Source organism: Nelumbo nucifera, chromosome 4, assembly GCF_055504915.1.
Source record: "Nelumbo nucifera cultivar China Antique chromosome 4, China Antique-T2T, whole genome shotgun sequence".
Classification (NCBI taxonomy): Eukaryota; Viridiplantae; Streptophyta; class Magnoliopsida; order Proteales; family Nelumbonaceae; genus Nelumbo; species Nelumbo nucifera.
This window is the reverse complement of record NC_142652.1, coordinates 13158236-13211369: the sequence shown is the minus strand read 5'-3', so window position 1 is coordinate 13211369 and position 53134 is coordinate 13158236. Positions and strand designations below refer to the sequence as shown.

The window sequence follows — 53134 nt, the reverse complement described above, 5'->3', positions numbered from 1 at the left end:
AGCTGGTTCATTAGGGTGGATCAGTTGGTATGTTAGCTGGTTCATTCCAGCATAGATGTGAATTTGATTCCCACAACCATAGACTTTTGGGGGAGAGGATTATCAGTGTGGTGCGTATCACCAAATATCAGGAAAAAAAAATACACACACACAAAGCCCACAGATTGGCGGGCTGCTTCTTATTCTTATTGAAGCACGTAGAATAGAACTTAGAAGTTCATCTAACCATAGGCTTTAGAGTGTAGAGTCTATAGCCACTTGAGCTTTTTTGTGACACGAATGGAATATGGCACCTTTAGACTATCTATCCATCTATGATGTATCTGATAAAGAGTTCAAATGGTCTACGATTCTACTCTTTGTAGACTGGGCCAATTTTGATCAACTACATCAGCTCTGTAATGTCCAATTTTGAAATGGTTTACATGATTACCCCTCCATAATCCTAATCCCTTCTTGTTTTTGACCCGTTTTTCCTTTTTTTAATGCACTTCAGTACTTTATAATAGCTAGGTGTAGAAAATAATGATTCTTTCTCTCAATCGGCAGTTGGCAAAGAGATAAAATGTCAGCCCATTCCAGCCCATAACCGAAGTGGGCTGGACCACCCATTAGCTCTCCTACTACAGTCCTACTTAGCAAATGGCATGGCATTGGCCTAGGAAAGATTCCTCATTTTGGCCACTGTAAAATAGAAATGAAATGCCCAAGGCCACTTTTTGGTGTAGTCTAGGATGCGGGTTCTAATCGTGGGGGCAAGATAGGATTTGAATTGACACTGAAGAAATGAAATGATCATCCCTGATTCACTCTGATCAAGTGATTCACCCAAACAACAAAATTCAGCGATTCACTCACAATGCAAAATTATCTGGAGGATCTAAATTGGATTCCATACATATTTCCATCAAAACTTCAAAAGGATCTGTTTATTTAGATATGCTATATTGAGATCAAAATTTTGGATGATGATAAAGATCACTTGCAATTTATCTTCAACTTAAGTAGGAATTTGTGATTGAATGATGATTCCTCTGATTAAATTTCTCATAAATTATTTGTTTTATCTCCCCTATCCACGTCAGATGCCACATCATTCAAAAAAATCAGAATCGATTTTAATAATCAATTTCTGACCGATGTGCTGATTTCTCAAAAATCAGCCAATAAAATAGCAAAATAATCATGGATTTTTGAAATGCTAATGTGCCAAATTCTGAACATGACTTGAAAAAACAAATTAAATAAGGTTCAGAACATTTATATATAGCAGGAATTTTCCTGGTTGATTAATTACATCAGCTAGTTTAGCCAGTTCGTATCATTAGCATGATTTGTTTTACCAAAGGGATAAATATTTAAATCAATATTGTCAGACTAGAACCACGCACAAAACAGTTTTGGTCGAGGGTCAGAGATAGAGATATAATAGGCAATTAACTTTAAGGTTTAAAATATTGATGCAATACTCTCGATAATGGGGTGTATCGTATCCATATCCATGGCCATCTATATAATATACACCACAACTGGATATTTATTCCACTAGTCATGTATATCATGTCGATACACCTAAATATCAGGTCGTATCATGTTATATCAAGGGATATGACCCAATATGCATGAATACAAAAACACATTAATGCCTAATTTGACGAAATTGTATATTGACCATTTTTGAACTTTAATAAAAATTGAAAATTATAATTATAAAATTAAAACAAATGATTTTAGATTTAATTTTTCCTAAAAAAAATTAATAAGAACTGAAACTTATAAAAATAATTTTTTTTTCTATCTTAAATGATTTATATGTTTTATTTTACATATAAATTATATGTTAAAAGTGAAAATATATTTAGTATTTGAAAAGGCGGAGTTATTATTTATACAAAAATACTAAATAAATAAGTTTTCCTAACAAGATTAATAAACATTGAAAACTATAATTATAAAATCTGAAATAAAGTTATAATTATAAAAATTGAAATAAATAATTTAAAATTTAATTTTATTAACCTGAAAATGATAAAAATAATTTATTTTACCTTAAATGGTTTATATGTTTTATTTTACAATCATATGTTAAAAATGAAAACATATTCATTATTTGTAAAAAATAGAGTTATCATTTATATAAAAATACTAAATAAATAAATTTCTTAAATTTTTAATAAAAATCAAAATTACAAGTGATAATTGTTCATGTGTTTATATTTTATTCACAGATAATTCAACTTTAGATTTTGTTTTATTCATGTATTTATGTGATTTGTATACATTTCTTAGTGTATCTAAGCATTTAATATCTTTCGTTTGTATGTATGCAATTTCAAAGTCAAAGTGTATCCATATCTACGATATAGTACGTCAATATCCAATACCGATGTTCTAATCCTTGATTTTAGAACTAGTAATATCCTTTAGTCATTCCTTTTAAATTACATGCTTTCTTTTGTTCTGAAGTATGCCTTTTTGTTTTGTGCGTATGTAACACACATAAGATTAAAATTAAGCATTATTGCAAGCTTTCCATTGTAGTTTAGTTGGTTTGGATGCTCTTCTCTCACTTGAGAGACCTGGGTTTGAGTCATGGCAATGGAAGTGATATTTTTAAATTTTGGGTAAAAACAAAAACCTCCCCTAAATTTCTAACAATCATAAAACCTCCATTATAATTTCATTTAGCAAAAACATCCCCTCTATTTTTGAAAAATCGACAGATACCTCCCTTCTGTTAATGACCAAAACAAAAAATGTGTATAATTATATTTTTACCCTTAGGCGTCATCAGATCAATTTGCAAAATTGCATATTTGCCCTTAATAACCCTACCAATTACACAACGATATTACTCGATATATTCCATCATCCATTTTTTCGGCGATCGTACTTCACCGAAGACAATCATTTACCATTGTCCTTCACTGGAGACTGGTGTTCCCTAATCATTTAGAGTTTGTCAAGGTTTAAAGTATCGGAAACACAATGTGTATCGGAAAGGTAATTTTAAGAGACGTATTGAGATACGCTTTAGAAACGTATAGATATGGACGAAAAATCAAGAGATGCATGAATACACTACAAAATCCAAAAAAAAATCCTTAAAAATATGAACAATAATAAAATGAGTTTTATGTGAGTATAACTAATTTATTTAAACATAAAAATCATTCTTTAATGATTTATATAAAGTATCGGGATATAATTAGTAACCATTGAAAAATAATAGAAGAACTAAAATGTGTGTATATATATACTAATATTTATTAGTTAATATTTTTTGAAATCATTTATAGTTAATATTTATTATATATATATATTTAGATAATATTTATTATGTGTACAAGTTAATATATATACCTTAATTTTTAATAATTAAATATAACTTGTATCCAACTTATTATTATATAAATATTAATAATCAAATTTATAGCATTTATTGGGAAACATCCACCAAGGCAAGAAATATAAAAAAAAAACATGGCATTCTAATAAGTAATTAAGGTTGGCATAACGGTTAATTAATTATTGTTATAAGTAGATGACTTGGGTTCAAAACTTGTTACCTTTGGTTTCTAATTTTTGACAAGTTATTTCACTTAAATAACATTTAATGACATATTAAATGTTGTAATTAAAGGTAACTTAAATGAGCATTTAATTAAATTATATCAGCATTTAGTGACGTCCAATACCTATGGGCCAATACGTTGCGAAATTTAAAACCTTGGAGTTTGGTCCTACTTTGTATAGGCGTTTGCTCGTTCACGCTTCAAAGAAAAGTCTTTTATTTATTTTGAGTTTGTACAATGCTATCCAGATGTCGTTAAAGCTCGGCACAAATTGTTGTCAACGGTTTGTACAATGCTATTCTAAGTTCTCAGCTCCTTGGTGTAGGCCCTCCATGCCTAGCTGTTCTTTGTCTCAGAGGCACTCCCACCTGAGACGACGGTGATGACCCTGACAGGGGGAGCTCGGGCTAGGGGTGCATCGGCATGGCATGGCTCTTCTCTAGGCTTATGCTATTTGATGTCAATGAACCCATAGAGGTATTCGCGTCGGACGAGGTCTTCCAAGTGGTGGCGGAGGTCGTGGCAACTTTCAGTCTCGTGGTCGTGGTCCCGGTGGAATTCATAGTACTTGTCTCGATCTCTCTTGTTGCCCTGGATTTTCATCTTTTTGGGCCACCTGACGAAGCTACAGTCATGAATTTGCATCAATATCTCGGCCCACGATGCATTGAGCGGAGTGAAGTTACGATACATCGGTGGTGGAGTTCTTGTTCTACGGTCAGGCCAATGGTCCTGCCTCTTGCTATCTCAATCCAACCTCCAATCGTCGTGGTCTTTCCGCTTTCCAATCGTGTTGGTCCTCTTCACTCCTGCTTAGTGACAGGGCTTCCTTGGCATTCATGTATTTTTGCGTGTGCTTCATAAGCGCAACTAGGTTGGGTGGAGGATTTTTTTGCAGCGAGAAGCTAAACATTGAAGAGCACAACCCACTCATGATGGCGGTTACAACCACCGATTGGTCTGGAGCTTGGACCTAGAGGGCATCAGCATTAAACCTCGCCAAGTACTCTCTCAAGGTCTCTCATTTCTTTTGGCGCACTTACATGAGGTTGATCGAAGTCTTCTAGTGTCTTTGGCTGGCGGTGAACTGTGCCGGAAACTGTGTTTCCAACTATGCCCAAGAGGAAATGGACCGTGGTGGAAGGGAGGCGTACCAGGTTCTAGCAACTTCATGCAGGGTGGCGACGAAGGCCTTGCACATGAGACCCTTGGAGGAGCCGTGTAGCATCATTATTGCTTTGAACCTTTCAATGTGATTGTTAGGGTCCGAGGTTTCATCGTACTTCTCGAATTGAGGGGGTCACCATCCGGTTGGGGGGAGCTCGTCAATGATCTCTTGGACGAAGATTGGTTCCTTCGCGGACTGCTGGCCGTGGTGTTGCTTTGTTGGTCGGGCCGTCAGAGGAGTTGTGCTACGATATATTGGGGTGCATTGTAGTTCGGCTAACCGGTTTTGTAGATCTCTGATCTCGACATCCCGATTAGCTGGGGCTACATTCACGGGCTATTCTGGTTTAGGGACTGCCCATCGGTCTCGTACCGAGATGGATTCGGCTATCAAGAGTGGGGACCGGTGCATGCGTCGACTGAGCCATTCTTTTGTTGGGATCCTATTGACGAAGTGGTGGGATCTTCTATGGGCACTGTGGGTGCGGGGCCGTGCTTGAGAATCAAACTTTCACAATGGTGACTGGGCTCTTCTTCGGCCCATGTAGTGCCTTTTGGGGTCCTCGATTAGAGGATTAGCAGTCAGGTGCCTAAAAGACGGGGCAAGGGGCCAGGGGAGCTTTAGCTGGCTACCCCAATGTCTCCATCATGGCTAGGATACAATTGACCTACTATTGCATGGTTTGGAACTGAGCGGGATCGATTGTGGCTTGAGGCTAAGGTTCTCAAGGTGGAGACGTATGGAATGAGTGGGATCCCCGGGACAGGGAGCAAGCTACGAAGTGGTCGGATGCGTTCTTTGGCATAATTGCGTTTGGTGCATGGTTAGGAGGTTAGGGAATCAACTTTTTGTACAGTTCCCATAGACGATGCCAATATGATGCTATCCAATCTAAGGTGTTCCGAACTGAGGCTACAGTCAGATAGTCCTGCCAACTAGATGAAGCCGAGGTGGAATGATGAAGCTGCACATTGAAGTCTTCAATCACAAGAAGAGTCAGAGGCTTGGGAAGTTATTCCCTGGGTAGGTACTCCAACGCTCAAGTTAGTGAGTGGAAAAGAGATTGGTCAAGACGAATTGAGGTATGTGGGTTGGTTGAGAGTGAGGTGAATGCAAAAAGGGTGTTTGATTGAGCCCTGAGTTCAAAAAGTCCCTTATCTTGAGCGTGGCATACCTATTTATAGTTGGGCGTCCATGTTTTGGTCGGATAGGGCTTTTAGGTTTGTTAGGATGAGGTTGTCCACCAAGGTCTTTAGGGGGTTCCCTCTTCCTCGGTGGAGTTTGTTTCCTTGTCCGTGTGGAACACTCTTTCCTAGCCGTGCCCGTCCTTCACGCGGTTTTGGGTGATGATGCCAATGGGGCCCTAAAGGGCAGCCACAAAGTCAGCTATGTGGCGCCTTGGGCCAACTTAGCAACCACCCGAACAAAATCAAAAAAGAAAAACCCATGCATCCATTAACCAACAATGAATCTAATGAAAATTGATTAAGACTTCTGGGTTTTTTAGATTGTTGAAACTAAAAAGAAATACAAACTCAAAGCTTACCTAAGAGATACAGAGATATAGAGCACAGTGGTGAGAATCAAGCCGGTCCCAATTGGTCCTTCATTCCTTTTTCCATGTGTTTTTTGGCTCGTCTGAGTCATCCCTTTTTTGCTCTTCTTTTGCTAGTTCGAGAGAAGAGAGCACAGAGTGAGACTTACACAGATTAAAGAGATTGGGGGAAGAATCTCAAAGATAAAGAGATGAGAGAGATTTAGGGGAATGATTGAGAAAAATGAGAGATTCAGAGAATGAGGGTGAGCCCGAGGTGTAAGTGTCGACTGTTGACTAAGAGAGATGTCCCAATTGAATTTCCGTTGTAGTCTAGTTGGTTGGGATACTCGGCTCTCACCCGAGAGACCCGGGTTCGATTCCCGGAAACGGAATTGCTTTTTAATAAACGCAGCCAGCTCATCCTTATAATGAAGCCTCTTTGTTTTGCAAGTTCAAATAACCTCCTCCACGTCAATGTGTTTCTTTTCTTCTTCCCTTATTAAAGAAAAAGGACATTTTTTTTATTCAAGCGGGTTTCAACTAAAAAAAAGAAAACACCATTGTCAAGATTTTCTCTTCATCTTCTTCTCTGAAAACTCTGGCCTGTTCTTTTTTTCTTTTCGTTTTTTTTTTTTTTTTTTATCCAAGTTCTTTTGCAAACGCTGTGGAAAAGAGTATAACAAAATCGTTCTAAACAATCAAAATAACATATATTTGATCAATTAAAGCAAGAAAAATAAGTTCAATAGACTTCTACCATTTCTGCTTTTTTTCCCTGTTTTACTCATAAGAGCATGAAGAAACAAAGTCTCTAAACATAGATTATGCTATTTAAGTAGTCGAAACAAAGTCTCTGAACTAGCCAAGTGCCTGTTTGGAAGCAATGAGCTGAAATTTTGGATAAGCTAGTTCAGTTGCTTTGCTTACCCCCCACCAAAAAAAAAAAAAGTTCAGTTGCTTTGAAGCACAAGGATAAGCTATTCAAAGAGGTCAAAGCAAACGGTCCTTCAAATGACTGACTGGCAGCCAAATTGGTCTCTCTGGGTTATAGCTTGTAGGTCGTCCGTGTAAGACCTACCTTCGAAAACTACGAGCCACTATATTTCAGACCTCCCAAATGGATATTTAACTGAATCAAAGCTTATCTTCAGCTCTGCCCTCCTAAATGGGCCCAAAATTTTGAAGATGCAACCACTATCTTGTCAAGATTTAGGTAGGGGGTGTCTGCCCTGTGCTTCTGATGTGACAAATGTTTTTTTAGAAAAACAAAATCATGCATATTTGGCAAGTATTTTCTTAGTGGTTTGATAATTTCTATCTAACATCCATAGGTATATGAAAGTAACATTCTCAAGTCAATAGAATAAATTTCTAGCAAATAGAGTAGTTTTCAAAGAGTTCAAATCTGCTCCCATAGAATGCGTTCAAAAACATCCCACATCACATCCCAATTGTGTATTGGGAACATCTACCAGTGATAGTATGGGAGATGTTCTCAATGCATGCTTAATTCGTTTTTAAATCATTGCATCAGTTTTTTTTTTTTTTCAATACTACTAATTTCAGCACAATTGAAAATGTATTTAGAAAAGGGGAAATCTATGATACCGAAAAGGTTTTGACCAATCACACCCCTCTCGTGAATTTGATAATAACCCATGTTTACTACTTTTATGACATCGGTTAATTGATTATAAGTTTTTTCCGGTATCAAATCTTACTGACATCATAGCCGAACCCTTTGAAAAATATATAGTCAAATTTGCATATTGTTTTGATCATAATTGTAATTGCCAATGTATCCCCCACTTTTATTGGTTGATCGCAAGAAAGTGCTGAAATAGGATGCTAATTCCAAGATTCCTATTTAAGAGAAGAGGTTTCCTATGATTGTGGTTGCATGTGGCCCCAAAATGAAATATAAACAAGCCGGTGTTTTAAATCAAACACTAGTCTTTTCTTTGAAATATTGGTGTGTTCACATTTGATTGAAGGGTCTCACATTTTATCACATGATCATAGTCTCAGGAAACACAATTTCTCTGTTCAATAAAGGTTTTTGGAACTTAGAAGCAACAGAGGGGAGAATTCACCAAGATAGAGATAGAGATGGTGCTTAACATCTGTTGAGATCGTCCTTGTTTGTTACAATTGTTGGATTGAGTTGTGATTTAATGTAAAAAGTTTTGTCTCATTAGAAAGGAGGACATTCCTTTGTATATATGTGTGTTTTGCATAAGACTATGAGTTTCCTTTTTGCCCTTTTTATGTGAATATCTTTTAGAAGAAGAAAGAAATGTCTCTTTTGGAGAGAAAGTGAGGCACCCTTGTTGACAGAGTTTTGCCTCTTGGAAAGGATATTCAATTTTGAGAAAGATAGGGGAAATGAGTGTAACAAGGTTCTGATTTTGATTGTAAATCACATTGAATTATTTATTATTTCTCATAGGTAGGGGTGTCGATTGGACTGGATCCAGACCAATGTGACTCCATTACAAATAGACCAGGTCCAATCCAATCCAATGAATAATTTGGATTATTTTGGATCGGTCCAATTCAATGTTTAGACTGTCCAATTTGTTCAAATTCATTTTAATTTAGATTGGTTTCTATCCAAATCCGGTCCATTAACACCTATATTCTTATGTAATATCAATAGACCAGGCATTGGCTTAATCCAATCAAATCCAATATAAATTTATTATGGGCGGACCAGGTCCAATCCAATCTAATAAATATTTTGAACCAAATTGGTCCAATCCATTATGTCTTTTTAGTTTGTCCAATCCAAACCGGTCCATTGACACCCTTACTCATAGACAACAGGTTAAACCATAAACCATATAAATCAATGTCTTTTCTTGTGTTTATTTTTCTAGATTATAAGATTTTATTAGACCATATCAATTCTTTTTTTAAGAGACTTACTTATGGGTGGGTAAATCTCTAGTATTCTAGTGCATGTTTGTTTTCTATTATTTATGTCCATGTAAGAGAGAATCCAAATTCAATGCCCATCAAATAGAGGTGCCATATATGATAAGTAGGAATACATTTTGGATTAAAAAAAATGTAAACTTTGATGCTTCTTCAAATGCTCCCATGTGCATAAACCTAAATGCAAGTGTGAAATACAAATGTGAATTGTATACAAGGTTTTGCACTGAACATATGTATTATTTGTATCCTTCTTAAATTGAGTATGAATAATTTCCTTGTCAATTGTTTTACCTTTTTTGAACTAGCTTCTTAATAAGCCAGCTGCTTTATATCACATCATCTAGGTGTCAAATCAACTATTTGGGATTGAATTAAGACCAGATTCTTTTTATCCGATTCAGATCAGATTGGATCCATTTGGTTATCTGTGATATATTCATATTGGATGGGGTTGAACCGGACCAAAACTCTGTGCATTGATAGCCCAAACACCACCTAACGTGAGGGAGAGTTTTGTGCCAATAACAAAGCAACACTAGGCACATCACAGTTTTGTCCCGGCCATTGAAAACATCTTTTAATTGTACTTTGTCATTGAGAGATATTTCCAACACATGTACAGTAAAAATGTGCTATGGGGCGTGCTCTATAGGATGCATGCAGATGTAAATTCAAAGACAAGTGCACGAAATTGTCACATACTTAGCTTTAATTTGGAGAGGAGATGTCCCAACTATTGTTATGGTTATGGGGTGCACTAATTAATGTGGTTTTTGAATCTCATAATCGTCCTTCAAAACACTTAGAAAAAATTATTGAAGTATGCATACTTGAAGCTGAAGGTTGGTTCATGCTCCATGCTTGTGGAGTTGTTGATCAACTGATTTGATCCACTTACATCATTATTATTTATAATTCTTTCCGACATCACAGAGTTTCTCTTATAAATCGTAGTTATTCTCATCAAATCTTGTACTGAAAACTCATAATTAATTAAACCCAATTTTAAGGAGGTTAGGCTATTAGCCGATCGATGACCTAGTAATTGAGATGCATGGTTACTCCACGTCTCTCCAAACCTAATAACACAGAGAGAAAGAGACCATGATTTCTTCTACCTGCACCAACTTAAAATTTCGGAGGGTTCTCTTTGTCATTTCTGACAAATTTCTGAAAAACAAAAATAATCTTACATCCAAGATATGGTTCATATTATGATTTGATTATACCTTCTCTATGATTTACAATAAGATTTTTTCAGAATAAGGTGCAGCTCCCATTGGGTGGAACAACATCAAAGTAAGCGCATATTGTAGAATACAAGTGGGAAATCCAATAGAAACTGCAAACTGTCTCTCCTCATAGATGCCAAATCTAACTTCTTATTGCAAAACCGAAGGGGTTTCTAACTTAGAACCCATCAAGCAGAAACAGACTAATTGTAAAACTAATAATAAAATGCAAAGAGAATCTAAACAAAAAGACTACATACATACCCACCTCTCAGGCTTCACATCCTCGTGAATTGGCTTCACAATCGCATAGAAACGAGCATTTTTGCTGAGGACGAGCACTGGTTTCTCCATAACAAGTTAACCCCCACTCATGAAAGCCTTTCTGTGAGTGGATGCAATTCTACGAGAGAATCAACATCAACAGAAATTACCCATTCAGACACAGGTGAACATCTTTAAGAAAATTGAAATAACCACATACAAAAACTAGTCAAATTCCGAGGAACTTACATTAAATAGCTATTACTCTTTTCTCGATTCTAGTTGCTGACTCAATACCTTATCGATCTATGGCCGACACCCCATCTCTACACTGATCGCTTTCAAGCACAAGTTAAATTTGCAAGAGAAGGCAACTAACAGAGCAAAGCTTGAGCAGAAAAAGAAAACAGAGGAATCAACCGAAAAAGAACCCACTTCAGAAATTTAATTAGTCAAGATGATCGGATCGTGTAATTATCATCGTAGGCCCTCATTAGCTATTTCCGGATTCATCCGGATAGAGGGAAGAGATGACTGAGGGCTAATCATTAGTGTATCAGAGAGAGAGAAAGGTGCAATCTGCACAATTTTATTACCGAAATGGTGAGATCGGCTTCCATCAGGGTAAATTAGTGCCCTTACCGTTCTAACAGCATTTCCCAATCTTACATTGGTAATATTTTCCCATGAAATAAAGCACATAAATAGAAGATATTCTCAATGCAAGACAGTAAAGACTGCTCGAATGAACTTAGCCCTGACTGACAATTTTGAGTGTGTGTGCCTGTTTGCCTTCTTGGATTGCCTGAATCGTGCGCAAGCGCTGAGCATCGAGGAGAAGGTGAATACAATGGGCATAATGTCAATTAGGTGCATTCTAGCGTAGAGGGAGATGGATTGGTAAAATTGAGCATGGAGGGCATGGAACGGATGATGAACGTCCAAAGAAACTGGAGATTATTGCCGTGAAACTGGAGGACCCGCGTGGTGAGATGATTTAAGAGTCAATTTCGGAGGTGGTTACAGGTCAGAGATTGGATTATGATAGATTAAGGGTATTCTTGTCCTTTTACGTGACACTTAATGTCCATTAATAGTTTTGGACCAATTTGATATTTTTTAAAAGTCTGAGTACTACAATGACACATCCAAAAGTTTGGATACCAACTTGGCACTACCCCAAAATTCAGAATTGGGCTTTAATCGGGGCAAAACCCATTTAAACAGTTTTTACTGTCTTGCATTGAGAATATCTCCCTGTGCTTTATTTCATAGAAAGATATTCCCAATACAAAATTACAGAGGCTGTTAAAATGGTATGGGCACAGATTTGTCCCGATAGAAGCTGATCTCCAAAATTCAAGTTATTGAAATAAAATTTTCCCAATTTTAATTAAATGTTAATGTGTAATACCAAAAAAGAAAGATGGTGATTAGAATTGGTCAAATAGGCTTAAAATGTATGCATTAGAAGGCATTCCACGGTCAATGTGTGTAAGTGGTGGTCTTTCCTTGCGTGTGTTGGACCATGACGAATACTTAAAATGAATACTAAAAGTGAATCCGTACTTTATTTATGAATATCTGCCAAAAGAATATTTCAAAGTTTTTCTAGAAGTGGAAATCAAAGATAATAATGAATATTACAATTAAATAGAATTTATTTTTAAGGGGGTGTTCTTTTTTTTGGATTTTGAGAGAGGAAAAATTAGTCAATGGGATTTTGGTTTCCATTGACCAAGAATCCCATGTTATTTTTTCATGTTTATGTGGGGATCAAGGAAAGTTTATTTTCCCGGGTAAGTGATACCCATATCCTAGGTGGGTAAATAATTTTTCCACCTAGGGGGAAAGTTTATTTTCTCGGTTAAGTGATACCCATATCCTAGGTGAGTAAATATTTTTTCCACCTAGGGGAAAGTTACCAATACTTGAATGGGACAAAAATGCTCATTTTAATAATGAATTTATATGGATAAAAATGGTCATTGCCTTATTTACATGAGAAATAAAAGAACATGGGTAAATGCACTTACCTAGGTAAATGTTTCCCAGGAAAAACTTACCCAGTTAACTGCATTTACCCGGATAAGTAACTTACTGAAAAGCGAACAATGCCTAAAAGTTGAAAAAAAATAATGAGACAAAAGCGTGAATTAATTCCTAACAAAGGCTTAGGGCCTATTTGGGAGGGCTTTAACCTTTGTTCAGTTGCTTATAATCAATTAGGGTGCAACTTGGGTGGGTTTAACCAGCCCAGCCTGAAATTTTACACAAGTTGGGCTCAGGCCCAAGAAATCGAGTTTTTTTTTTTGGGCAAGGGCCTAACCTTAGGTAGCCCAAACCTGGCTTGAGCCCTATCAAACTATGTGTGTGTGTTAATTTTGCATAGGGATGCAAATAGATTGGATCATGATCCGATCTTGTCCTATTTGGTTGAATTTGGGTCACCTCAGGCTTAGGCCCGAGCCTAACCTGAATGCATTAAATTACAATGTGGACTGAACTTGGATTGGGAAAATTGGACTTACCTCAGGCTTAATTGTCTGAGCTCAAACATTAAGCCCAAATTTAAGATTTAGGCCCAAGGCCCAGGTTGACCATAATAAACCCAGCCCAACCCGCCTGACTTGCACCCCTATAATGAATGAGAATTAAATGAGAATTTGGAGTGATGGATAAGACGAATAGCAATAAACAAGTTGACTTCTTGATGTTTAATTAAAGAGGTCATCCGTGGTTCAGACTTGGAGTATTTGTCAATGCCAATTGCCAAGTTCGTCGATAAACTAGATACGTTTCTTTTTCTCACTGTGGAAAGTTCCAAGAAGAGAGAGAGATAAAAAATAAAGCCATTTCAAACTCTGATGGAATCCATGAGACGAGACCAAAGTCTAGAATTTGAAACTTTGGCTGTTTGCAAATGCAATGGCAATGGTGTTTTTAATTTTTTAGGTTCAGTTTGGAAGGAGTAAAAATGCAAATATATATAATGCAAATACATACAAAATAATACCAAATATAAGGTTTTGCATTATACATATTTACATTTGTACTCCTTTCAAGCTGTCTTAAAGTAAAATGGTGTTGAAAGTCACTCATGTATTGAGAACATAACAACTTAGATAAGTATGGGTGATGTTTCTAATGTGTACTGAGATATGCATGTGAGGTACCAATGTGAATTCTCGCAGATGCATTTTCTTGGACGAATTATAGGCATTCTGTTTTTTTTTTATACATTTTCTTTTGTTTGTCATGAGAGTACCTCTTACTTTTGATTTCTTTAGTAAAGACAATGTGAAATAAGTGGCTGAGTTGCTCTAGGCTCATTGTCCTGCCCAATCATTTCTCATCAGGACAGCTTCGACCTTTTAAGTTACGTTTTCCTTTCCCTTGTTTATAAACTTCTTTTAGAGCACACTTCGTCTCACATAAACAAGTGCTCCGTAAGGTCTTTGAGTGGTTTTAGTGGAGAGTGGAGAATCCCTGGGCCATCAATAGAGATGTGCTGCAAACGTAAATGTGTGAACCTGGTTGTGTAAAGATTGACACATTCACTCATGATTATACATAGTGTGATTTGCATGTTTGTATTTGCAGCAAATCCCATATCACTCCTCGAAACTCACACCTTACTCACGAGACACTACAGCAGCCAAAGCATCTGAAGTACTTGTGAGCAGCATATTCGAGCTCTCCCTTACTAAAGTTTTGGAGGGGGTGTTTGTGCTCATTGGATAACCTCATGAAGTCAGAAAAAAAAAAGCCAAAGAAATAGAATGAAAGAAGAGTATTTATACCATTTTGAAATGTGATTAGGCTGTTATCTTTACCCCGAAAGGCATAATATCATCCAATGGCTACTCTTGCAGGTGAGTTTGGATCTACTGATCACATGCTAGCCACAAGGCACTACAACTTCACATCAGAAACATCTCCCAAATGACAACATGAAAGTACAATAGATGTTATATAAGGTCTTATGGACATCATATTTGAGTTGGAATCTCTTTACGTCAAAAACTGTCCTAATGATTTGTGTCTGCACATTTCACCATAATATTGAGAGTAGATCTGAACTGGATGTATTATATATGATTATTAGATCCGGACTCTTTACAAGCCAAAATTGAATGTATTTACTTTTAGGCTTCATTTATTTTTAGTAAGTGGAGAGAAGAGAAGTTGGTTGGTGGAAATTTTGTTTTTTTCGTAAAGATGGATCATATGATAAGTTGATTTTCCCACTCCAAAGTGGGATAAGTGATACCTATCTCTGAGGAACTGGGATTTGTCCCTCACAAATGGGCATCTCACAGGCACATCCACCGTGCATTAGGAACATCTCCCATGAATAATAACTATTAAGTACGGGAGATGTTCCCAATGCATAATAGGATGTGTGTGTGAGGAACAGATCCGGTCTCATCTTTGAGATAGATAAGTAACTCTCCATCTGGAACAAAACATTGTGGAACAAAATTGCCCCGTCATATAATAAAACTTTATGGTTAAAAAGGTCAATTATTTTATTAAATGGGAACCTATTTTGATCAAAACAACATAGGTAAATGGAAGTGGGGTATGCTCACAAGTCCAACAAAATTATGCCAACACGGTACCAACATGATATGTGCCCTGGGACCCATTATGAAAATGGAACCCACCATAAATGCAATGTGAGAAGATAGATGATGTTGGAACAATTCTTTTTGTGAGCATATCTATCATGACTTAAAAAAAGATCTTAATGGTGAGTCTGAACACTCTGGAGTCCGAATTTGCTATCCTCAAAATGTTCACTTCTCTACCCACATAACACCACCACCATATATTGGGAACGTCTCTCTATGTAGGTATTTGATCCAAACGCCAGTCCAAATCTCCTCTATCAATAAAATACATTCAGCAGCCAAATCAAATATCAACAAAATACATTCAACAGCTTACCAATATGACCTGACAACACACATCTCATAGACCAGTTCTACTTTTATAATGGGTCCCATTTTCATGATGTGATGTGCGGTATTAAATCAAGTTGGAGGAGATTCTATCTCATTCATGGCAAAATTTTATATAATAAAGATCTTATAGTAAATTAAATAGAGGTGTAAATCGGACTGTGCCACCAGTGGCCCGATATAATTTTGAGTTGGCCTAGTTCGATGGTTCATGGGTTATGCCGCGACATGGCATGATTGTATGGGCCGTGCCAGGTTTGGGGTTTTAGGTCAGCGGGTTGGGCTGGTACGGCCCACACTGTCATATCGTGCCGTGTTGCCCATGGCCCACATTGTCGTTTCATGCCGTGCTGCCCATGGCCCGGCCCACAGCCCGACCCATATATATATTTATAGATATAATATATTATATAAATTATAATTATATATTAATATATAGTATATAATATATTAATAAGATAAATACATTTTTCAATTTTATTATACTATTTTATTTAATTATTGTATATATAAGCAATTATATACATCAAAATTCATATAAAAATAAAATTTTAAGTTTTTTTCAATTTTTTAAATAAAAAACTTTGGCTCGGTTCACGACCCAGCCTGGCCCAAGGCTCAACCCACGAACCAACTTGGCACAGGCTTGCACGAATTCAGACCATGAACCATACTGAGCTGACCCCTAAAATATCCCAGGGGAGGGAGGCCCGCCCCAGCCCGACCCTCATTTTTCGTGAACCACACAGGCCGCAACATGCCGACCCAACACGGCCCATTTTACATCTCTAAAATTAAATGTAATGATAACCTAATCCAAGGTTGGGTTCAAATTTATTATGATTCGGGACTCCGGGTTCGCAACAATGATGATTGGTGGCGCTGTCGCGGTTAGCGCCTTGGCCCTTGGATGGATGGAGTCCAAAGCCAGAATGGGGTCCGGTCGAGGCTCGAGTTATCTCTGGGTTTCCCACCCTTCCAGTTTGAACTTCGAAAAGCCTCCTTAAATTTTGTCTGACGTTGTCACTCATTCGCTTCGGTGCGCAATGCGCGTAATTTTCCCTTCTTATTTTCCAAAGTTCCAGCAGTAATTGCTTGCAAATGCACATCAAATGCATTGCATGCGCATTTTATAAAACATACCTTTTGAGATGCTAAAGTGCCACTCAATTTCCCCTCCATTTTTTCGCTTTCTTGTCCTCTCTCTCTCCTCGTTTGCTCCTGCATACTTCCAGCTCGGAGGTCCATGTACCATGTACTCTCTCTCTCTGGCTCTCTCACATCGTTAGGGTTCACTAACCTCTCCCTCTCTCTGTATGATCAAAATATCCATTTTTGGTAGATTTCAGAGAAATGGGAGATCGAGAACTGAATTTCTGCTGCAGATTTCAGAACCTCTCTGAGATTTCCTGCGGGCGTTTCACATAAAAAAATATTTTTAGGGTTTCTGAAGCAGCTTCCCTTTCTATCTGATTCTGAGTAAAGATGCCAGCTCACGGTTTTTCTTCGAAATCGGAGAAGAACGAGGCTGCGAAGCAAAAGCGGAGAGATCCTTATGAGGTCCTTGGCGTTTCTCGCAACTCTACGGATCAGGAAATTAAGAGCGCCTACCGAAAGATGGCTCTTAAGTAAGCTAATTTCTTTCATTTTCTTCTTCGATTTGTATAAAATTTACTTAGGCCATTACCGTCTTTATTTCTAGGTTTTGTAGCCTTCGTTCTCTCGTCTTTCTTCGTTTTATTGATTCTACAATTGTTGTGACGAATCTGGATAACAAAATTTCAATTTTTTTTTTCTGTTTATATGCTGAATTTCAATTTAAATCTGTTTATTGTGAGATGACATGAAGTTATTGAAGTTATCTTATAGGTGGTATGACTGGTAACTGTTTTTGCTATGTTATCCCTTTTAGACTGACAAAATGAATTACGGTATCGTGTTGAAGCACGAGTACTTTTATCAAGTCACTGGCTTCCGTTTTTTATTTGGACGTTTCTGATGCAGCGTGTTTCTGGTTTTGCCTTGGTGAACCAAAACAGTGAACAAGGCTTCCTGTGGGTATTTTTTTCCCTCCAGAAAATCCTTTAATAACTAGTTCTTGTAAACTTTCCAACTCATTCCGAGCTTTTGGTACATGGTGGTGGATATCGTAGGAAATTTATTATAACCTTGTTATTTAACCAGACTAAAATACTTTGGTTGAGCTTCTTTCTGTCCCTTGTTTTGATGTCTATTCTATTTGGACCATATCTAGAATTCTACTTTCTACATTCATGGTACGTCCAATAGTCTTACAGAAAATATAGTGCGAGTCTTTTGACAATGTTATCTAATGCGGTACAACCTTGTGGTATTTGAAGAGATTTCAAAAGTTAACACCTCTGATAAGTTAAAATAATTGGATAAAATTCCCAAATTCTCTGAATTTCCAATGCAACGTTTTCCTGACTCTGATACATTGATCTGAAAGTGAGATATATGCACGTTCATTACAAACAAGTGAGATCTATGTATTGATGTGTCCCTGGCTCTGATACTGCAATGTGTTCTAGTCCAACAGTCTTGGAGGTCCTTTCGTCTGTAAAGAGTGTTAGCAAATTTGGTCTTTATCACTAAGTACATCTATGTTGTAAATAGGCTGGGTGTTAGTGTGAGAACGTGATATGGATACAGAGTGCTGCATTTGGCTATAAATAGATGAATAAGATGGTATCTTTGCTGGTTAAAAGAATTATAAAAGAATAAAAATTTATCATGTATAATAGATGCTTATTTGTTTTGCACAAAAAAGGGGGAAAGCTTAAAAGTGTTGCATTTTTTTTTTGTTTATTGTCAGAGTGAGACACATTTTGCACTAGTATGCTTCATTCTTTAAAATGAGTAGATGGGTCCATATAAGATTCAAGAAGAACTAGAAGACTACAGTTATGTACTCATTAGATATGAAAACTGAAAAGACAATAAGTAAATTATAAAAACAGCGTTCAGTCCCTCCATTCACTCTAATGTGCATTTGGAAGGTGGAGTTTGGCCACTGGGAATTTTGGGGGGGGGGTGGAATTGATCTTCAATTTTTTTGCTACTTGAGTTCATTTTATAAGGGGTTGAATCTTGAACCCTTTCTTATGCAAGTCTAATATACCCAGGTTCCATATAACATTGAAGTAGTATGAAATGATTTAAGAGCTTGTAATTTAACAATGAATATGGTACTAAACAGAACATAATGGCAAAACAGGATTCATATTGCCAACCCCATATGGTTGGGATAAAGCTTAGTCAATGCCATATTTTTATGTGTTAGTTGAATTGAGTGTTGAGTTGCAATAACAACAGGTTATCTATGGTGCTCTCATCTCAGGCCATAATATGGGCCAATGTTGCTAAACTTTAAATTTCTTTTATAATCTTCATTCATTCTGTTTCTTGTTTGTTCTACCTTTATCATATTCTGATGCATGAATCATTTACTGGTGCTGTTACCATTCAATTTTTTCAGGTACCATCCTGACAAAAACGCAAATGATCCTAAGGCAGCTGACATGTTTAAAGAGGTCACATTTTCCTATAATATTCTGTCTGATCCAGACAAACGACGTCAGTATGACACGTCTGGCTTTGATGTAAGAATCTGTGCATACAAATATGGACTACTTAATAATCACAAAGCTAGCTGGTTCAGTTATTATTGACTGTTCTGTTCTCATCTTTGTGCTATTCCATGTTCATATTTTATTACTCAGGATTTGATAGGAGGTAGGCTTAGGTGGTTTGGTCATGTGTAGAGAAGACCATCTACAGCATCATTGAGAAGAAGTGATCTATTGCAAGTTAAAGGGTTTAGAAGCGATGGGAGCAGACCAAAAGGGACATGAGTCAAAGTAGTGAGAAATGATTTAAAGGCCCATGACAATGGAAATCACATCCAATAAGTGATAAAATGAGAGAGAGTAGGCTAAGATGATTTGATCACATGCATAGAAGACCACCAACAGCTCCAATTAGAAGAAGTGATTTGTTACAAGTGGAAGGGGCTAGAAGAGCTAGGGGCATAGTTTTTAAGGCGCCAAGGCGAGGCTAGGTGACAGGGGGGTGCCTTGTTGCCTAGTCGCCTAGGCGACGAATTTTTTTAAGTAAAACCATATATCCTAGGGTAGTTCCCTAGGTTCCATAACCATCTTTCCTTAATAATTATCCATAATTTTCATAAGAGAAGTATAAATTTCATGTTTTTAGTTTAGAAAACCAACATTTTATGAGAAGAAAAGGAACAAAGGAAAGAAAATTCAAAAAAATATAGAGGCTGAACCCCTACTTTTGCTATAGGAAAAGAAGAAAAGAAAAGGTGGAAGAAGAAGATCTGTAAGAAGGCATTTTCTTCAGGCCTTGGAAGTCAGTTTGGTAATGCCAAATTCTGTGAAGGATCTGCTGTATTGTTGGAGAATTGAGGGCCTCAGCAAGAAAGGTACCTTGTTTCGGAACACTATTCCGGCTGCTGCTCTTTGGACTATCTGGACTGAAAGAAACAACAGAATTTTCCAGGGTAAAGCTAAATCTCTAGAGGAAATGGTGCAGAACGCTGTGGGCAAATTACTGTCTTGGGTGTTGGTAACAGAGGAATTTAAAAATCAGTACATGCGATTGTTGTTTAGCTCTCAGTCTTGGATGCGTTTGTAATCTGAGGTGGCTCTAGGCTGCCTCTATTGGCCTAGGCTCCTTTGTATTGTTATTTGATTTAATAAAGTACCTTACCTTTTACAAAAAGAAAAGAAGAAAATGTGTTGATTAGACAAAATTTGAAGTTCTTCCCTTGCTTATTGGTTCAGGTTCTGAAATCTTTGAGGATTCAATCAAGGAACAAAACTTCGATATGATACACCCCTTATTGGGTGTATTGTATTGTATCTTTGGCGCCCCAAACCCAATACACATGTTTATAGGTGTTTTCGGGAACCCATTTTTTAAAATAATATATATATATATAGTTAAAAATGAAATTGAAAACAAAGAAATAAAAAAATAGAGGGAGTATCATTATAAGTACTGATACACCTTTGTCGATACTAGCGGTGGCAATTGGGTGGGTTAGGTTGGGTTTGGTTTGGGTTGAGCTTCAACCCAATCCATCTAACCTGCCAACCCATTAATGACCCAGTTATATAAAATTAAATGGGTTGGGTTCAACCCAAACCCGCTTCAACCCAATCCAACCCGCCCAAACCCATTAATCTTATATTTATGTACTTAAAACAAAAAACTAACTCCCTCGTAACAAATAAGTTGGTCATGGCTTGGTGGTAATAGTAGTTGCTATTTACACAAGTGATGAAGGTTCAAATCACATTACATGCATATTATTTTTACACAAGCGGCGAAGTCATTTGACTATGTTCGGGTTTCGAGTTTGATTGAACCACTTAGGTTCAAACCGGTCAGGCCAACTTGAACTATCTAATTGGATTGTCTTTGAGCTAATCACATCAAGGATGGTTGAACCGTTTAGATCTGGATCAGTTTGGTCAGACCAGACTGGATCGGTTCAGTCAAATGGCGGATTGACTTGGATCGGCCCATATCAGGTTTGTGCACAAGTTTGGGACCGAACCAACTGGCCCGAAGCGGGTCAAGAGAAGTAAATTGGACTGATCTAGATTCGGGTTGAGTTGTGTTGATACGGGCTAGACAAGGCGATCCAAACCAGGCAAAGCAAGCTGGGTGTATTTTGGGTCAGACTGGGTCTGGATCGAACCATCCCGTTGGGACCTGTTTCAGATTACGAGCCGAACCAAGGTGATCGGGTCTGTTCATATGTAGACCAAGTTGAGCTGGTCCAGACTTGGGTCAAGTTGATTAGGATTTATATCGATTTGGGTGAAGTTTGTTGATTCAAGACAAAACTAAGTTTAGTCAATAATTAATAGATAATTAATGCATTAATTATAAATTATTTCATTCAAATGAAGAAAATTAAAAAAAAAAGGCTAAGGAATTAATAATTATATCTTTAGTGGTTAACCCAATGGTTATCCACAACCCAACCCAACCCAACCCATATAAATTGATCCAATGGTTGGTCAACCCATTTGCAACCCGCCAAGTAAATGGGCAGGTTGGGCGGGTTGGGTGAAAAATTGCCACCCGTAGTCAATACACAGAAGTGTATCGATACTTTGAACCATGGGTTCAATACAGCAGTTAGAAATGTTTGTTTTGATTAAACCCTAACAAATAAGAAATAATAAAAAGAAATTAGTACATAAACACATAAAATGAGTATTCTAGTTTAATAATGCCTATTTTGTAATTATAATGTGAAAAAATTAAAAATATTAAAGTATTTTATAACATAGTGCACAAAACTACTTGGCGATTGGGTGAGGGGAGCCTCCAAGGGCGCCTTGTCGCCTAGGTGTCGCCTTGACAACTATGGCTAGGGTTAGGCGGTAGACCAGAAAGGTCATGGGTAGAAGTAGTAAGAAATGATTTATATGGTTTTAAATAGAATGGAGCGGTGAAATAGGATTTATGTAGCTGACCCCATATATTTGGGATAAGGAATGCACGATGATGATGAACAATGGAAATGACACTTAACAGAACACAATGGCTAAACAGGATTCATGTAGCTGATCCCATTTAGTTGGGACAAGGTTTAGTTGAATTGAGTTAAGTTGTATGCAATGAATATGCCAGCTCTCTTCATGTAGATTATTCCAACACAGCATTCTTATGTGAATGCTTGCATAAATAGTCTATTTTAGAAACAAAAAAATTCTTTTCTTTCTTAACCCCAAGCATTCTCTTGGTGAAGGGGGCGGCCACTGTGCAATTTTATCAATGAAACAAAAAATAACCTGAGAGGGGGGGAACATAAAGCCTTACCCCTCGAGAAAACATATAGTGTACCCTTGGCTCATAAAATATACAAAGGAAACCAATCTGAGGCATACTAGAAAGAGCAAAGGAACATAATTAAAACCATCTAATGTAGGATAAACCCAAGGTGTCATCTCTCACTTCTCCTAAATAATCTGCCACCTTGTTGGACTCCCTGCAATTATGAATTATTGAGCAAGAGATACTAACCACCAACTCTGCGATTTGGTGGAATAAATACCAAAGTTTCCAGGACTTGTTGTTCATGCCATTCACCATATTAACCAAAACCTGAGAGTCAGAGTAAGTAACCACATTCCTAGACCCCAAATCATTTATGAAATGAAGACCATCAAGAGATCTCTGGCCTCTGCTTCCATATTAGAAACAATACCATAATAATGAGAGAAGGCCACAAGAAGGTTCCTACATTCATCTCTAATAACCCCTCCACCGCCTCCATGCCCTGGGTTCCCTCTCAAGCCTCCATCAACATTAAGAGCCACATAGTTATGCAGAGGGGGATGCCAATAGACAAGCTTCATACAGAGGCCCACAGTCTGTAACCCACACACCAAAACTTCTTTAACTGAACATTTTCCTCATTTGAGAGATTGATAGTTTGATACTCCCTCCTAAGTTGGGAAGTATATCGAGAAAGAAACAAAACATTTCAAAATGTATGAAAAAAGCTATATGGTTATGTATGTGTATGACATGAAGGTTTTTGAAATCTGATATAAATGACTCTTGTCCAGGCTATAGAATCAGATAGCCAAGAATTGGAGCTAGATCTTTCAAGCTTGGGAGCAGTGAACACCATGTTTGCTGCATTGTTTAGGTAAGCCCATTTTAAATGATGCTCTGCATTTCACTAAAGTAAAGCCTCACGGTACTCATGAACCTTGGCCTTGAATTGATGTTATCACTGCTACTCCTCTGTGTACATGCGTGATAGTAAACTTGGTGTGCCTATTAAGACTACTGTATCAGCAACTATTTTGGAGGAAGCACTCAATGGACTAGTTACCATTCGTCCTCTTCAGCTAGGGCAACCTCTGTTTAGGAAGGTGAAGCATTTTCAGTCCTTTTCTTTTTCATTGTTAAACTATTACTTAAATCTAGTGGGTGCACTTGAAGCTTTCTTTTCTTTTTCTTTTTTTTTTTCCACAGGTTGAAAAACAATGTGCTCACTTCTATTCTGTAACAATAACAGAACAGGAGGCACAAGCTGGGTTTGTTTGTAGAGTGCAGTCGCCAGATAAAAGCAAATTCAAGGTTTGTGCAAAGTATAATTCCATGAAAAATGTCTTATACAACAAATACATGATTTCTCTGTTTTGTTTCTTTTTCTGACTGTATGAAACATGTATGACTTAAATTTTCCATTATTAAGAAAAAATTGATAATATGTGATAAGTATGCAATAAAAATGACGTCAAATTTGGCTAATCCTTTTTGAGAAAGAGATACAAACTGGACAAGTATGTAATATCTTAGGCTTTTGATAGAATAGGACCTGAACTGCATACTTGTCATATCTAGGTTGAGAATAAATTGAGTTCAAAACTGATTGAAAAAATAAGTTGACTTCAAAGAAAAACATTGGATGCTATACCACTACGAAGTAGTTCCCTTTTCTCCTGTACACTGAATTGACTGCATATTTTTCATATCTTAGTTGAGCATAAACTGACTCCGAACCATGTTATATTATTAAATCCAAAATTATGTGTATGAGTATTCCCTCTAAAAAAAGAATTGTTTTTTGTGAATAAAAACATTTAATGTTATACCATTACGAAATAGTTCCTCTTTCTCCTATACACTGAATTGACTGGCCTCAAAACCCTGAACTATGAAGAACACTACTTTGCAACATTTCCTAAGCCTTTTTTTTTTGATCAGCAGCATTTCCCAAGTCTTGCATCCTGGCATATAAGACTTAGCCCAATAAAATTATCAGTTAAATAGCAAAGTCCAGATAATTGTGTTTTAGAATAGTGGTGCTTACTGAAAGGCAGTTATTTAGATGGGGTAGTGAGCTTAGATATTTGTTGGGCTTCATATGGGATCCGGCAAAAGAATGGGATAGTCCTAGTTGCAAAACACCAAAACCTAGCTTCTATCGGGAACTTAAAGCTTTGAACATGAATCCTAGTCCAAGATTGTCAACTTAGGTTTTGAGCATAATATTAATAAATTTCTGCTAATATTCTTTTTAAGGATCCAAAAGTTATTACACCTTTTGGAGCTATCATGTCTGTGTTACCCAGAAGTGTTTCCCTTGTTTTCTGTTTTGATGTTATTGGATTTCTATGCATGTTTTTTTTATCATCTCACTAATTGTATAAAATCTATTTTGTAAACCTTACATGGTTATCCTGATTACTAAAGGGATTGCTTTATGTGCAGCTATTGTACTTTGAGCAGGAAGATAATGGTGGTTTAAGTCTTGCATTACAGGTAAAGACAGTTTTCATAGAGTTCTTTAATAGTGTAATTCGAAATGCCTGTTTAATTCTTTTAGATGAGTTGTAGTGACCTATAGCTACTTTCTTCAAAGTTGAAGGTATGAAGTAATGTAGCTGCTTAATAGCTAAAATAAGTTCCATTTGGGAGGGCTTCCATGCTTTATGTTTTTGGCTTTGCAAGGTGGGATCCACCTGGATATCATATAAGCAATGTTTGATAGACAATGGATACATGGCACTAAACAGAATGGACTGGCAAAACAGGATTCATGTAGCTGACAGATATAGATGGGACAAAGCTTAAATGATGATGTATGTTTGATAAAATAATGCAGAGAGTGAAATTTGGTCATCATGCAGCCATTCACGTGGCAGTTTATACAAACCTCTTTCAGTAGCTTCTTCAAAGCAGCTACATATAAAGCTAAACCCTCCCAAGTGGGCTCTAAGCACCTGCTTGAGAAGGCTTATTCATTTATTCCTAGCCAGGTTTTAGGGGTTGTTTAGCCCCTAAAATTTTTATTTGCACAGAAAAGAATGGAAACATTGACTGGATCAACAATCCAGTGACCCGATCGGTCATACTGTCAAACAATTTGTCTCACTCAGCAGATCATGAGTTAGAAATTTAATCTTTTTGTTTTGTATTTTTAGCCATTTCAATCATTAATAAGAATAATTTTCTTTTGCCACACTTATTCATATTTAATACTTAAACATGATTTTTTTCATAAGCGAAAAGAGAGATTTTATTACTATTGAGGCAGAGGGACCCTCAACAACTGTACAAAAAAATATTCAAGATGAATATATAATATTAGAAACATGCTCAACTTTTCTGCAAAATTTCTGTAATTTTCTCCTTTTTTGCATTTTATCTTTTATATATTCTTATTATATGATTTATGATGTCATGGGTTGACCAATTTGACCAAGACAGTTGAACTGCTGACCCACCACACAGAGGGGAAAGCAATTCTGTTTCTGTTTTCCCCCAAAACATTGATATATAACTGAAGATTTATTGGCTGGAGCATTTCTGCCTCTTTTACACAGAAACAAACAGAATCTTGACAATTTAGTGCCTGACAGGAGACAAAATGAGTGAAGTTATTCATTCTTATTTCACCCAATTGATATAGGACATGGTTAAAAAATTCTTGCTATCAACAAAATTGAATTACATTTACATGTTCTGGCACGGTAGTGCAATTGGAGGTGGACATGTCAAAAGACTCAAAACACAATTTTAATGTACATATTGCATATCCCAGTCATGCTCATCCATTTATAACTCATTTCACTTTCTACTTGGTTTCATTTTATTTGTCATTCTCCTAGCAAAAAAAAAGCATGCCCTTACATTATCCATGCTGCCTCATGTATAATATGACATCTCTGTGTAAGTTGCAATTTAGCTGCTCCATTTAATCCATTTAGTGTGCAGATTTAAAAAATGTATTTGCTTGGACAGCTTGTATAACTAACCTAATTTCCTCTTGGCATAGGAGGATAGTGCAAAAACAGGAAAAGTTACATCTGCTGGGATGTACTTTCTTGGTTTTCCTGTTTACCGGTTGGATCAAACAGTCAACTTGGTGAGTAAATGACATTCCAAATAGTTTTACCAGCTAGTTCTTACTTTTCAAACAAAACTTTCATCTTTAATCCTTATTTGTGCTGCAAATTTTGGTGACTCTAGATGGCAGCTGCCAAAGATCCTGATGCAGCCTTCTTTAAAAAATTGGATGGATTCCAGCCATGTGAAATAACTGAGTTACAAGCTGGCACTCACTTCTTTGCTGTTTATGGTCATTCTTTCACTCCTGTCCAGTTAGGCTTAACATTTTCTTGTTTATGCACATTGATGTACTTAACCCACTGTTTATCTGTGTTATATTACATAATTTCAGGTGACAATTTTTTCAAAAGTGCAAGCTATACAATAGAAGCTATTTGTGCTGCACCATTTTCAGAGGAAAAGGAGAAACTCAGAGCTGTAGAAGCCCAAATTCTAAGTAAGAGGGCAGAACTTTCCAAGTTTGAAACAGAGTACAGAGAGGTTTGGATCACTTTCTGTTCATTTATTACTCCCTTGAACAAACAAGTATTTTTCCTTTTATTCTTTCTTTAGTTCATTATGATTTGGGGTATTACAGGTTTTGTCACAATTTACAGAGATGACTAGTAGATATGCTCGGGAAATGCAAGCAGTGAGTTCATCCTTAATGCTTTCTTAGTCTATGGTTTTAATTAGATAACAGTCAAAATCAGAGTAGATTTCAGCTAAATTGGAATACCAGGAAAAATAACACGGATTGTCTCATCACTTTCATGTTCTTCATTCAATCTTCAGATAGATGATCTTCTTAAACAATGGAATGGAATTCGAGCTCTGTACTCTACATCTCCACCTCTGAAACGGAGTTCAAGTAGGAGCAAACCTAGAGGTTCCTTCAAGGAATCAAAGGGGGAAGATGATTGCCAAGCAAAGGATAAAAAGCCCATGACAAGGGATCGGTCAAAGAAGAAGAAATGGTACAATTTACACTTGAAGGTGGACAAGAGGAAGCCTTGTTGAATATGGTAGGATATCTAACTTAAAAATTATTTTGTTGTATAATGAATCTAATCCAATTAATAAAAGGTTAAGTTTCATCCTGTAGGGGTGTATTTACTTGAACAATTGTGGAGAAACTTCCACCAGCAGCTTATTGTTGATGATTCTACTGTATCTGTGCTCGTATGTTCTTCCATAGCAATGGCTATGCTTTCACGCAGGTATGAAACCAAACAATTTTCTCCTGTCCAAGCCTGTACGGACAAACAACAGAGTGGAGGCAAAGGTTCTTGTAGAATGTCTTCACTACTGCAGCATGTAAAGGGTAGCAGATATTTTGTTATGAAAAGCTTCTTTTTCTCCGGGTGCCTTGGGTCAGAGTTGTATTTTTTTATCCTTTATTGTGCTTTTTTTTTGCCATGAATAGAATGGCGAAACAGGATTCATGTAGCTGACCGATATGATTGGGGTAAAGCTTAGATGATGATGACGATTGTGGTTTTTTACCATACGTTGTTATCGTGTATGATGTGTATCAGGAATTGCTGTGAATTATAACCTATCATGCGTCTTGCATGTATTTTTATATTTCCAGTACACTGCTTTTTCTTTCATTTTCTTCAAGGGATGTGACATATATATAGCTCATAAAGCCTCTGGATTGACCATGTTTTCACTGAAACTTTTGTCATGAATGGAAGCGACTAGCGAGCGATGCCATGAGATCCCCTAGTCATGGGGCTGGGATTTTTTTTTGGTGTTTGCGGCCCCGCCTACGCGGACGCAGCGACATTGGAAAGCGGTTTATAAGTGAAGGTTAATTATATTTTCTGGGAAGAGAGGAAAATAAGGAAGACAAATGAAATAAAATTTTGGGATGGTCAGGTGGTCGTATTGAGGTGAGGCCAAGGCAAGTATCGGCAATCATATAGTAAAGCCAGGTACTGTAAAGCTATATATGCTTATGCTTAAGAAGCTAAGCTAGGTTTTATGGTGGATAAGAACATTAAGGTGGCAGTGGGTAACTTTTCAATGGAAGTATGGAACGTTTTTAGAGAAACAGACTAAAATAGGGTAAAAGATTTAAACATACTCTTGAGTTTTTCAAAAAGATTTAAATATATATCGACTTTCATATTTTATTTTCTTTCAAAATTTTAAAGCCTACCCTGAATATTTTTAATTTCATGGGAGCAACGGGCATATGGTTAAAAAACTTAAATCTCAGAAAACGCTAAAACACAAAATCTCCAACCCCCAATAATAGGAATATAGGATGAAAAGAAAAATATAGAAATAAACAAAGAAACGTGGCAATGCTTACAAAAGTAGATAACGATTGAAGTTTTGTAAATATCCATCTGTGGCTCCACCTTATTTCTAACTCGGGATTTTTTTTTCTTCTTCATGTATCAAAGGATTCTTGAAACCAGTGAAAATGGTCTGCATTGTCACTCTTTTCTTTCTTTTCCACATTTCTCATGTTTCCAATTTCCTGTCTAGAAAAGCATAATAGGATTTACAATTTTTAAATGAATTCATATATGGTGGAAGATAGTTTAAGTCCATCCCACAAAATATGTTTAATCTTTTTTAAAAACTCAAGGTAAGTTTAGGTCAATTTATGAAAATTGAGAGTATTTTAAGTATTTTACCTTTTTGCTCCCCCATAATACCAGAACGCTCCGTAAACTTTTTTAATTTATATTAAGAAGATAACTTGTGCTGATCTCTCTCTCTTTCTCGAAGATCCAATCACGTTTCGTTCTACGATCGTCATAGCCGATGTGGGAGGTCAGCTTCAGTCAGAGCAAAGTCCATTCGAACAGCCTTTATAGCCTTGCATCGAGAATATTTCTGTACTTCTATGCTTTATTTCATGGGGAGATATTCCCAATGCAAGGCTATGATGGCTGTTCGAATGGACTTTGCTCTGACTGAATCCTGTTCCCCCGATGTGGACTTGCCATATACAAACAGGAGGAACAGGATTTGCTCCTCACACTTGGGCACCTCACATGCACATCCACCGTGCATAGAAAACATTTCTTGTGAATAATAATTTATAAGTATGGGATATATTCCCAATCAAGGTTCAAAATATCAGTATGCTTGATATGTTGGTATGGGCATATCGAGCGAATCAATACTGTTTTTTTTTTCTGAAACCGGTTTAGGGGGCTAGTTTATGGTTCCTTCATCCCCTAAACTGGTTAGACCCCTGACACACCCATTATAAGGGCGTATCGGAGGGGTCCGGAATGATACATATTGGCCGATACATATCGATACTTTGAACCTTATTCCTAATGCATGGTGTGCATGTGAGAAACAGATCCAGTCTACAGGATGGAGTGAGACCCATAAAGAGTTAAAAGCCTATTTAATTAAAACCTGAGTTGGTGCCTTGTGGAAAGAAAGAACAACGACGACGGAAATAATAATGGAGAAAAATTGATCTTTTCTTTTTCTTTTTTGGTGAAAAAAAAACTTATCTCCCTCCTATAAGGATGAGATGTTTTCCATGTATGCAGAGTTTGTGTGGGCCAGAGATCCAGACTCGAATCCAGGATGGATTCATTCCCCATAATCCACAACAACGTCAACGTGATTATTCCCTATTTCACGTATGTAGTACAGAAACAAATAGAATGGTAGAAAAGAAAGAAAAAAAATAGCAAGAGTAGATTGAGATGGAAAAACAATATCAACATCGTCTCCATTAATAATTTATTATTTTTTTTCTTTCTGATTTTATGCCTCCCCAAGAACAACTCCTGCCAGCCCAATTTCAATTGAGGAAAAATTATTCCAATGTAGATGTAAATTTATAAAATTACACATACACATTCTTAAGACAAAGATAAAGATAGAAAATCTAATATTTTATCAGATCGATGAAGGATAAAAAAAATAACAGAACAACTGGTAATAAGCAAAGAATATTCATCATCATTTTCTTCCCTCATTCTCTTTTCTGATTGGGTCGATCAATCGATCATCATCATCAGCTCACCACCACCCATTGTAATAAATAATAAAAGATTCCTTTTTTTTTAATAAAAGAAAAAAAAGAACCAAAGTTAACCAACCAAATCAAGTTCTGATGTTGTTAAAGGAATCACATCTGCGACGGATTTCCCCCTTTCGTCCGGTCTTCACACTAAGAACACTCAGCTTCTCCATTGCATGACTGAACGACTGAAAGAATGCAGTCTGATTTGCTGCGAACATTTCCACGTATGGCTTGGTCCTGGCATCGGCCATCAATATCTGGTCTATCTGCAACAACCCTAAACCTCTCTGCAGGTTCTGGTAGTACATGTTGTCGAACTTGCCGGGCGTCATGACGTCGTTGAAAGCGGCCATGGTGGGGTTGGTTTCATAGTTGGCGCATGCCTTCCTCAGCCCCTCGGCGTACTTGGCATTGAGGGTGGGATCGATAGGCGAAGTTTTGCTGTAGTTGTAGATCCTGCCGGCGAACTCCTTGCAGTGAGAGAATCCGATGGTGTGGCCACCCATCAAGGCCACAAATTCGATGACAGTGAACCCCTTGGATGCGAAGAAGGTAATCATTTCGGAGACGGAGGATTTGACGGTGGGGAGATCGACCCGGCTGGCCTGAGAGATGAGACCATCCTTGCGACCCAAACGGACAGTGTAGAAAGGGCCACCAACCATGGTGATCAAGTCACGGGTGGCATGGGCTAAGATGTCAGCGCAGGATACAACTCCAGGGCAAGTGAGCTCGAGGGCGGTCTTGGCGCGAACAATGAGATCGAAGGCGTCGCCTGGGAGGGAGAGGTTTACGTCGCTGTCGCGCTCGGCTTTGTTGAAGGCATTGGAGGAAATGAGGACTGAAGCATCACAGCCCTCGACCATGCAATCGTGGAAGAAGAGGCGGAGGGTGCCGGCGGCAGTTGTGGGGCTGGTGATTTGTTTGCTGGTGACAATTTCTCGAATGGTATCTTCGAATTGGGGACATGATTTGCTGTAGTAGTCGGTGGTGAGCTTGGATTCAGAAGGTGAGATGGTGAAGGATGAAACAAAAAGGATCCCAAGTAGTAAAGAAGGCAATGCCGCTGCCCCCATTATTTACTGCTTCACTCTAAATAACACCAACAATCCTCTCTTGTGGGGCGTGGGTGGAGCAGGGGCGGGATGGGGGGGAGGGGGAGACGATTGAGACCTGCTTCCTCAGGCGAAGGATGGGAAATAGGGAGAGATGGAGAGGAAGCAGATCTGCTTCGTTTGTGGAAAATGGGACTAGATTTGGAGGAGAAAAGCAGAGTGGGAAAGAGGGAGGCGTGTTGTGGAGGAGAGGGGTTTTAGGGAGACATGGGCTATATTTGGAAGAAAGAGAATGAATCGAGTTTCTTATTAGACTTTTGGTTTTCATTCCAACATTTGTTTTATCTTTTTTGTTTCTGCGTTTTCTTTTAGTGGGGAAATGGAGATGGAACAGAGTCAACAGACATCAAAAAAAGGGAGAGAGCCAGAGCCGTAGAGGTGGAGTACAGGGGAGGGTGTGGACCCTGCGACCCTGGCCTGGTCGTTACCGGATTCCGAATTCCGATTATTAGGGGCGGACGGAGGGAAGGAGGGGACGAGCTCTTCTTTTTGAGCGTGGATTGCGCTCCTCCTTCTCCAGACTCAGACAGTCAGAAAAAACCTTGGATTGGCATTGGCTGTTTGGAAACGACAGCCTGGGCTGTTTTCAACCTTCTGGCTACATCTTGACACGTTATCCTATTGGTTGCAATTACTCTTTTTACCCTCACCCATGTTAACGTGTCATACACACGAAGTTTCAAAACAGCCCAGCGAAGGCTGTCTTTTTCCAAACAGCCAAACTTTAATGGCTGATAAACGATGATCCAATCGCTTGATCAAGGCAAAGTTCGGTGTATATTATAAACGCAGTCAACTATGAAAGGGGTATGTACTAAGTATGTGATTACAATCAATTCCTGGGGCTCAAGGAGCTTAATCTACATAAACCATACATTCCCCTGTGCCGGAAAGGGTGTATGAAGTAAGATCCCTAATTATATTGGTTGTCCTTATGCTTCATGATCCAGTTGGCAAGATTTATTCTCAAGGACCGTTGCAGCCCTCGAAACAAGAAAATATGTGATAAATTATAAGAGAATGACTGTTTAGCCCACTTCAGAATATATACAGATGGGATGAATCTTGACCATGGATGTGGATTGATGTCAAATTCATCGGCAGGATGCGATTTATAAGATTACTGATAGATTATGGGAAGTTACGATTTAAGCTCACCTATATTTAAATATGTAAACATGGTTTAATTAGGCGGAACAAGCGAGGCCTTGCACTTCACCAAAAACATAAGCCCATCCGACCTCGTTGGGCCTAGCCGAACTTGGACCGGATTCGTTTCCATGGATACGTCTCCGCTGATGTGCACTATTAACATCTAGCCCAGGACCAGGAGTAAAGGTCCAAGTGATGAACACTGAAGAGGAGCCATTTGGATTGGATCGGCATTTCTTTAGCTATTCCTGTGTCGACTGTCGAGCCTTGCACAAAGAAATCTCCTCGATTCACTCCTCCTTGTACTCATAAATCCTTCAAGCCCTCGTGCTGTATTGTTCGGCCGCTGCATATCTCTGCTGTTCTGTCAACGGAAACAAGAGAATATTGTCTAAGTAGATCCAAAACATGTTGACTCCCAATCCCAAATCTACCATCAGATTTAGGATATGGGTTCTTCTCTTCTCACTGTTTTTTCTCGCTACCTCCAATTTAGCCAAATCTGAAACCGGTTTTCGAGCAACTAAGAAGAGATTTATGAGAGAGAAGGTCCGGAAAATGTAAGAAAATCGTCAGTTTTTATGCTTTAATGTACATGATTTTTAAATTCTCTGCTACACATGGTCTGTTCTGTTTAGTAATTATTGAATTTGAGTTCAACGGAGTTCTGTTTGTTTTAAAAGCTATTAACTTTGCAATCCTTGTTTGTTTTCTTTAATTCGATAATACGCTATTTTAATTTTGCTGATGCTAAGTTGAATTGTTAGTGTGGTGCTTTTTTTTTTCACGATAATTTCATTGTTTCTGACCGAAATTTAGAAGGACCGATAAAAAACATAGCTTTTATGAAGTTCTTATCTTGTAGCCATGGTCTCTCTAAGAATGGACTTTTTTTTTTCCTGCAAATGGGTTGTTTTTTGTGATAAATTTTAAGTTATGTGCTGAAAGCTTGAAAGTATAACCAGAGATACGGTAACTTCCAAATTTTGTGGGAGCTAATAAGCGCAGCGTTTCTTCTAAAATCGAAGGTGCTCTATAGCTCCTACAGGAAGATGGCGTGTAATCTGAACTACCGATTTAGTCACGGCTAACTCAATTGGTACTATGCATTTGCATATGCTTTTTCTCGTGTACAAACTACAAACTACAAAACCGGTTTTCATATACATTACATTACGTATGTACCTACATACCAACTTACCTGCATACGCATGTTATCAATTCTAGGCGCGGGACTATCTTTGCTTACAACTTAGATGCTTGTTTTCCTTTTCAGGTTTTACCATGCATACAACAACTACATGACTTATGCATTTCCGGTCAGTTCGAAGTCCATGAAAATTGTTGCAGATTGATAAGTTCTAATTCATCCACTATAAAGTTGTAAATGGCTATACTACTGTTTTGCAGCATGATGAGCTAAAGCCTCTTACGAAGACATTCGCTGACTCACTTAGTGAGCTTGGAAATTTGAAGGTGATGGTTATACACTTCTTAGCTTCCTTTAGAGTTTATATTTACATTAATAGCTTTTCTAACAACATTCTCTCTCTCCTCAATTTTCAGCTTGAACACTTACCTCAAAACTATAATGGATCAGCGCTTACACTTATCGAATCATTATCCAGGTAGGGTATATGAAATCTTTGGATATTTAAATTCTGAGCAGTACATGTGATCCTTATCCGTTGGTTTTGGTTTCAGGCACACTTGGGTATTTTTATAAGTCTACCATATTAGTTTCATTTTAACAACTCTTTTGGGGGTCTTATAACTTATATCACTTCTTTGTTTTTGCTTATTTGGAACTAATATTATTGTAAAACTACATGAGCTCACTGTTCTGATATCATGGCCCCAAGTCTTGATTGTCCTTTTCCTTTTCATTCTACTTTTGGCAGTCTTGTTGTATTGGGCAACAACACAGAATTTGAAAGAGCAGTTCTTTGGCTTTCTGAGAATCTCACCTTTGACGTTGATGCAAGGATAAACCTATTTGAGGTATCCAACTCAAGCAATTTATGTTCATACATAAATTTTCCTAAAATTGGGTGAAGAAAGGTGGCAGTCATTTTTACTGATGGTTGTCACTTGTAAGCTGAATGGTATTATGTTAATAAGTTAAATATGAAGTGCTCTGATGAGCTTCCTTCCCCTTGCTTGCAATTGTGTAGTGCAACATAAGAGTTCTTGGAGGGCTTCTTTCTGCTCATATTCTTGCAACTGATTCTAGGAGCAGGTTGGTTCAAGGGAAATATAATAATCAGCTTCTTGCTTTGGCTGAAGATTTAGGAAAGCGCTTTCTATATGCATTTGCTACTCCCACTGGATTACCATATGCATGGGTTAATCTTAAGGTATTTCTTAATTCATTTTTAAGTTAGTAGACTGTACCTCATTTGCAAGTTTATTTTAATCAGAAAATTTTCTGTACCTTTAAAAGCATAATTGGAGCATAATATAATAATGACATAGACAAAATGCAATGCATGAATAAAAGTGTAACTGTGTCTTTTACAAGCAACAAGACTATTAGAATAACTTTTACATGTGATCTTACATAATGCAATAAGTGCATCAAAAGTAGACTATGCTCACGTGGTGACATAGTAATGTGTTGCTGAATGCCTTCTTTCAAGTGAAGAAATTAAGTCCTGACTAGGGTTCTATTAAACATTATTCATGATATATGAAAATATAATGCACTGCTGCTTAAGTGTCTTTTAAAAGTGAGAGCCAACTCCAAATTTGTGCAGCATGTCTTCTTCACAGTAGTGGTTTATTTAGGAGATATATTGGCTTTGTAATCTTTCAGAGTGCTTTTATCATGATAGGGGACACTTTAATATCTCTGTGCTTACATTATAACATGTGCAGGGGATTGAAAACCACCTTTTGATAGGTTCCATCTAGTGATCAAGACTCAAAGTGCTGTTTTAAAATCATTAGAATTGTCTCTTCAGTAGAACTTAAGTTGTATATGTTTAGCCATTCAAGTTTGTTTCTGCAGATTGGATCTCCATAAATTTCATGCTCCAGGAATGAAAAATATCATACATCATGTAAAATGTACAAGTGTTAGAATATACAAATACTAGTAGAACTTGTTCATAGGCGTTCCATTCTTACATGAGGTTTTCGATATGATCTTTTGAAATTTGAAAAGTATTGATATAACTCGTTGGTTTTGTTCATAAGAGGGGTTTTATGACTCTACATCAATGAGAAATTCTGTGATGGACAGTATGGTGTGATGGAGAATGAGACAACTGAAACAAGCACTTCAGGATGTGGTAAGGGCTTATGCCTTGTCTTTACATTCTAGAATGCATCTGTAGATGAAATTTCCTATCATTTTCTTATACTTCTTTTATAATTTTTTGGAATTTAGGTTCACTCATCCTTGAAATGGGGGCATTATCAAGGTTAACTGGGGACCCCAGATATGAAGCTGCCGCTTTGCGTGCTCTTCATAAGCTATGGAGCATGCGAAGTCCTTTAAATCTCCTAGGAACTACACTTGATGTGGTCACTGGGGAATGGATAGAGTATTCATCTGGCATTGGGGCTGGTACACTCTCTTTATTTTCTTATCTCCTCAGTATTCTAGCGTTCATTCCATGAAATTCTTTTGATTTACTTGAATTTTCAGTTTCATTAGGTCAGTGAATTAAGTGAGTTTGATAGCCTTGCCCTCTCTGACTTTCTGTTTGACTTGAAATGTCTTGTTAAACTTAAATGGTATGTTATATTTTTTATATTAGCTTTACATCTTTGTCATTGAGTAAATACTATGTTTCTGATGCTGGTTTCTGGGGACCTTATGTAGGAGTTGATTCCTTCTATGAGTATCTAATCAAAGCTCACATTCTTTTTGGAAGGGAGGAGTTCTGGGACATTTTTCATTCTGCATATGTTGCTGTGCAGAAATATTTCCGGCATGGACCATGGTACTGCACTGAAAATTTCTTTTATAGTTCAGATAGCATTTTATTGGTTGTCTACTTGTTCAGTTGTTCCTTGATTTATTTTATTTTAAGGGTTATACTTTATCTTGGATGCCATGATTGTTTATAACTTGCTGGAATTAAAATAATATCTTAACTGGCTCCTAAGTGCTTTCCAAAGTAGATACCTAAGGCCAGAAAAAGTAAAAAGGGCCATTACCCAAGGATCCACTTTTGGTAGTTGAGATCAGATTTGAACTTTGCTGTGTCAGATTGGGTCTCGTTTTTCCAGAATTTGATCAAGTCGATAAAGAGGTCTCAGGGGACTGATTTGGGGAAGTTATGGGAATGCAAATTTGTAATTTGATGATATGCTTTGATTTTCTCCTTGTTTTTGTTATGTGGTATTACCTTAACACCTGACAAGATTGTATGGATTTTTACTTTTAATGATTTTTTTTTTCATTTACCATTAAAAAGATCAGATTTAGCTTTGGAAACAGCCTCTCTGTATGTGCAGGGGTCAGGCTGTGTACATCTGTCCCTCTCCAGATCCCGCATTGGCAGGAGCCTCATGCACTGGGCTGAACTGTTGAATTTTTTGGATCATAGCAAACAACGTGACTTCTTTTTCCCCTTTTCTTTTCTTTTAATGAAAAATTTTACAGAAGAGGGAGCACTTTTGAATTTTGTTAATAATTGAGGATAAGATTACAACTTTTTTCTTTTTTTTGGGGGGGGGGGTGGGTGGGAGATCGGGATGGAGGGGTCAAAACTTACCCGCTTGCAATCAACAAGTATCTTCTATAAGATCAGCATTAAAAGTTTAATGTATATATGTGGAGAGGACTCCACTAAGGTCCATGTTCATGGCTTTACCTCCTAACTCCCAAGTGATCCCCTCTGTTGGCCCATGGACCCTCCCCTCATTAAGCAATAGATTTTAGAGGTATTTACACTTAAGAACTGATCAAAAAAGGAAAGAAAAACTAGGATATACATGCAATTATGATTTTCAGAAGGTTGCTCTGAATCTGGATTTTTGAATTTGCCAGAAGGAAGAATTGCGGAAATCCCCTAAACCGGAATACTGACCTTTTGACCATTAGTCTTGAAGCGGAATGACCATTTTTTATATTTTGAGTGGGGCCTGGTGAGGGAGAGTGGACCTATGATGCTTTGTCTTCAGGTTATCTGATCATGTCCCCCCCCTCCAATGCACACACACACAAAATAGGGTATTTATAGGATGTTTACCTCTTGCTGATATGGAATAAAGGACAAATCACTGAAGAATTTTGTTACAGCCAGTGTTGCATGGGCTTGGACATAGGAGTCAGAAACTGACACGTGTGCAGGATTTGTGGACACTTCTTAGTTCTTACATAAATAATATTTATTATATATATAATAAATATTATAATTTTTATATTATTTATAGAATTCATAGAGCTTTGTATGCATAACGATATATTGTTAAATTAATTTTAAAATTGACAAATTAAACTCACAACCTTTTTCATGCCATGTCACCACACTAGTTATTTTTTTCATCATTTTCCTAATTTCACGTTTAATTGGAAAAGATCCACTAAACAATGGATCATAAATTATGTATAAATTGGAAAAATATAAATATTTGAGTGTCCTATTGGATACTTAAATGGTTGGACACTGTTACATAGAGATGTTTAAAATGAGGATTTGTAATCTTTGACAGTTGATACAATGCGCATTTTGGTAAATCCACTTGATTCACATTATAGCTGAGTTGGGTGCATATTTTGGAGAATCAAACACAAGTTGACTCGTGGACATGTGTCAACTCAAGTTGGTTCACAATTCCCTTCCAAAGGTGGGGGTGTCCATGCACAGCCATCATGCACTTTTATGACCTATGCTCTGATGTGTCCAGTGTTTTCAACTGATGGTCTAACTGGTTGGTCAGGCCATTCAACACATCACCAAGCTAGAATTCCAGGTCCATTTCACTACTGAACTGCTTGCTTGCAAAAAACTATTGGCTCAGTCAATGATCTGGTGGCTGGGCCACTTGAACTGCTGAACCCATTACAGCCATCATGCACGTATATGACCTTTGCTCTGATGTGGCCATTGTTTTCAACTGATGGTCTAACCATTTGGTCAGACCCAAGTTAGAATTCCAGGTCCAATTCACTACTGAACTCCTTGCAAAAAACTATTGGCCCAGTCAATGACCTGGTGATGGGCTACTTGAACTGCCAAACTGTTTGACCCAGTCAGTGGGTATTTTCTGTTTAATATGATGAATATATAATATTAAAGATATGCCCAATTTTTTCTACAAAATTTCTGTATTTTCTGTTTTATATATTTATTATCTAATTATGATGTCATGGGTTGACCCTTTTGACTCTGGCAGATTAACTTCTGACCCACCAAACTTTTTTCTATCTATTTGTGGTTCTGCTAGAAGAGGTTCCTCTGCCTTCCTTTTTTTCTACCTCAAGGAGGTTGTGACTCTGAAAGTATCTGTTGGCATTGTTTATCCCTCACTATGTGCTATTCATTTTCCATTCTTCCAAATCTTCTCCCTTTTGCTTTGCCTTGAAAGAGACGTTCTTTTCTGCTAGGATGAATGATCTCATCCTGGATTGCATGGCTGTATCTTGAACTGGATGGTCATACAGTGCCACAGGAAAACCACCATATATATGGTTAGACACGTAATTGACATTTATTTTTCATTTTTCCCTTTTTCTTTTTTTTTTTTGGAGGGGTGTCACTGGTTCACATAGTGAATGATCTTTCTTTTTTTTTTTTGTGTGTGTGTGTAAAACATAATGATTTCTGAGAATGTATGCAAAGTTATATGGGTGTTTAGTAAGGGTATGGTTCTATTGGTATTTATCAAAAAAAAGGGTATGGTTCTATTGGTGGGGTTTGGTTGTTGTTTTGTTATCGTTTTTTATCGGGTTGATTGGATTGTTTGTTCCTTTGGTTGTGGGTTGTTTCCATGTTTGTTTGTTTGATTATGTGTTGGTTGTTTTTTCTTTAATTTTTAGTTTAAAAAGTGCTGGTTTGTGGAGGGTGGTGTATTGTTTCTTTTTTTCTCTCAGGTGACTGCTAGTCACCTTTCCTGTATTCTTTCCTTTTCCTTTTAATAAATTTTATTTTATTTTATTATCAGAAAAAACATAATGAATCATCATGTTTTAACTTTTTAACCATCAATACAAATATTTGCTAATCCATTTACAAGTATGTAAAGTCTGTACAAAAAAGATTGTACAAATTATATTTATCAAAAAAAGAATGCTAATCCATAAATAGCGACCTAACATGTTCAAAATAATATTTACAAGTCCCAATTATATTATAAGAAAATTGATCATGTTGGCTGCTCTCCTCAGATGGCCCTTGGCACTTGTGAGTTGTGACATTACATCAGAGAGGCTCGACCCTTGGCTTCCAAAATGAATGGCTCATTTAGATGGATTCCAGGGCTATGCATTTTCCTTAATGATAGACTGGCAAGGGGCATTTAGACCATCCTTAACTTGGGGCTTTCCTCTTTCAGGGTGGCACTATATTAGTATTTTCCAAGATAGGCTTTTTATTGTTGGATTTATACTGTGCCTGGCCCCTTCATGCAAGTTATGTGTATTTAGTTTTCACTGTATCATCATCAAAGCAGCTCACTTGGTCTTTTATCAATATAAAAGGCCAAGGAAGCATGCTCTAGGGCATGGGATCCCAGAAATGAATGAATTGTCCTGAATGTAGGCAAGTACGTGGACAATCATAAATGGATGAACTGCCCATGTTGGTCTTGTGTCAGATTTTGATTTTTGACACACCATGAATTCTTGATAGGATACTTATATGGTTTTCCACTTTCTGGCTTTCTGCTTTCTTTCTTTCTTCTTTCTTTGTCCTTTTTTTAATGGTGAGGTAAAAGTTTATGCACATTATGAACATCTAACATACATAATGAATTTATTAGGTAACAAAGACAAACTTCTATATTTAATTATGCATTCTATAGGTATGCAATGATATTTCACAATCTAAGGAATCTTTTAATATTAAATACTGATTTTGGATGTGTCTTTGGGTCCATTTTTTTTTCATCTTGGATGTCTTGACTTCTAGGCGCACATTGGGTTTCAATTCCCATGTCCATGCATCACTATTCACTAGTCATTAAGAATGATTTGAGTCCTCAATTCATACAGACACATGATCAAGACATTTGCAATCAAACACCATTAGTAGGTTTTAAAAGATTACGGGGGTGGGCTTGAAGTTCGACATGTAAGTGCATTTCAACATTTACAGCTACAGAGGCATGGATGCATTAAAGGGAAGTGGGAATGAGAATCCCCTATCTGCATGTGTTTATTATTTCTACTTGTCTAGCTTCATAGTTTAATGTTATCAAAAGTTCACATTAAGTAACAATGCAATTATTGTGTTCTAGGTATCATGAAGCTGATATGAGGACTGGAAGGGCTACATACTGGCAGCTTACAAGCCTTCAAGCATTTTGGCCTGGCCTACAGGCAAGTGATGAAGACCTTAACATTTTCATAATTGAATTTTGGATGTTTGACCGAAAGTGGTATCTTGATCTTTAGGATATTCTTTAACAGGTTCTTGTTGGAGACATTTTGGCTGCTAATTCATCCCATCATGAGTTTTTTCATGTGTGGGAAAAATTTGGTGTGCTACCAGAAAGGTGTGCATGGTTTGAAACTTTGAATCTTACTTCTTAATTAAACATTTACATGAGATTTTCCATTCATGTCTTCTCCCTTGTTTTCTGCTTCTATGGTTGTTCTCAATGGTTATGTTTGCTTAACTTTCTCTTTTTTCTTTTAGATTTAATCTCATGGTAAGAATGAATTATATAGGTATTTGCTGAACCATGAAATGTTGCATCCTACTGAGAAATATTATCCTCTACGCCCTGAATTGGCAGAGTCCACATTTTACTTATATCAAGCTACCAAAGGTATGATCATTGTACTTTTCACTTATTTATCCTTACCTTGAATCAATCAGAAGCTTCAATCTTACTTGCTCTCCCACCCACCCACACACAGAGCCAAATATGGAGAAAGAAGCTAAGTTTAAATATGCACATAAACAATATAACAGTTCATGAGACTTAATTTCTTAAAATCCTAGGCATAGATTCTGATGCTGGTTTCCCTTTTAAAATTGTATTACTATTCTTTAACCTCCATTGCACTTTTGATTTTTATGCTAAGGTTCATGCATTTTAGTTAGTTGACAAAATAAATAATTAGTCTGACAATTTAAGAAATTAACTGATAATACAGTGGAAATTCAGGAGTTAGTTTTGTCTAGTTGATTCTGATATGCCTTGTTCAACTATTTGTGTATCATTGTAGTAGCTGAGATGTGTCAGTGGGCGATACAGTTGCTTTCCATTTTGTTCAACTAGCTGAACATACCCTTTTGAGTATGTCAAGAATATACCCTTTTGATTTGATGCCTCGATCTGAAGAGAGATGTTCTTTTCTTAGGAAGGTCTTAAAGTTCAACAATTATTTACCCAAAAAATTGTCCTTGAATGCGATTTTTGTCTTCACTTCTGCTTATACACTTGCATATTTCAGATCCTTGGTACATGGAAGTGGGTGAATCAATTGTAAATTCTCTTAATTTATATACTAAAGTGGAAGGTGGGTTTGCAAGCATAAAAGATGTGACAACCATGCAACTGGAAGATCATCAACATAGCTTCTTCCTGGCAGAAACGTGAGAATTCTATTTAAAGCCTGGTGATTGATTTTGCTATATGTGAATGTAAATGCAGTAGTTATTTTCCTTTCCTTTTCTGCAGGTGCAAATATCTTTATCTTCTTTTTGATGATTCATTTTTGGCTGATCAAAATTATATATTTACAACTGAGGGTCATCCTCTTCCTGTATTAAGTAGTTGGCATGAGAGGCTTCCCGAGACCTTCACTTCAACTAATTGGACTTTTGTCAAGGTTCTAGTCTCTTACCTTTCTTGTACCAATATTTCAGAATTATGTCTTGGTTGGCCAATTTTCAGCCCCCCCGCAGTTGCCATGTTTGTGCATGTTCTCCGCTTATACTACACCAGGGACATAAATATGTGGATAAAATAATTATTTTATAACATTATATGATATTTTTTGTTTGCAGGGAATTAGCCAAGTAAAACGTGCAAGTGCAATGTCTTTGCAAGTTTGTCCAGCATCTACACTGGTACGAGGAACTACTGCCCAATTGGTGGAGAGTGCTTGCCATGTCCCTGATGCTCGTGCTGACCACAGGTGCATGACTGATGAGGAATGTGGAATTGACTCAACTAGTTGTCGGCAAAGAACATGCAGCATGGCTGGCTACTGTGGCCTGTGGCTGCTGTTCATACCTTAATTCCTTGTTAACCCTCTTGCTGCCTACACCATAAGGCCATTTTTCTTTTTTCTTTTTTTTCCCTTTTCCGACAAGGAATAACTGCAAATCCCATGGAACAAGATTAGCGCGTAAGGGTCTTTTTTCTGGTGAGAGACTGTCTGTCACATACACAAGACATAGAGTCTTTTGTTGTTTGTCTTTGCATTCCATTAAAGAAATGATTTTTTTCTTGACATCATATGAACTATGCTTGATTTTCTCCAGTACCATATTCAAATTCATGGCCCACTGCTGGATACTGATGGCATTGGCATTCAAATTACAAGTTTGCCAAGCTCTTCACTGCCAATAAGCTTCATTTTACATATAATCAATGAGCGCAGAACCATGTGCTTGTTCTTCCGTGATTGATTTTGCCTCTCCAACGTGTGCCCAGGTACAGATATTAGATATCCTCCCTTATGAGTGTGTTTTGTTCCCTAGATGTTTCTTAATAGGAGTTTATCAAAATATCGTCATGTTATTATTAAATCAACATTTTTTCCATCATATTTATCCGCATGTATTGATATTCATAAAAGTGGATTTTGATTTATATACGTATTCCCAAGGGTTGAGTGTTTATTCACTATTCTTGTGATGTGGTGTCTAATTGTCTATAAACGATTTATCAAATAATTTTCTCGATTCTCTGATGTGGTGTCTAATTGTTTTATCAAATAATTTTCTTGATTTTAAGATAAATCAAGAATAAACATTTATTTAATAAATGAAAATTATACCAAACTACATTTCGCGTCTCTTTTCCACAACTGTTTTTCCGGTTTTGCCTCCTTCCATTTTTTCACATAAAGCACGTGGTGGATAATGACAGTTAACAAAGCTAGGTTCCAAAATGCCCTCTTTCGCTCTTAGAAAAAAAGGAAGCTCCCTTTCAAACTTTTTCTTTTTTGGAGAATCAATGGCGGTCCAAGCGATTCCACGTCCCCTTCACCTGCTAGCTGTCACTATGTTTCAGCACAGTCCTCCCATATCGTGATATCCAAGGTAAGTAGAGTACAATGATAAACTTTATCAACTAGCTACAAAAGCGTAGGAGGGGAATAGATTTATCATGTCAACCACCCTTCAGTGGACTTCATATATCATCTTTTAAAGCACCAATGTAAGGTTTTGTTGGGTCTAAAAAGAAACCCAAAGTTGGGTATCAACAGTAAGGCTCATGAAGCATTTGAGTTCAGATCTATTACCAACAAAACACTCCCGACAGCCATTACAGCCATACATTTAAAACATCTTCCCATGGGAATATGTTGGGAGCATTTTGTTGCTACCAAATCCCCAAGTATGTAATCAAACTTTATGCTGAGCCTGATTCTTTTCACATACTATGGCGGTGCCGAAGCGTGAACCTTCTTGGTAAGCTATCGATGTCTTATGCCTTTGTCCTATGTTTATGTTCTACCAAAGCTTTAAATTACTTTTTATCATAAATTTTATGGTTTAAAAATAATAAAACAAGGCAACTAGATCTTTTTGGTTTGGATGTAATCAGTTAAAACTATAAGAAATATTTTCTCTTTCTATTTGTATATAATTTTTTATGACTTTTTTTTTTCTTTTCATAGCGGAACTATCACTTACAAGGAATTTTTTGGACATAAGAAAAAAAAAACTTTCAAATAGATATAAAAAATTACTTAAGGCTCTATTTGGTTGCACATAAAATTTAAACTAAGGAAAACAAAAAATTTCTAAAACTACTATTTTAAAGTGTTTGGTTGCCTTGTATAATGCCTGTGGAAAAATACTTCCCAAAAAGCATCATTTGAGTTACGCAAAACACCAAAAAATTAGGAAAGTAATCCGTTTGTTTTTATTGAATGTCATTTTTGCAAGCAAACACATTTTTTTTTTCGTTTCACGTGCAGCCAAACGCAATCTAAAAGACAACACAATTGACCCTTCTCTAGTTGTCCATTAGACCTAGCAATCGCCGCAATCCCAGATTGTGAATTGCATGGGTGACACTCTGGATTGGCTTATGTGTTTATTGCCTCTGTCCATGTTTAGCTCTGTAGACATTGTGCATTCTATTGTTTGTCACAAAATCAATTCCAACTGGATCCTTCAAGTTTCAATCTTGAACTTAAAAATGCCACTCAATTTCCAATTCAAATTCTCTTCAAGTGGTCAAAACAGGTCGGAGTTGGAGGTATTTGGGTCTACCAAAGCTGCCAAATTGATTTATTTTCCCCTTTATCAGTCAAGATCTTTCTCTTCTTGTCATATGAATTAGCAAAGTTTCCTCCTCTAATTCATCATCATCATCCAAAACTTGTTCCAATGAGATTGGCGCCCCATATACACATTTCAGCATGCATTGGGAACATCTTCCATAATTGTCATGGGGAGATGTTTTCAATATACGGCTGGGATGGGCTGTGGGGCACTGATGTGAATATGTTCCAATGATATGGGGTCGGCTACAAGAATCTTGCTTCATCATTCCATTCTATTTAAAGTCATATCCATTATTAAATTATGGACAAAGTAAAGAAAATGAAATAAAGGTTTGTCCCAACTATACAACTCACCTATGTGAATCCTGTTTTTCCATTCCATTCTATTTAAATCCATATTTATTATTAAATTATGGCCAAGACAAAGAAAATGACATAAAGCTTTGTCCCAACTATACAGGTCACTTACATGACTCCTGTTTTGCCATTCCATTCTATTTAAAGCCATATATACTATTAAATTATGATTAAAACAAAAATAATAATATAATTAAGAATAGAATGCAATTAATCATTTTATTATTAAAAATGGTGATTCTAATGGATGAACTAATCTTCGATTATCTTGTTTAATAAACTCATCGATACCCATATTGTCATGTGGAGGAATCGTGTGGCTGATCTGGACCACCTACCATACAGGAAACCCAATGGATCAGCCATGTGTCCAACTGTAGTCCTATATCCAACCTATTAACGGAGGTTGGTCCAGTTGATTATAGCCATTTAAGCTTTTAATTATTTCAATATAAAAATTGACTATAAAAAGTCTTTCTTTCGAGTAGGAGCCCCCATATAAGTTGCCATGTCAAAGGTTTATAAGTGGTTCATTCATTTATTTATTTATTTCTTTTTGTATTTATATCATTAATAACTTTTTTTGATTCCTTTTTTTCAAAATAAGTTGATTGCAGGATTTGATTCCACATCAATGCTCAGCTAACACACCAACTAGCCCACCCTCGATTGGTTGGTTTGTAGGTGGTTTAGGGAAGCTCATAAAACTATCTAATTATCACACATACACATTCCCTGGTTATTATGGAAGCTAGCTGGCTAGAATCAAGTTTTCCTCCTCATAACACTTTAGCGATGCTTGCATTCGCACTATTTTTCCATGAAGGAAAACAAGGAGATATTCTCAATGCTAAGTTGCATTTATTGTGAGAATGGTGTCAGGACAAATTGGGAGGGTGTTTGGTAGCAATGTGTTTCACGGTTATTTTCGATTCATAAGTTTTTATCTCTCTTATTTTTTTTTTCGTTTTTCTGAAAAAGGCTTGGTATTCATAAGTTTTTCTCTCTTTTTTTTTATTTTTTTTTCTGAAAAAGACACAAAAAGTCATGCTTGGTAGAGATTGGGCTTTATCTTATTTTCATAATGACAAATGTGTGAGTGACATTTCAAAAAAGCTGTCGGCTTTTCAAATTTCAATGTCCCACGATACTTGGGTGATTTAAAATCATGCTTGTCAAACACGTTTAAATAGTGATTCCATTTCTTCTTATGTGGCAAAACCCATGAAATCGAAAACTTGTGAAAAGCTACAATGCCAAACACCCACTTAAGTAGCAGACCTACTTCCCATCTATATCAATGTGCTATTTAGATACTTATCTTGGTTTCCATGCAAATCATAATAGTTAAACCCAAGGTTCAAAATATCGATATGCCTGATACATCGGTATAGGCGTATCGAGTGAAACGATACTCCTTTTGGTGGTTTTTTTTTTCCAACTGGTTCGGGAGAGTCGGTTTAGGTCTTCACCACACTCTGAACTGGTCAGACCACTGATACACCCACTGTAGGGGCGTATCGGTGGGGTGCCGGAACGATACGTATCGGTCGATACAGGCCGATACGTGTCGATACTTTGAACCTTGGCTAAACCAATAAATGTTAAAACAAAGTATCATAGGCAATGTTTTCGAATCGTTGTTGACTCAGACGGTTGGACCGGAAACCATTCAAGTGACCGGTTCCGTTTTAATCCATACACAGTCTCTGTTCAAAAACCATTGAATTAATCAATGAACTATTGACCCGAATGGTTTGACCATTGAACCGTTCAACCCAGAGAATGGTTTGCGGTTTATTAACTTGTCAAAAAGGAAGCTCAGATCTGAGATCTCTCAGATCGAAATCTACTATGACTCTAAGAGAGATGCGTGAGAGAGTGAGAGAGATCTAGGAGATAAGTTTAGATTTTAGACTCTAGATGACAGATTTGCGAGAGAGAGAGAGAGATTTGATTGAGAAATCTCAGATCTACTCCCATTTTTCACCATCACCGATGCTATTGCCGCCATCGCCATTGCCATTATAAGTCACTGCCATCATCATCGCTGCAGCCTTCAAGCCCTCCTTTTCCTTCTTCTTCTTCTAAACTCTTTCAGCCGAAACTTCTCAAATGCCTCTCATTTCATCTTTATTTTCTCTTTATATTTATATGCATCTTACCCTAATATTCCAATCTAATGTATAAGATGACATATCACTGTTAAAATACTCAAACCGTTCAAACCGTTTGACCTAAACGGTCGAACCGCTAACTCGAAATCCGGTGGCCAGAACGGTTCCGTTTCTAGGTCGGTTTTTAAAACCTTGATCATAGGTTGTTTTTGGTAAATAAGCCCCTGTTTGTTATCATTTATTTTAAGTATTTATTCAAATATTGAATAAGTATTTAAAATAAGTGGTGGGATCACACAATAAGTGATAAATAAATATTTATTTGCATTTAGCGAAAAAGGAATGAATAAGTGTTTATTATCAAAATAAATATTAAAAAAAAAGCAACCTAAGGACTACTTATTTTAAGCACTTATTCAATTAGTACCTATTCCAATTTTTGGGACAAAACTGTTCCCCTTGTTTTTTTTAATCCCGTCGAGCATCTTCTCCATTTGAGCTCCAATAGACAACTCTAGGCTGAGAAGTCGTTGTGAATCTCTTCTCTTTTTCTCCACTCTTTGCTCCATTTTGAGTAACTCTTTATGGTTATGAATGTCATTTTCGCAAATATAAGTACATATTGGTTTAGCATGAACAGTTTTATTAAACTTCCTAAAAATAAATCTATACTTTATAAGACTAAAGTAAGGTAATGGAGTTTGTATTTTATCAACCCAAACATAAACTTCCCAAGGAAGGGAAAGAGAACTGTATGCAAAAATCCACAATAGTCTTTACAACTGAGAGAATTAACACAGTATTCCACCCATGGTCTTTAGAAAAAGATAAGGTTGAGAAGATAGCAAAAAGTTGCTGCCATGACACTTGCACCACTACACTACAACTTTGCCCCAGCTGCATAAATAAAAGATTTATTAATGTTGAATATACAGAAACCACAAGAGATACCACATTTGGGATTACTCCTCCACCACATTTACAAATAACTTGAGAAAGCATCATCAGTAACATTTAGAGCAAATTCCTGAATAAAGCAGCTAATTAAATTCAAAACCACAGAAACAGAAGGAGATTTTTTTATTGTAAATTACATAATTTCGGGCAGACCAGATAAGATAAAAGCCAAAAGCCAAAAGCTAACAACACTACCTTTACAAAGGGACAAGCCACAAAAAGATGTAAGAGATTTTCGTCCTCAGTTCCACAAAGAGAACAGCAGATAGGATCAAACGTGAAGCCCAGCTGATAGAGTTTATCCTGGTGTACACAAAACCTCTCACTATTCATGGGAAAACATCTTCGAAGCTAGATATATGAATATGAGTATCTATGATCTGTTGAACTTCGAATGGGGAGAAGATTTGCAAAATAAAGTCCCGAATAGAGCACTGGTGGTCCTGTAGCATTGCGGGAACCATTGGTGCTTTAAAGCCATCACTTAACTATTGATAGGAGAAGATTTGCAAATCTCAACTTTCAAATGTGGCAACACTAATAATTACTTATTTATCAAACCATTTATTCATCAAACATAACCTAAAATACTTAGGCTCAGTTTGGAAAGAATACAAATATAAATATATACAGTGCAAATACATATTATTTTCAAACTGAGCCTTAAGGAAAAATATAATTTAGGTGTATGCAGAGTATGTGAACCAAGTTTTTATAAAATTGTCTTTACTTTGAAAGCTTGATAAAAATTTTGGCCAATTTCTTTTCTATTAAAACAAGACTCCCTTTGATTTCCAAATTGACACGTGAAAATTTATAGGTCGTCTAGAGAAAGCTCACTAGCCTATCCAACTGGGTAGGCCTCTTGGCCATTATTATTTGGAAACAAAATAGTCCGGAGGGATGCTATGAACCAGCGGATTGTGTAAATGATTAATTAAAAGAGAGAATGACCGAACAGCCCATGATCAGAATTTCTAGGTTCAAAGTATTGTGTTTTGGAATTAATGCCAATTTATGGGCATGTTGTATAGGGTGTGGATTGTGATCTTCTGAATGTTTATACCTCTGCAGTGTAAATCAGAAATCTGCATTGGGTAAATCCGTACTTTTTCTTAATTAAAATGAGGATTAGCTAAAAAAAGGGTGGTATTGTCCCAAAACCATACTAATTTGTTTTTGAAGATAAATAATTTTATTTTTTAACCAATGTAAAAGGGGTTATTCCGTTCATGGTTCATTTTTTTGAACCATAATAATGATACGTGAGCGTTGATTATATGTTTCGTTTTTTTTTGTTTTATTGAAGGCAAGCTATTTTTACTTTTTTGACAAGAAACCAAATAATGCTTTTAGTGAAAAGAGAAAGCCTACACAACGTGGATCTGGATCTCCTGCCCACAGCTTCCTTCTTACCCACGTCCCTACTCACGTCATAAATTTTGGACACATATCCATTAGAATTAGAAAATGCCTCTTCTTTACATGTGCAGAATTGCATGTGAATTCAATGGGATGTAATTATGTAATGGGACAGATGTTATATCCATTCTGTAGAACTCACCCATTAACTCAATTATTTTTATTTTTTACCTAAAAATAGTTAATCTTTCCCCTTTCCAAGAACCCCAATAGTCTCGTTCTCTCCATTCCATTCTCCACAACGTACTGTTCCAGAGAACTTCATCGGCATCCGACAATCGACAACTGGCGACGTGTTCATCGGCATCTTATTCTCTCCATACTCCATGGGCTAACCTTCTTCTATTCTCCATAATGTCCTATTCCAAGAGATTCCACCGACATCCGACAACTAACAGCCAATAGCCGGCAAACGAGGATGTGCTCATCGATACACCGGTGGTTAAGTAACCTCAACCAATACAAGAAAAAATTAGCATTATTTTCTTATAGTTCTTCTAATTAGGTTCTTCTCACTGATAGCTATATATGTTCTATTTTATTTGATTCACTTTTTTTTTTTCTTTTTTTTGGCCATGCACAATAATCTCCTTAGTTACCAAAAAATCTCTTGGAATAGGATGTTATGGAGAATAGAAGAAGGTTAACTGATGGAGTATAGAGAGAATAAGATGCCAGTAAACACGTCGCAGATTGTCGGTTGCTAGATGATAGTGAAGTTTTCTAGAATATGTTGTGGAGAATGGAATGGAGAGAACGAGAATATTTAAGGTTCTTGGGAAGGGGAAAAATTAATTATTTTTAAGTTAAAAAATGAATTAGATTAATAAATAATTTTATATCCATCCCATTAAATTCACATATAATTCTGCACATGTGAAGAAGAAGTACATGCTAATGGACATGTATCCAAAACTTATGAGATGGATAGGAAGATGTGGGCAGGAGATCGGGCCTCCCCAAACATGCTCAACATTGTTATAGTAAAAAGATTGAAGAGACATTAGAGTCCTGGAAGCTACCAAGTGAGCTAAAACATTGTGCTGACGTTGCCAAAAATAAGATGATCAAAATCACACTTGTACCCCCCGACCCGAAGGTGCTAAACCACAGCTTTAGCATTAGAAAATAGAAATGATGATGGGATTTCCCACCTCGAACATGGCCATTCTAATTAAGCTCAGCCTCATGGGTTGGTCTACAAGACAAGACAAGCATTGATTATATTTATATGGTTCACGTGTAATCAATCAAAATACTCTCATTATTTATTTTTTTATCGTCGTATGACGTATGATGTATGCATCATCAATATAGTCATACTGCGCTATGAGACAATTTTAAACTGCCAAGTCATGCTTATATTTCATTTACATATAAAATCCGTGGAGTTTGATTTGACTCGGTACCTTCCCCATTTTCTTTTAGAGGGATACTAGCGGATTAGCCAGCAGACATCACATTTGGACTCACTATACTATCCTTTATTGAGGGCAGTCGAAACATCCTAATTGTGCGGGCCCATGTTCTTCTTATTAAGGGTCGATTTTTCTTTAGTATCGGTCGGTTTTGGGGTTACAAAAAACATAAATCGATGGTTTGGTTCAATTTTGGTTTTCATGTATGAAAACTGAAATTAAATCGATCCAAACCGACTTAGATATATATTATATATAATATATTTCAGATATTATATATATGTTTGATATATTTCAGATATATATTTATGGATAAATATATATATATATATATTTCAGCTTTATTTCAGAAATATACATATTATATATAAAATATCAGTTTTAATCCATCAAATCATTTTTAATTTTCAGGCATCCAGCCTTTGCTTTCTTAGACTTGAATCTTTTACCGTTCATACTGAGAGAATCATTCACAAAACCGACCAAATCCGATTCAAACCGATCAGATCGGTTTTACTTAGTATTGGGTTGGTTTCAGTTTCATTTCTAGGTAAACCGACCAAGTTGGGTTGGTTGGAAAAACGCCAATAAACCGACCCAACCCGACCCATGAACAACCCTACTCCTATCCATAGCCCATAGCCCATAGGGTTTGCAAAATCTTAGAGTTACCCAAACGGTGTTTGATTCCAATTATGGTTATTTTCCGAATTCCATGAGAAATTTCCTTATTGCGTAGCTTTCTCTAAGGCTGTGTTTGCGTTGATGGAAAAGGGACAGTCCAGCGAAAGGATTCCTTCACATGGCAAAAGAATTTTCAAAGATTGAAAAATGAAAACACCCGTTTCCTTCTTCTACCATGAAAGCGGAAGTCTTGCATTTATTTTTTATCTTCTTTCCTTTTTTGTTGGACAAACAGACTACACAACCAGCCAATAGACCTTTACCCCCAGCAAGCAAGCTGAGATCAGACTGGACAACTTCAAAATCATGCGTTTGTTGGGTACAGAACAATGTCAACTGACATCAGACTGGACTAGAATGTTATCTGGTGGTGATGAGAAACTAAAAAAATAAAAATAATCCATCCTAACAGTAATTTCAAAAAGTAAATGCAACTTTCTCTTATTGATCAGAATAATAAGAGATTTATTCAATTCAACAGTTTTAATTGAATGTTGATGGTGCGCGATCTGGCCGGTCCTAACTGTCAATGACCTTGCTTCTGGATGGAGCTACAGGGAACCTGAAACGGAGAAGACGAGGGAACTCCGGGGGGAACTCGGTGAGATTGCTCCGAAGCTCAAGTTAGAATTCTCTCAAAGGCAAGATAAAACCAGATGGCACAAAGTTCACATACCTTGTTCTTATGGGGTAGGGAGCCTTTTATAACCA

At 36.9% G+C, this 53134-nt stretch overlaps 3 protein-coding genes and 1 non-coding gene across 8 annotated transcripts; 3 read left to right on the top strand and 1 right to left on the bottom strand.

The window, feature by feature from the left end:
• The first annotated feature begins 6599 nt into the window (after window positions 1-6599).
• Window positions 6600-6672, top strand: TRNAE-CUC (transfer RNA glutamic acid (anticodon CUC)). Its single transcript has one exon. It is a non-coding gene; the product is annotated as a tRNA-Glu (tRNA).
• A 10040-nt stretch (window positions 6673-16712) lies between these two features.
• Window positions 16713-28207, top strand: LOC104607955 (chaperone protein dnaJ 16). Of its 3 annotated transcripts, none has more exons than XM_010273753.3 (12): window positions 16713-17311; window positions 19183-19306; window positions 23318-23400; window positions 23518-23629; window positions 23733-23837; window positions 24975-25025; window positions 26542-26631; window positions 26736-26844; window positions 26947-27095; window positions 27193-27246; window positions 27390-27619; window positions 27700-28207. In XM_010273753.3, the coding sequence occupies exons 1-11, from the start codon at window positions 17169-17171 to the stop codon at window positions 27612-27614; spliced, it is 1245 nt and encodes a 414-aa protein (XP_010272055.1). In that variant the 5' UTR covers window positions 16713-17168; the 3' UTR covers window positions 27615-27619; window positions 27700-28207. The 3 variants fall into 3 exon arrangements, with proteins under 3 accessions (XP_010272055.1, XP_088759656.1, XP_010272056.1); XM_088903530.1 differs by having other exon boundaries at window positions 16722-17311; window positions 27793-28207; XM_010273754.3 differs by having other exon boundaries at window positions 16722-17311; window positions 27687-28207.
• A 2074-nt stretch (window positions 28208-30281) lies between these two features.
• LOC104607954 (peroxidase 41-like) lies at window positions 30282-32238 on the bottom strand. The gene has a single exon (XM_010273752.3). The coding sequence runs from the start codon at window positions 31683-31685 to the stop codon at window positions 30690-30692; it is 996 nt and encodes a 331-aa protein (XP_010272054.1). The 5' UTR covers window positions 31686-32238; the 3' UTR covers window positions 30282-30689.
• Window positions 32239-32389: 151 nt separating this feature from the next.
• On the top strand, window positions 32390-43820 carry LOC104607953 (alpha-mannosidase I MNS5-like). 3 transcript variants are annotated; one of them, XR_737029.3, is made up of 16 exons: window positions 32390-33436; window positions 34153-34195; window positions 34287-34352; window positions 34443-34504; window positions 34778-34877; window positions 35051-35233; window positions 36121-36169; window positions 36268-36447; window positions 36706-36826; window positions 41289-41370; window positions 41461-41546; window positions 41722-41822; window positions 42454-42595; window positions 42681-42831; window positions 43010-43371; window positions 43490-43820. XR_737029.3 is itself a non-coding variant. In XM_010273749.3 (15 exons), the coding sequence occupies exons 1-15, from the start codon at window positions 33285-33287 to the stop codon at window positions 43241-43243; spliced, it is 1752 nt and encodes a 583-aa protein (XP_010272051.1). In that variant the 5' UTR covers window positions 32390-33284; the 3' UTR covers window positions 43244-43464. The 3 variants fall into 3 exon arrangements, 2 of the variants coding, with proteins under 2 accessions (XP_010272051.1, XP_088759358.1); XM_010273749.3 differs by lacking the exon at window positions 43490-43820 and having other exon boundaries at window positions 43010-43464; XM_088903232.1 differs by lacking the exons at window positions 32390-33436; window positions 43490-43820 and adding an exon at window positions 33667-34053 and having other exon boundaries at window positions 43010-43464.
• Window positions 43821-53134: the final 9314 nt, after the last annotated feature.

Bases quoted from the DNA above. Each gene is read 5' to 3' on its own strand.
- LOC104607953 (XM_010273749.3), top strand. From the start codon at position 33,285: ATGTTGACTCCCAATCCCAAATCTACCATCAGATTTAGGATATGGGTT. The intron at 34,878-35,050 runs GTATCCAACTCA...GCAATTGTGTAG, and splicing joins CAAGGATAAACCTATTTGAG to TGCAACATAAGAGTTCTTGG. The intron at 36,170-36,267 runs GTAAGGGCTTAT...TTTGGAATTTAG, and splicing joins AACAAGCACTTCAGGATGTG to GTTCACTCATCCTTGAAATG.
- LOC104607955 (XM_010273753.3), top strand. From the start codon at position 17,169: ATGCCAGCTCACGGTTTTTCTTCGAAATCGGAGAAGAACGAGGCTGCG. The intron at 17,312-19,182 runs GTAAGCTAATTT...CAATTTTTTCAG, and splicing joins TACCGAAAGATGGCTCTTAA to GTACCATCCTGACAAAAACG. The intron at 27,247-27,389 runs GTGAGTTCATCC...TTCAATCTTCAG, and splicing joins ATGCTCGGGAAATGCAAGCA to ATAGATGATCTTCTTAAACA.
- LOC104607954 (XM_010273752.3), bottom strand. From the start codon at position 31,685: ATGGGGGCAGCGGCATTGCCTTCTTTACTACTTGGGATCCTTTTTGTT.